Below are 72,089 nucleotides of genomic sequence, written 5' to 3'. Positions count from 1 at the left end.
TTTGGAAAATCTAATCATTATTAAAAGTCATCTCTCAACTAGATTGTAGAAAACGTCATACCGACCGCTTGACGAAAACGTAAGATATATATAACAATTTTTATAGTGTCTTTGTATTTTTAGTATTTATACAGTAAACAAACATTATATCTACTCATCTTTTTTTTATTATTATGTATGAAATTATTTTTAAATATTACTCGCGAAAAAAAAACATATTGTAATCGCTGAAGCCATATATGCATTCTGTCTAGCGTATTAAAATAATAAAGTCACAGCAATAACACGTATAATATCATTTTTTATTTTTCCAACGTTTCGGCAAATGTATGCCTTTTTCAAGGTAAATAAATAATAATAATATCAACGGACGTGACGTCGTAATTTTACAATTAACGTCACGCCCACTTTAGCGGAAAAACGAACAAATACGAACAATTCCAATTCATGATAAAAGAGATAAGTGCACCAAACAAAGCATCAAAATATAAAAACGACACAATAGATATCGGATTAATAAATACGAATATTTCCTATAGGGTTTAATTATAAAAAATGATAATAGGAAAAAACGAATATCTATGTGGCGTAATTCTAGCATTTGTAGCGTGGATTGATATTTTATGAATTATTTAATTGAGTATAACAACTTTGTGTTCATTCCTTCTGGAAAATGAGTTTTTAGCTTATGAATCCAAAATGTTTCTTTGCACAAACGATCTAAAGTATTGTAAAACAACATCTATGGGCATAAATGAAAAGTCGGTAAAATTATGATCGTCCTTATTAAATGATTTGCAACATTAGTGGAGAATGCAGGATCTACAAAATTGCATATATCAAATTTATGGCTATTCATTCGTTTAGACACAGGTTGTTTGGTTTGACCAACATACTGCATGCTACATTTTTTACATGTTATCAAATATATACAATTCTTGGTTTGACAGTTAGTATGTTGACGTAAGTCAAATATCTCTCCTGTATTTGAACTGTAAAATGACGTACCACTATTAATACGAACACAATGAGAACAGCGTTTTCTACAAACAACCTCCAGAATGTGATGTAAAGTCACTGTCAGTATCAAATCTAGATCTAACTAAAAAGTCTTGTAAGTTTCTTGGACGTTTATAGGCAATTATGGGTGTGTAGTTATTGTGAATATTTTTAACACCTTCGTTTTTTGACAGATTTAGTAGGTCCCAATATTTATGAATAGTATTTCCAATATTAGGTAAGGACGGATTATATGTCACAATAAATGGAAGAACGTTTTTCTTTTCTTTATCTTGTGGCCGTAAGGCATCCTCTTGTGACATCTGTGACACGTGAAGAAAACGCTGAATCTATAACCGTCTCAGGGAAATTTCTACTTATGAAGAATTCTCGTAGTTTGCTCAGTGAAGTAGAGAACACGTTCGTCGTCGGATATAATTCTCCTGTAACGCTTAGCCTGACTGTGGGGTATTCCGTCTTTACACCGTTTTGGATGACAGGATGTATAATCAAGATATTGGTGGTTGTTAGTTTCCTTTACATAAACATTAGTTTGAAGTTCGTACGATTTTCCTTTTGATACTTGAACATCAAGAAACGAAACAGATTGTTGAGATATGGTGTGGGTGAATTTAATGCTTGGGTGAACATTGTGATTTTTTTTTTTTTTTTTTTTTTCTGTCTAGCGTGAAACACTGTTTTCTGTGATATCAAGGTAATACAAGAATAAGTAGAATAATAGAATAATGTTAGTCGCAAATAGATTTTTAAAACCAACGTCTTGATATTTTTTATACACGTTGATGATGTTCTCTTTTATCATATATTCAAAATAGATAAAATTTGTGCTGTAATTTAATACACACATCGTTTCCTGGTGATGCACGTGGTTGAAATTCATCTGATGTACTTTTGTATGCATGATGTTATTGCAATAAAATTGTTTGATATATTGGCTCGAATGGAAATAACATCTAGATCATTTGAAAGTATATATATTTTCAGATTTTCGGAATAGTTCATTTTAAGAGATAGAAATGTGGCCAAGTATACTTTTGTATAAAACACTGAAGCCATTCAAATTTATGCTTGAAATAAAGAATGTTTAAAAAATGAAACTCATTAAATAGCATATCTAATAGTGCAGACATAAAACATAAGACACTAGATGTCAAAGGTCATTATGCTGTTTCCCATACCCTCGTACGTGCACCGATTATCATGTCATAATTATCCCGTGAACTTACACGATATGTTTAAATGAAAACTTTCATCTGTACGATAATGGGCTTTGAACAAGTTATATTAAGGCAAATATCGATTTATTTTTGAAGTTAAGGAACAGAAAGCTAACTTGATTATGGAATGCACGATTATGTATTTAAATGTGTATATCATAGTGATGTCTACTCATCGTTTATTGTTGGTCTTATAACGCTAAAGTACTGCTAAGCATTTAGTTAACATGCTACAATATTTCCGCTCACTGGGTCAGTCCGCTAACGGACTAAAGTATATATGTATATATGTAATACAAGACAAAAACGCAATTCAGTAGAACCTATTTCAACGGTGGATAATTTTTCTGAACGGTTAAATATCATTTGTTTTAATTAATCTTCAACACATTTAGGGCCTCTAAATCTGTCTATAACAATAATAAATTGTCAATATATTGTGCTGACATGAAAATGATACGAATTGCTTACGTCATCACTTTAATATTGAGTGAACCCAAAGCAGTACTTATATTGACAATAATGAATGCTGCTAACGCTTATTTACATTGACGAAACTAATTTGAAAAGGTCTGCGGCATTGTAACTTTATATTTACCTTCAAGACATTTCGAACCTTTAAATCCGTCTTTACAACCATACAAGCATTCAGCTGTTACCTGGTTGCAAGTTATATTTATACATTGGCTACTGCATAATTTGTCACATATGCTTCCACTGAATCCTTTTTTGCACCCAAATAAACAATGACCTTTTATATCATCACACACACGTTTGCCAGTATAAGATAGACATGAAGTTGAACATAAATTATCACAAAACAATCCATGATAATTTATAATACATCCTTCTAGACAATGTCCCGTTTTCCAGTCACATTTTTCGTTTTTGCAAGTATAACTACATAGATTTTCACAATATTCCCCATATTTAGTATTTGATTTACATCCATGTAAACACTTCCCAGCATCTCTTGTGCAAATTTTATCACTGGCGGTCGCATTGCAATTTGTGCTACAGTTTTTTGAGCAATCATCTAAAAATGTGTCCCGTGTACATTCCAAACATGCTCCATCTGTTTGACTGCATTCTAAACAGCTTGTTTGGCAATTAAAATTGCACATATCCCCCCATTTTCCTCGAACACATCCACTTTCACATAATCCCTCATTTGAACAATTTATACACCTGTTATAACTTTGTCCAACATGAGATACTAGATAGGACCCAATGTTACATTTTGTACAGTTTTCAAATATACCTAATTCATCGGAAATGCACCCTTGACAATTCAAATCGATATCACGACAGAGTTTGGAACAAGTAACTCCATATGTTCCACCCTGACATGCGACACAAAATTCTCCGAAAAAATCCGGTTTACATTCAAGGCATCGGCCATCAGCAATTGTACAGTTTCCATAACAGCCTAATGAACATGTATTATTACATGTTTCCCCATAAAAGCCAGATTTGCATACGGTACAATTTGATGCCGAAAAACATGCATAACAATTTTCCGGGCAAGATAAATCACAATAACTACCATAAAGTCCAGGTTCGCAGGTATCACATTTGTCTCCAATATAACCATGTCTGCATCCTGTAGAACAATATCCATCATATTTACTACATCTTTGACCGTCGCAGCCAACTGAACATCTGTGTTGACAAAATGATCCGTAATAAACATTGTTTTTACACCATGAACATTTTGTATCTGATGTACACGCACCGCAGTTACTAGGACATGTATTGTTACATTCATCGCCGTACTTTAAAGCTACGCAAGAAGCACATCTACCCATAAAGTTTATGAAATCAGTCGATTTACAAGAACAATCTCCTAATACAAGCGAGCATGTATTATTGAGACAACCTTTCCCACATTGTAAATTACATTTGTTGGTATAATAACCAGGTTTACATTCTGTACATTCATAATCATTTGAACAAGTTTTACAATTTTCCAGACACTCTGTTGTGCATTTATCACCATAGTAACCGTCGATACAACCATCATAACAATTCCTGTTTGAATCACATTTTTGACTTCCTCCTTTACAACATGTACATTCATTGCATGTCTGTATCGATAATCCTAGAAAATGAATATGAAATTAAGATCAACATGTTTCCTTATGAAGTCGATAACAACATACTCGGTGCTTTTTTTAAAAATCAAAATAGTTAAGTATACATCCAGTAATAATATTCTTCTCAGCAACACACTATCTTGCCCCGCTGTTGCATAGTGAACAATTTGAACAGATCAGTATTTATAATTTTAAAACAGAAATATATTATTTCAATATATCCTATACCAACTTCTTTATTTCATGTTTTATTTAATAAAAATAAAGTATATTGCTGTAGAATTGCAGTAAATTAACATAAAAGCTGCTTACCAATCTGACACACAAACACCAAAATTACTGAAACCAATCTTGTCATTATGTCATCTGTGTTACCTTAAAATAAAGCAGCATGAATTTATTTAATATAAGGAATATAATAATATGATATTTATCTATGAGGAATATATGTCAATAAAGAATATCTGTTTCCTTTTAGTAAATATCCTATCTATTACATAGTAAAACATTGAAAAATTTTAACATGCACGTAGAGTGGCATTTTCTTACTTTGATTACAGACATTCATTTGAATATACTTTTTTGCATCATAATAAGTGAATACATTATATATCACACTCGTGTTATCTGATTCATTTCAGTATGAGCTATATAGCAATTTCTCTGAAAACAAACACATTTGCGTTTAATTTGATGACTTGTCATTGAAATCCCAACGATTTGTGACTGTTTTACTTAAATGCGAGAAAAGTGCGCACAATAAATATAGCGCACACTTTTCAAAAAATACGAGAAGGCTGCGAAAGCAAATTCAGATCTATAGTTATATTTGCTGTGCATTTATTTCAGTGTTGATGTATTGTTTCAAATTTTTATTTTGATACATACAAGGGTTGTCCCAATATTCTGTGACAAGACTGTTTAAAAACTGAATAAAATAGGTACGAATTTGAGATTTTAATATGTAATAAACCCATATAATTAAAACGTTTTCACAAACTTACATAGAAAAATATCAACATACAACAAAAATATGCCGTAAATACCATGGCAATAGTATGAATAGCGGCGCACGTCAAACGTAAAAGACAGCGTTTAATCTATATAGGGTGCGTTTCTCAAATACTCTCAATGGCTTTCAACGCAATAATGGTGCAGCTTTACCAATAAATCATCAATTACAGACTTAAATCATGTTGTTGTTAATGTCTGTGGAATGTTTGGATAGCATACATTAGTTCTTGCTATACGCGAACTTCCGGTCTCGTTGCACCTGTAAATAGGGGATGGAAATCGGTCTTCCTATTCGTGTTTTCCTTATTTTCGCTTTTTGTAGTGCAGAACTCCGTTCCGTTCATGCTTTTAGTAAATAAATGCTCAGGATATGTTGCTAAACTGTTCTTTTGGTATATTTGTTGAAAATCGTAACATGTGTCATATTGAAATAGTCACGAAACCTGAGTGACCTGTTCACTGCGCCGCAAATTCTGTGAACGTCGCCATTTTAACTTAAATATGTTTTTGTGTGATATATCCAAAGATGGTCATTTGTGTTTTTCACACCATGCAATTCGATCTCAATCTGATTAAAGGGTAATAAAACTTAATTGATGGAATGTTTTCACAAGATTTTGGGGTGTGAACATACATATGGGGCCAATCAGATATATGTCATTGATTCATTTTGCATTCCAATCAATTTATTAGCCGAATGAAAATTTCTTTATTCATTGGTAATTGAAAATAAGAACTGCATAAGCCAAACCCCGCCCAACTTTACAGCTAAATGATTATGGTACGGTCTCAGAAATTTAAAGTAATGAAAAAATGAATGAATGAATGAATGAAAAAATGAGCGAACGAACGAACGAACGAAACAATCTTTAAAGAGCTAATTTCTCTCATTAACTGTATTGAAAATTTACGTCTAAATGATCCATATTTTATTTATTTTTGTGTGTGATATATCCAAAGAGGGTCATTTGTGTTTTCTTACCATGCAATTGAATCTCAATCTGATTAAAGGGTAATAAAACTTAAATTGATCGATCTATACTTCTGTTACGTAATATGTTAAGTATTTTATGTCATGTGATAAAAATGTTTTCACACGTTTTTGGGGGCCAATCAGATATGTCATTGATCATTTTGCAATCCAATCAATTTATTAGCCGAATGATGATTCCTTTATTCATTGGTAATTGAAAATAAGTACTGCATAACCCAAACTCAGCCCAATTTTATTGCTTAATGATTATGTTACGGTCAAAGAAATTTTAGGTAATCATTCAATCAAAACCATAATTTTTCATATGTTTATTCATTAAAGTTATTTTTTGCTGATTCTATTTGTAAAATATTTTGTTGATTTAATGGTCAGCATTTGCTCGCCTGAATGAAGGTTAAATTTGCTGACCATATAGAAAAAGAAGAGTTTTACGGCTTTCATCAATTTGAATTAATATTAAATTGATCAGCATTTTATTTTTGTCGTTGACATGACTAAATACAATATATTAACTTTGCAGACAACATAAAATGAATAATAATTTCACGGCAAAATATCATTTTTCTCTATATATCTTAATAGTCAGCCTTTTGTAAAGAGCGTTAAACTTGCCGAACATATAGAATAAGAAGTTTTACGGCCTTAAATAAAATTGAATTAATATCTAGCTGATCAGCAGTTTTTCACAAATTTATGTGGTCGGCATGATTTTATAAAATATGTTTTCCTGAATGTAAAGAGCGTTAAATTAATTAATTAATGAACTAAACAAAGAAACAATCTTTTTAGAGCTAATTCTTAATAAACTGTATGTAAAATTTATGGCCAAATGATCCACATTTTATTTATTTTTTGTGTGATATATCTAAAGAGGGTCATTTGTGTTTTCACACCATGCAATGGAATCTCAATCTGATTAAAGGGTAATGAAACTTAATTGATCGAACTGAACTTCTGTTAAGTAACATGTTAAGTAATTTATGACCAGTGATCATAATGTTTTCACAAGATTTTGGGGTGTGAACAAACATTTGGGGCCAATCATATATATCTTATTGATTCATTTTTTATTCCAATCAATTTATTAGCCGAATGAGAATTTCTTTATTCATTGGTAATTGAAAATAAGAACTGCATAAGCCAAACCCCGTCCAATTTTACAGCTAAATGATTATGGTACGGTCTAAGAAATTTAAAGTAATCATCCAATGAATGAATGAATGAATGAATGAATGAATGATTGAATGAATGAATGAATGAATGAATGAATAGATGAATGAATGAATGAATGAATGAAAAAGTGAGTGAGTGAGTGAGTGAATGAATGAATGAAAAAATGAATGAATGAAAAAATGAGTGCACTCACTCACTCACTCACTCACTCACTCACTCACTCACTCACTCACTCACTCACTCACTCACTCACTCACTCACTCACTCACCAACTCACTCACTCACTCACTCACTCACTTCATATATTTTCCGGAATATGATATTCTTTTATATGTAAGATCACCATATTAAGACTACATTTTCTAAATTTTATCCAATATATATCACATAGAAGACATTTCATTAACATACTGAAATAAAATTATTTAACAATAGAAATTGAGAAATATATCAATTATTATTTATATATCAATATTTATTATTTGTAATAGTGTCATCTTGAAAATACGTCTTATCAAGCATCTCTCGACCTCGCCTAGAATAACACTAATAGCTAGTTGACACCTAATTGACATCTTCAATGTTTTTCCTTCTTTATCTAACTTGTCAGCAGTTTTCGATAACGCTTCTTTATTTAAACTAGTTAGCAGTTTCTTATATAAATTATCATATATATCATCATTCGTCAGCAGTTTAGTATTACATCAAATCGGCCCGTGCAAAAATCGGCTCTAACACGTTTCGGCCCATATCTTGTCTTTATTTAGTCCGGGAAGTACATAAAACTACCTTAAATATTAATATATATTACCTTCCAATTGGATTTATTTCCATTCCTTTTAAATTGGAATTAATTCCAATAGGATTTATTTCCAATAAAAAGTATTGGAAAAAACTCCAAATGGAATAATGTCCAGTTGGGTTTTATTCCAATCGGATTTTTATCAGTTAAATTTAATGGAAAAAAAATCCGATCGGATTTTCCGAAAAATGCTTAAATAGACGTTATTTCAACAAGAAAATGCATACAAATACATATTAAGCATGTGTTTATGTATTTCGACAATTTCATAAAAATTGAAATTCCCGTTGGAATAAATAATAATGTTGGAATAAATTCCAATTGGAATTTAAATAATTCCGCCCGGACAGCATAATTCCGATCGGAAAACATGAAATTCCGCCCGGACAAATTTTTTAAAATACAATTTTTGATAAGAAAAAAAATAAAAATAGCTTTAAATGAAGTCAATTATTAATAATTAACATTTAAACTATCGGATGAAATAATTTTTGAGTGTTTAGGGCAAGTATAAATGGTAGTGAAGTTTGCCACTATCCCGGTGGTGCAAAGATTTTCCGGTGGCTGTTTTATGATATCCTTACCAAAATTATTTACAGTTCAACAATAAATAAAGATTTTAATCTATAAAGCAAACCAGCGTTTTTATTGAAATATTATCTCCATTGAAATAAATCTTGTGTCGAGTATTAAATTGTGCGCAAGCCGTGAAAATGCAGAGATTAAAGATAAAATAATTGTCTTAACTATTTGTTTCCGCTATCGTGTAGTCCTTTTTTATATCACATTTACACCAAAATAATACCTTTAAGTTTAATTTTCGTCACTTGTACGTTTTATTGAGTACACACGCGATTATAATCATATTAAATTACCACTTGTTTACCAAATTATAACTGTAGTTGTATCAATTTGAACGCTTAATATATAGAGTATCATTGAAGAAATAATATAGCCCGATATCAAATAAATACTTCCTCGGGGAGCAAAATTAAACAAAGTTGTTTGTTTTGTAATTTAATTTTTTTTTTCAACAATTGAAAATCATTTTAAATGTGTTAAATCTCCTCCATTACAAACGAGATTTGACCCAATAGCACCTTTAGAGTCTCTTCAATACGTGCAATATTTTGAACTGCCAAAGCATAAAACAAAAAGAAAAAGAATAATGTAAAATCAATATATTAAACAATTTTAAATGGAATATTACAATTGATTACATATTGTTAATTTTGTTTACTTGTACTAATTTTTTGTTACTTGTAATAACCTTTTTTACTGAAAAAAAAAAACTACAGAGATAATTATAAATTGTACCTTAAATAATTGTTGGATATAATTTTAAAAAAATACTCACCAGCCTTTATATCCTATCTATCTATTCTATCTACAAATACATAGAAAAAACAAACAATAAAAATTAAAATGTAATCCCATTAATTTCTTTTTATACTGAATATTATTCATTGATTGTTTTGAAATGAGTACTCATCTAGGTACAATAAAAAAAACACTTGCCACTCATAAGCTATAAAATAAACGCACTTTATAAGTTTTCCCAAACTAATTCAAATTTAAACAGTATTTCTTTATTAATAACAGCAATGAAGCCAACTTACATCTTCTGTTTCCTCTTCTTGAGAGGGTAAAACATTTTTGCTAAATTGTTTTTTTACCACTCCCTAAAAGTATAAATTTGATTGCTTATTATGTCCCATAAACATTCGTGCTTTTTAAACAAAAAACAACATTTGACAACTTTCATTTTAAAATTGTTATATAATTAAAATATTGTACCTCTCGTAGTCAAAATGCCATGACAACTTTTACCCAATCATTATATTTTTTTTTCATTATTTCTCAAATCATTAGTCCGTTGTTTTGCATTGCTGATTTTAAGCAAATTGAATGGGAAAGAGGTAATTGACCTAGAGTGTTCAATTATTTTAAGCAAATTCAAATGAAACAAATTATTTTTTATCAGATATGAGTATTGAAGACAATTCATACACTCAAGTGGACCTAGATTTCATTGATCAGATTGAAAACAACTATTTTCAAAATTCCAAAACATACCGGTAAGTTTTCACTTAAGAATGCGATTAAAGGGAGAACAGTGACTAGACCGCAACAGATTAGTCTTTTTATTTATATTCTACCTAAACACACTTTTGATGCATTATATAATTTCATTCTGGTACTTAATATATAAACCATTATAATACGTATTCTTTAGCATAAATTAGAATTCTATGTTACGCATTATAACTTTTACAATATTAAAAACATGTAATCGTGTTCTATCTCAGTTACAGCCAAAAAGAAACTTAACAACAGTCTGAATTCAACTTAATTTCAAATCATTTCGAACTAGTTAATACCAGCGGCATAACTATACAAGCTTTGCAAGCGAACTTTAGTTTTACAAGTAGTTCCAATAAAACTATAATACAAGGTCAACAGTCTCCTAAACCTTCAACTTTTGAATCAATGGAACTTTTTCAAGAAAGACTAAAATTTTCATATGAAGAAATATAAATATAATTAAGTGTGTATTTGCGCGTGCCTGCGCGTGTGCGTGAGAAAAATTTGTTTAATACAAAACTAAACTCAGTAAATAACGCTTAAATTCCTGATTTATTTATATATATAGATTATATAACCTGGTTTGAACTACCCATTTGTTCCTTTCATATTAGTAGTTAACGCATGAAGGATTTTATATAAAAATAAGCACATTGTTTTATAGCTGATCCGTGCTATTTGAGGGACGATCCCAAATCAGATAAGCTCTTTACAAACTGCAACCACTCTGATTGGGAAAATTAGTTGTAACATAGAGGATGTTATAAAATCCAAGTTAGAGGAGGATGAAAGAGCCGATTAGTTTGATCGTTTTATGATTGACTTTGGTCAGCGTGATTTACCACTGTCAAAATAATACGGAAACGGACCAAAACATGTTTGTTTGTTGAACATATTAATTTCCTTACATATAGATTTTTAACCTATCCGCGTATGTGATTTATTACAATTATAGGTGACCTTGATATTTCAATAAAATCGTTACTTAATGTATTAGCACCCTAATGCATTACCTCCGCGTTGAAGAGTATTCAAATAGGCTAGAACTACTGTTAACTACATTGCAAATGAGGGCCATCGGTTCAATCCCCAGATGGGTCAACTTTTCCAAATGTGACATGAGAGATACATAAATAATGTTATTATTAATAAAAGAAAAAAAAGAAAGTGTTTAATTTTGATTTTTTAATTTATATAGGTATTTACTGGCTAAATTATGCTAAATCTAGTAATAAATATGGTACCTTATATTTTCAAAGTGTAATATAATCAAAACTAGACGGTAAAAGTATTTCATATTTCACAAGATCAACCAATATACCTTTGTAAAAATTTAGGGAAACTTTGAAAACAGGCACTCATTTGGGTAAATTTTAAGATTTTTTTTAATTAGGCTCCCTAAGTAGAAAAATGGTCAGACATGTGGTAAAAATGGGTGGGGTAGGGTAACATTTTTTACAAGATTTCATAAATTTTAAGTAGAAACCATAATTTTGCTTATGTGGATTGTTAGCTGAATGGTACTATTTGTTTCTTACCAAACATTGATGGGAAAACATTTTTCATTAGAAAGTTATTGCAGATTATTTAAAGGTTCCTTATTTCTAAAAAGGGCCCTCATAACATCCTAGCTTGAGTTCAGAAAAGTGACCATAATTTGATTTCCGTACGGTAAACTGTGTTTAAATTTTTCATACAGGTGTACTTCAAGGTATACATCTAACCTATGATGTCAATTTTTTTAGTTCCTTATAGTGCCCATTAGGGTCCTAATACCTTTAAAGTCAAATATATTTGTTTATTTTCTCCTTCAATTTGGTTTGACTATTATGACCACACACTTACTGCATAGCATTATAGTAGTTACGTTTCTTATACGTAACTTCACTATCTTTTTACTATCACTACGCTCGTCCATATGGTTTACCGCTGGCGAATGGGAGTCATGACTTCCAATTTAACTATTGTTAAAAACTAAGCCATGTCAAATAGCCGAGTTATCATTAAAGTGATCAATTAACGCAAACATTACTGTTGTCTGCTTTAATATCGGAGATAATAAAACACATATTGTAAAATAATATAAAGTTAGCAGTACTAATCCCTTGTCCTCGTAGGACAAGGGAATCTATTATATAATTATTAATTAATTTTAACAGAAATTTCAGTTTTCGATGTACACAAGCTGACTTTTGTTTAGTACTTCCTTCCATTTTTTTAATGATCGTAACCTCTTTTGGTGTTGGAATCGAAAGGTCTTTCCGTTTCAGCATACTTTTAGCTATGGCTGTCGTCTGTTTCGCCAGTAGAACTAGGCGTATAATAAAATTGTCCATTCTTTGGTTGTCCCATAGGTTTTAGTCTTTTGACCGTATACCGGAAGCTAGTGGAATAATACAAAGCCCTGTGTTCTTCGGGAGGGTAAACAATTGTTTATAGCTGATTTTGTTTATATCTTCTTACGAAATTGGTCCATAGTTTTGTCTGTACTCATTGATGTCAAAATGTTTAATGCTCTGAACAAAGTATCGAGCGAATGTTATACTGTACTTTCTGTGACGGATACTTTAATTTAATTTCATCATCATGGCCATTATCGCCGTCCTCGCTGATTTCAATATCATCATCATTATCTTGGTTTTACTCGGTAACGTATTCACGCAGAAAATATTCGAAATGATGTCTACATTTAGACAATGACAAATAAATGACTCTTTTTAGATCCAATTCTTGTTTCAGATATTTTTCTACAAATTCTATAATTTTACTGTGAATGTAACCCTGTCTCACTTTAAATATTAAGGAAATTATCATGGCGTAGTTTTGAATAAACGATCCTACATTGCATTATCGTAGCGCGTTATTAGCCTTTGTTTAAGCTTTGTAAGAAGAATGGCCTTGTTCTTCGTATTTTTGCACTTTCGTTTGCTATTATTTTTCATTGTTATCCTTGGCAAATTTGGCAAACTCATTGAAAACCTCGTTTTCTTGATCCAAGTATTGAAATGAGTCATCGCTTTCTTCATGTTTTATTCTTTTATAGCGATACACATCTTCATCAGGGAAAAATGCTTTTGTGTTTGACGTTCAGAACACCAACGTTTCACGTGATTTTGAAGATCGTGTATATTTTCGAAAACGATACCACATTCGTCGAAAGAAGACATTGCTACACCTAATTGATAAAGGCTCTGTGTCTGTGCTCTTGCGCCGAGTACTTGTTTATATCTTCCCGTTTCACAGGACTTCCAGGTGATGGGGAATAATGCATAGACCCGTCTGCACTGCATTTTTTCCATGAAATGATCATTATCATAGCCGTTGGCTCCTTTTATACGAAATGTATCCGTGAGTATGCGCAATCCTTTTAGTGTTGTTGGCTTTAAGTCAACCAGTAAATATCCGTATGGCTGACTAAAAGCGTCGTCAAAGTGCCTTTACAGCGCTATAAAATTTGATTGATACATTTGTTCAGCCAGGGTCGCGATAGGCTATTTATCTACAGGATTGTGAAATAATGCCAAGTAATATGAGATTCTGCGCAGTGTACTATCTTTGCTAAAGTACATGTTTGGTTCAAGGCAATCATGGAAAGATTCCTGTGATGACTGCCTACTGTAAAGAGTTCCGTAATATGTTGATCTTTCGTGGCTTCAGCCGCCATATCGTCCATTATGATGAAGTTCCTAATTCCGGTATATAGAAAATCATCTGTCTCGGAATTCAAATGCACGCACGCTCTTACTTAATTAACTCTACTCTGGGTACGACCGTTTTGCTAATGACGTAATACAAAGGTTGTCACATTTTATACAACCAAATGATGCTTTGTCACGAAGGTTGTATTTCAGTCTGAGCCCGTTTTAATAACTCTACGATGAAATACGTTTTAACTGAAATTAGGCAGCGTTATCATTTTTGTAAATTACTATATAGTCAATCCTTTTAATTAAGATAACATCCTTTAGAAAGGAACGTAACTTTATATTTATCAACATACCGCATGATGTTGGTCCCGACACCAAACAGATAAAATGATGTTGAAACTTGAATTCCTTATGATTATTATACTGTTGCTGTTGCTGCTGCTGCTGTTGCTGCTGCTGTTTTTGTTGCTGCTGTTGTTGTAGCTGCTGCTGCTGTTGTCGTAGTGTTGGTTTGGTGTAGATGTATATTGTGATGGTAGTGGATGTTGTGGTGGTGGTGATTGTGGATGTTGTGGTGGTGGTGGTTGTGGATGTTGTGGTGGTGGTGGATGGGGTGATGGTGACTGTTTTTGTTGTTGTGCTAGCTGTTGTGGTGGCGGTACATATGTTTGCTGGCTTCCAATGTATTTTTGTCTAAAATGTCTCAACATAGCATCCCGTCTTGAAAATTTACAGTGGCACTGGGAACATAGTGTGGAATAAATCTTATGTATTCAAGCGTCAAACTTTAAATGAAGGAATATTCACAATTTATGTCTTATTTATAGACGTATATAATACGATTTCTACTTGACCACTATTTGGCATAAAGACTTTTAATTTTAAAGCTGGCGAAAATTCACGTAGCTTAAATCAGCTGACATTTAAAATTATTTTCGAGCTAGCTGAGTTATATTGTATGTTAAGGTGTAATTGATACAGGTACATTGTTATAAATCATTTCAATAAAGGTATTATCAAGTCGAGTTAAACTGATAAGACTTTAAGACTAGTCGTGTGGTTAAATTGAAAATTAAGCAAAACGAAAACTGAATAAGCGAATGATGTCACTGATTTGAAATAGATATGACTTTTAATCTATATTGATTGGAATACATGCTGTAAAGGTATAAATTAGATAAGCTATCAACCCCGAAATGTTATGTACCTATTTTGATTAGATATTTATAAATTTTAGACGTTAAAGAACCTGCACACACTTTAATGCCATTGGCATTTAACTGTGTCATATCTATTATATCGAAATAATAGTATAACCTAGGAGTGGTCTGTACTGTTTGAATTTTGTTTGCTATTATGTTTTATTATTATTATAGAACAATGACTAGCTGCACATTTTTGCCATTATGAAAATAGAGAAGCTGGGTGACAACGGAATACAAAATGGGCAGCAGGCAAAGTTGATTAATCTCAATTGTTTAGTTAATTAAGGGTAGGGCTCTGACGTCATGGGAGTTTTCGTTACATAAAGGTGTCTCCGACGTAGTGCGATATGGGCAGCGGACAAAGTTGAATGACCTCTTTCGTTTAGTCACCGAGGGTAGGGCTCTGCTACTACTCTCCGCTCCGAAGAATGTTGCCACATTCTTGTCAAGTTTTTGTACCTGCTTCTAGTTCCATCTGTTACAGCTGCGTTCATATCGGAATATTGGGAGGATTGTTGTTCGATTATACGTAGCCTTTTATTTATTGCCAGGGCTAACGCAAACGCACCCCTCGGGCTAAAATGGATACCATCCCTTACAAATTGGTGCTTCGCTACCATAGTCAAATCCATTGTATATGTCAATCATTGTAGCATTATTGTCTAAACACAGCTGTGACAGTTGTCATTCAGTTTTAAAACATTTGCATCTGATCTTTGGGATAAAGTTCAAACAAACTGGCAGTGCCTCTCTTTATAAAATATTTATCTACGGTATCATGTAGACCTCGTTTATTAATTATTTTATGATAGAATCATCGATAATTAGCGATTTTGTACGCTTTGGACTTGTTGATTTTTCTGACATTGGTGTCTTTATCTGAGTGTCTTCCGATGTAACAATGGTACCCCTGTCTTAAGTATATCTACCACTTTATTTCTGATTAATATCCTCTTTGTACCGACTTTATGCAATCAAAAAATGACTGAAGTTTCCTTTTCATAGATTAGGCGAGAATTTGAACATCCTTCTCAAGGTTTTTAAGAGTTTTGCAATAGCGAGTCAATAGAGTTCTTCGTTTTGGAGTTTAAGATAAATGCCATTTGATACTTACGATTTTGTCTTTAATTGAGGACATCTGAAAGTTGTCTCTTTTATATGACTAGAGTTTCATTTATTTCCAATATTTGATGTTGGATGTTATGGAGCATATTAATCATTAAAGAGTCAACTCAAATGTTACTCGACTCCAAAGTCTTTCGTTTTTCAAATATGCAACTCAACAATCGTAGTTCCCTTGCTGATTATTTAAAGACTCATTTCAATTAGCGACTCCAAAATACTTTGAAACACAATTTCCGGTTACATGGGTTGTCTTAACGATTTTTTTCTCTTCTAATACCCTACTTTCAAGACACAAGTTTTTGGTCAAATCCTTTTGTTTGATAAGGTATATTTTACGTAAAGTTTCAACGGTATTCGTTATTTTTATATAAAAAATGCAGTGAAAAAAAAACATCTCATTTTGTTCGGTAATATAGAGGACAGCAGTATACGTATTGTTTGCACCTTTATTATAAGGAATTTTTAAGACAATAGTTAATATCCCCTGGTGATCAACCGTCAATAATTTCAAGCACGACCGGGTGCCTGTGCACCGTAAAACCAAAGACCCAGGTAAGAATACAAAGTCCCAACGGGGTTCAAATCGAAAGCGGCAAGATGCAAGTGCTTTTACTACTCTGCAATGAATCTAGTTCCAAATGATAAAAACCTGTTATTTTATTGTTTCATTTTATACTTACTAATGAATTATTGAAAATTCGTAATGAACTTTTTTAAAACACTGAAAAATAACATTTTGCCAGTTTTCAATGTTTAGCGAATAAAGAAACTAATAAAAATGGCATTATTAAGTAATTATAACATTAAAATATTTTTTGCGCCACTCGTAAACATATTGACAATTTGACATGACATTTCACTTGGTGAAATAAATTATTATCTTACGCAGACATATACAAAAACATTATATCCTCTATTTATTTTGGTGAACGTGGCCATTATTATGAATGTCAATTATATGTATTTGATATACAATACATTTATAAATGTTTTCCTGATAATTTGTCGTGAATATTCTTCTACAAACACAGCAGCTAACGATAGTAAAACAGTCAACTATATCATTCTCTTCTTAAATGCTGAGATTTCTTCATCATATAAAAATGAAGGATACTTGTATTGTACTTTAGAAAATATGCTAAAAGCCTATTTGGCTGGTTGAACGGCTTGCAAATTGTCTAATCTTAAAGTTCAGACATTTGAAATAAACTGATGTGTGTGTTTTCACTATAATTTACTTTAGCTTTATTAGTCGTATATGATATTATTATGTTTCTGTTTATATCCAGAACAATCGCCGTCGTTTCATCTCCTTGTTTATACTATATGTACAAACACTTTAACAGAGATAAATAAAAGTAAACATTATTTAGGCTTGTAATATTGTTTGGTTACTTTTTATACAGCGGCTAATATTTCTTATATTTATGGTACATACAATCATGTTTATAGACATTTTCTATGCCGTGGAAATATACTTACACGTACCGTACAATCATGTGGCAAATTATTTATTCCTTTATATATATGTAATACAATATTTATTTGTCATCTTTGTTATTTGAACTTATTTTTCAGCTCGTATAATTTATTATATTTGCGACATAACAGAACATTATTTTTTCATGGAGGCGGCTTCTAAATTTTGTTTTGACAATATACTCTTAGGAGTTAGTTCTTTTTCAAGATGTGAATTTATCAAATTTAGTTTAGTGAAGAATGCCGAAGCGTAATACAACACCTTTTATCACTAAGGCAAATAAAGACATTAAATATTTAATATATTTGTTTTATATTTAGGCATAACCTGACCTTGATAATCTTGAAAGCAATATTTTTATCTTTTATAACAATATGTTTTGATGTTTTGAAGACAAATGTGATACCAATTTGATCTAAATGATTTATCAAATCCTTAATCTTATTGTTTTACACGCAAACAATATGTGCAGACACTAACCTAGACACTTGTTATGCTATACAATAAATAAAGACAACAAAACAATAAATAAAGACAATTGAGAACTGTAATCTGAGGGGCAATAAATAGTACTTATCTAAAATATTACCCGTGAGAAATACGTTAAAATATAAACATTAACGAAAATTATTGTTTAAGCAGTGAAAGAATTGGACTAGATCGTATATGTTACCTAAGTTCGTCCTTATACAGTAATAATCTTTTTGTTCATTTTTATTCATGGCGTCGCCGCACTGGGATAGTTTAAAGTTATTTTGATTTCATGCCATCGTATTTATATTCAACAAAATAAACGTTTTAAAGTAATTCTCCTATTTACTAAATGCGCAACGATTGGTCTAGTTTTCTACAATAAAGTCGAGAGGTAGTTTTAGATAAAAGATAAGATTAAATTGCTAACGTTTTTTATAACCAATAACGATGTATCAAATTTGTGTTAACCTAAAGTATGAAAGCCTTTTCATAAGCAATAACATTGAAAACATAAGATGGTCTGACAGAAAACAGGATAAACATTAAATACTAGGGAAGAACTTACAGTATGTTTTAGTTATTTTTTTAGAAATTAAAGCATTTTGTGATAAAAAAAAATGTTAAGAAATAGGAATAAATGATAGTTTAACTTGAGAGTTAACATATTTAAAAGAAGAAGAAGAGAACTAAAATAAGGTTGGTATATCTAGTTAGTAATAATAATAATGATAATGTTTCAGGGTAGACTTGACATGTTCGTATATCAAACCTTTAGGACTTTTTTCGTGCATATCTTGATTTGCCTAAGGCATTCGAGCTTTATTGTTTGATGACAATTGCATACGGCATAATACCAGTGAATATCACATCATATTCAATTGATAAATAGTAAATAATTGTATAGTATTAAATAGCCATAGTTTTTGTATAGCACTATTTGAAAGAATAGTATTGACTATTTATTTACATTGGATGCCTTTTTGTTGGTTTTTTGTTTTTTAAGAAGAAATAATTGATAGACATATGGATTTATACATTAAAGTATTAATCGGGAAGGTAACGTCTATTTCAGCGCAATTGAAAAAAAGTCAACTTTACAGCGACATTTCTCACTGCTCATTCAATATAACTTATAAACCATTGATTTTAATTTGGATAGTGTACTTCTTTAATATTTACGATTATACACTACTGCAGTAAAACTTCGTCGTATAAATACGTTCGTTGACAAAGATTTAGTTGTTGTAACAGTTGCTCTTTTGACGTTAACATTATTGTAAATTAAACTAATGAAATTTGGGCAAAGTTTTTTTTCTGTTCAAAACACCACCCTGCAGAGTTTACACAGTATTCCAATTATTCTTGGGAAAGTATTTGTCATGAGCTGTTTGACTTCTGTATCATTTTTGCCAATTAGAATTTTGACTTATTTACCATGTTTGCCATGAGAGGTTTGACTTCTGTTTCATCATGTTTAGCATGAGATATTTCACGGCGTTGTTATATTGGTAAAAATTGGTTTATCTTCTGTATTTTTTGCCATGTGAGGTCTGAATTCTTTTTCATGTTTGCCATGATAAGTTTGACTTTTGAATCATGTTTGACATAAGAGATTTGACTTCTGTATCATGTTCGCCTTGAGAATTTGGCTACTTTATCATGTTTGCCATGAAATGTTTGACTGCTTAATCATCTTTGCCATGAGAAGTTTAATTGCTCTATTAAAATTGCAATTAGAGGTTTGACTTCTTTATCATGTGTACTTTGAGATGTTTTCCATTTATCATATTTACCTAGGAGAGAATGTCTACAGTAACATATTCTCCAAAAGACTCTGTAGAGGTTAGACAGTATTTAAATTATTATCACGAGACGTTTTGACTGCTGCATCATATTTGAAAATTGATATTAAACTGCCTTTTCATATGTAGTTTACCATTGGAAGTTTGACTATATTGTCAAGTATGTCAGTTATGCGTTTACTTCTTTATCATTAATAACCAATGGGGGTTTATCTACCTAATCCTTTTTGTCATCAGATACTTATCTGCTTTATTATATTTGCCACATTATGTTTAAGGTCTTAATTATGTTTGTTATACCTTTTATCATATTAACTAAGGGGTACAACTCTTCTTTAACATATTAGCCAAGGCTGGTTTTACTGAGTAGTGAGGTTTAATTATTGTCAAACTTGAAACTGTAGATTCGACTACTTTTCTTCTTTTCGTATTTGTCCAGGAGGATTTGGCAAATGTTTATATCATTATAGGTATTTATTTTGTCAGTGATTTTCAATTCTTTATTACGCAGACAGAAAATATTACATGCTTTATGTAATGAATTGAAGATTTTTCAGATTGAAGATCGTTCAGCACGGCATTATTGTTGTGCATGTTGTATTTTTAGTTTCAACTTTTCGGCATTTTCTAGTTGGGTGGTTCCGATATTCCTACTTGAATAATGTTGAATCACCCTAAGGATATGTTGCCTGCTTTTTAAATTTGTCTTTTGACGTCTTATCTGTGGTACGCAGGCTTCATAACCTCCGATCTCCTATCAAAATTCCATTTTATTTAGTTCCGCCCATTGTTTTCTCGTTTAGGGCACACGCTTTTTATTACTTGGGACCATACGCCGCTTTTCATGGAATGGCACGGAAGTGTCACATTGAAGGTTCCATGATAACCGCCGTATGAACACATCTGCGGATGTTTCTAAATTCAAAATTTTACTATTTCACGTTTAAATGTTGAATTCTGCTTAAGCCGGTGCTAGGGGGCGTGGACGGTAACTTGCACTTTCCAGAACCGTCCATGAACAGGCTCAATCAAACCGAGCCTGCAACATTTTCAATTTTGCCGTGTTGGGCTTTCTTTGGGGATTCTGTATTTATCTATTTTATGATCACATCCGTGTTATCTGCGCCGTGTGGCGGCTGTAAAAATTCTCCCCGTACATTTAATCAATGATGTTATATTTTAGATCCTTGAAGATCGTTCAGCACGGCATTATTGTTGTGCTTGTTGTATTTTTAGTTTCAACTTTTCGGCATTTTCTAGTTCGGTGGTTCCAATATTCCTACTTGAATAATGTTGAATCACCCAAAGGATATGTTGCCTGCTTTTTAAATTTGTCTTTTGACGTCTTATCTGTGATACGCAGGCTTCATAACCTCCGATCTCCTATCAAAATTCCATTTTATTTAGTTCCGCCCATTGTTTTCTCGTTTAGAGCACACGCTTTTTATTACTTGGGACCATACGCCGCTTTTCATGGAATGGCACGGAAGTGTCACATTGAATGTTTCATGATAACCGCCGTATGAACACATCTGCGGATGTTTCTAAATTCAAAATTTTACTATTTCACGTTTAAATGTTGAATTCTGCTTAAGCCGGTGCTAGGGGGCGTGGACGGTAACTTGCACTTTCCAGTACCGTCCATGAACAGGCTCAATCAAACCGAGCCTGCAACATTTTCAATTTTGCCGTGTTGGGCTTTCTTTGGGGATTCTGTATTTATCTATTTTGGTAGTGTTTATTGAATGCAATTCACATACTAAATCGAGGTTTGATGTTAAAGAACTTTTTTATAATTCAAAGTAAGAATCAATGAGTGTGATGCCTTTAACTAAAATAAGAAAAGAAAAAAAAAGAAACAAAACATGCAGGATATGTTTTCCTTAGTAAGAACTTAAAGTAAAATGTTATTTACAAACCCGTTACAATACACGATTAATTTATTGATTAATATAAGTACCTGATTTTTAAATGAAAATCCTAATTTCAGCATAATATATACATATTTGCAGGGCTTTAAAAAATGATAAAGAAAAGGAAAGTATTTTCTTTAGATGCACCGGATTTCTTATTTATAATAATCATGTCTTTAGCAAATACAATTTAAATGTAAATAAAAATCGTAGTTTTGTTACTACAAGTAATTTAACATATATATGATATATACTGTTTCTTAACGATTATATTATCTAAGGCCATTATTAAGTTTCAATTGATTGTCTAAATTTTAACATAAATGCGTTATTCCAAAAAATTGAGTTGATTGTCAAATTGTTTTATTTTTAACGCTTCAACATAAAATAGGTTCTAGTAGTCAAACGTTAATTAAAGATATGATTTAAAACTTACAAAGCAATACCTAACTTGCATTCGGACCACAATTCTATATGATATGAATCATAATTTCATTCAACACAATATCTAACACTGTTGGTATTAGCCAAATTAGGATATTGTTTATGAGGTAGACAAAAGTTTAGAATGTGGATGGCAAGGAAGGTATATTTACTTCTAGAAACATGGAATAATCCCTCCCCCTTATGGCTGTTCTGTGGTGTAAAAATATATTTTGAGTGCATGGGAAGTGATCCTAGCAAAAAAAAATTCTGTATTTAAAAAAAAATCTTAGTCCTTGCTTTACAAAATTTGGGATTCGAACATCAATTTAATCCAGCTTTCTATTTTTTTTTCAACATTCTATTTAATCCATCTTACTACTTTACTTAGTAACATTTTATCTCTAATTGTTATAAAGTCCATTGATTACACAAATTATCAGGTGATAAGTTTTGAAATATGTCACTTATCGTCGTGGGAGGTCTGCGCACAAGGAATAACAAGAAAAAACATGTTCTGTCATGTAAATCTAGTGTTTTGGTTCACGAATTCAATAAATATTAGCCTTACACATTGTTTATCTAAGTTTAAGTTGGTATTGTACTTCTAAATCCTACTGTCTGTAAAGCCTTAACGACCCTGTAGTCTATCAGAATACTTTGCACAATCATATAACTTTTCCCTTTTTATATAACTTAAATGTAATGCTTTTGATTTATCAGATCCAAAAAATACAATACAATACAATTTTCGTTTATGAAACTCAAAGCCAGTGTATAAGCTTCTATGGGATAAATATTACTCAAAAGAAGGTCTTTTGTTCAGTAGGGAATCTACATGTTTTGTCACGATAATGAAAATGGGTAACCGGCTGAACGGCGTTTCCTTATTTCTAGGAAATTCAGTTCTTGCAATCTACATACATACATACATACATACATACACACCGAACATATATAGATGCGAAATAACCGGTCTTAATGACATTTTTTTCGAAATTTGTTTTTTTTTTATCTCAATGTTATAGATTTTTCCTTTCTGAATATAACATACTGAAAACTGTTTTCAAATCAAAAGGTTATTTCTTGAGATATACCTATTTAAAGAATGTCATATATTTGAACACTTTATTAACCAATGACGTCGAAAAAGTTTGTTGACGTTTATAAATTAAAGAATTTTAAAGCGGAAATTTTATTTATCTTAAATCAACTCAATTGACAAAAAAAGTTTCAAGTTTCAAAACTTATTTCAGAACTCAATTCATGTACACACATGACAATATGAGCTATAGCATGTAAGCATACATAACATAAAGAGGCATATCATACACATGAAAATAATAATATTAATACAATTCATCTAAAGCATTTACATGGACATGATGAACAAATATGTAGAAATCTTTAATCAAATTGTGTGATTATTTCCTTAACAAATAAACATAAATTATGTATTAATTACAATGAGTTCTATGCATATTCATAATAGATTTAAAAGTTGACGTACATAAATACGATTTAACATTTTTATTTCTTAGTACCTATAATTCATTGCATTCAAATAATCTAATACTTCGAGACTGACTTGAATCAACTGTTTCTCGTTTTTGGGTGTTATTCTTGCCACCCCCCGCGCCCAGTGTGTCTGTCTGGAACCGAATGTGCTGGAATTTTCTCTCAAAAGAAAACGATAAATATCCGTAATGAAAACTGTTACAAACTTATTTCCCATTATGCCTCTATAAATACTAAGACCATCCTAACCTATAAATCCAATTTAATAATAGAAGAAATGATATATTATCTATCAATTATTAAAATCTTTTACTAGATTCGGCTTAAATTTAATCTTAAACGACAATGAATACGTTCTATTATACGGTATGGACATTTTTGACTTCATGTTATTATAAAAATGTAAGTAAAGTAAATTAGAGTTACTGGTAAAGGACTTATAGAAACAATACACCCTTACACTTTCATGTATAAGATATGTTTTCTTTATATGTTACCGCAACTCCGACTTTAAAGTTAACAACATTTTCATTTAAAACATTTTCATTTGAATGCGATAAAAATAGCTTTCCTTATACTTGAAAAAAATATCTCGAAAGGGTTTCCATTGCTGCCATGACAACTGAGGGTAGCATACAGCACTGTTTGTTGTAGACGATTTCTTTGTTACATCGGCTAGCTATTGTAGTTTTTCTAAATCATGCCTAGGGAATTTAATCTTTAGATGTGCAAATCCCACATCTACTAAACACTGCGCATGTCCTAAAAAGACAATTAAAATTAGTTTGAAATATGAAAAAAGCATTACCTGCTACTTTTAAAAAGAAAAAAAAGTATATATGTGCTTTTTTAACAAAACAACGGTGTTTATGATACATATATTGTCATTGGGAAAATCAGATCAGACCATTAAAATAGGTTTGGATTGCCGAGTATCAAGACGTTAGTAAGAAAATAAGAAATGAAGGTTTCTTGAATCAGTACCTGGTACTTTCATAATTATAATACCCGATCTTTTCATTCTGTCCTTTCAAGAAGTGCCACAAAAAACGTAACGGTTCTTATTTTAACCTGAAATATAATATATAGTATAATTATGTCCATGTTAGTTATTCACTATGCTATTTTTCAAGGTGTATATTTAATTTTTTTTTTAATTTTGAAGAAAATAATAAGAACAAGTTACGTGACTGATATTTTTAATTGCATACAGATATGTACTACTAGTACTGGTACTGCACATTTATTTTGCAAGTACTGTATTGGTACACATGCACTGTCACTGAATTATTTGCATAAAATATTTTCTGCTATTTGTACTGGCACTGAATTACTTCTCAACATGTGTTAATGGTACTGCATTTATAAACGACAACTTTGGTTTTCATAAACAGATTGAAAGAGTAAATTTTTAAAATTTATTTTTATACTTTTAAATTTTGAAAAAAATGCTGTTGAAATTTATATTAAACAGTCTGTATGCAAAATATGGTGAAATGTAAAAGTACTGATACTTAATAACTTCTAAAAAAAAGTACTGGTACAATACTGGTAAATGTACTAATACCGCATAAGTTGAAAAGTACTGGTACAGGTATTTAAGTAGTATACTCATAGTACATATGTATTTTCGATTGTGTTAAATGGTAGTTTAGCCATAATAGGTACTATTACAAACCGTTTGACAATTATATCATTGTAAATAGTTTGCTATAAAAATACCGAGTGTATCGGCAAGGCAGGAGTCTGATTAATTTGTGTCTACCATCGACAGCACAGCGTCAGGTCCGTTTGTCCCTTTACCATCTGGACCTATCGTTTGACCTTCGTCATTGAGGAAGTTGAGTTGTTGTAGGATGTCATCCAGTCCGGATTTAACGCAGGGTTAAAAAGTATATTGGGCCAATCTTGTGAGAAAACAAGAGAGGCAAACTGACATTCTGACTGAAGAGACAAACTTTTCTTCAATGTCACGTGTGGCAACACTACGCCGTATACCCTCATTACCTTTAAGATAACAAAATAAATAGATCCATATTGTAACATCAATTAAAGTGACATTATGCCTATCCAAGTATAAATGGTGGATGGAAAGGTCAAAGTCAAAACAACTTGAGATTTTTTCCTAATAGGTTTCAATTTTAAATTATAGATAATAGTCCATCTGAATAATAAATAACCCACATGAATCACAATAATTTCTATAGATATCCTTCGGAATATATCGTTAATGCTGCGTTGATAAAAAGAATGGAGCAGGCCTTTTATATTGCAGGCAATTTATCATATTTATCCTTTGACATTTTCATAATAAACTATTGTTCAAAGGCCTTTATAATAGTCAATCTTTTTAAACATATAATCAAATGAACTCAACCAGACAGATTGAACGTAATGTACCTTGAAGATAAATGTAAAAACAGCGTATTTGAACCTTATTTTAGCAGCGATCTTTATAATAACGGTAATAAAAAACATGATATCACCTGAATAGGCACATAATACTAGTTTATGCTTTTCAATTCTTTAATGAAGGGAGACATAGGCACAATTTTCATTTGTACGATTTGAAGTTTTCTTTCAATATTCTATAAATATCCTCGAAATGAAAACACTTAGCAGTCAGAGGAACACAACTTTTCTCTTTATAAAGAATAAAATGGTGGTTTCCCAACATGACCAACGTGGGTCAGGTTAAAGCATTTTGACTTCAAAAAGTTATAGAGAACTATGAAAACGGTTATGTATCTGTCAAATGACTGACTAACAATATCCAGAATATCTGAAATTATAATTTCCAGAGGGTTTCCAGTTATATGATTTGTTTTAAAACTACTTGGTGACTCAGTCAGCGTCTTAATTTCGTTCAATAAATGAAAATATAATTACGCTTCAAACTCAAAATATATTATAGTATTTATACAGAAATTCATGCTATGACTTTAAATAATGACATTTTAGCATGATTTGAGAAAATAACATCAATTTACTATTTGTGTCATTCATTTGTCTAAGTATCCCTGTAATTATTTCAATAAAAATATACTTTATAAATACTTACTTCAAATTCCTCCTCCATCTTATAAACGTTCCTCAAAATTCCACGATAAAAAGCATTCCCGTGTTAACATACATTGTGTTTACGAAAGAAGAGTGACGTCATTTAAATCGCTGTAGTGCACATTTATTGGCGTGTCATTAAGTACGTTTTTCTCGCATCGTACGTCATATATATACATACAGATTTGATTGTTTTTGATTAAATTGGTTTTGCTATATCTGTATGTATAATAAATGCTGCTGAGGAAGGCCTCAAGGCCGAAAGCTATGGCAACTATAAACTCTATGTCCTTGTTACACAAATTCTTTGCAAACTTAGGCGAATTTCTACTGCATACAACAGTGGTGAGGGGCAAGTGGTTTGAAGTCAATGACCTTAACTACTCGGCCACGGACGCCCCTCTACTGCGTTCGGCATATTTGAAGTAAGTTTGATAAAGAAATAACTTTCCAGCATAATTTCTTCTTTTATCCCAAGGCAATTTGTCAATAACATGTTAATGTTTTAGATAGATTTGATATTGTTTATTTATTAAACGACCATAGACAGTGTAGTAGTCTTAGTGATTATCACACAAACAAATAACAGTCAATGTTTAACTTTTTTCTAAAAATGGACCAGAGTTTTTAACGAAGTAAATATAAAATACAGAACACACATTGAACAATTTTGTTTATCAATCATATTAAAAAAAATACGAAACCCATCTTTACAATAATGGTAAATAATTTAGAACGTTAAAATTGAACGGAGTATTGATTTTGTAGGTTTTTTTAAATATGTATTTATCAAACTGTGAATTAAAATGTCCTGTCGTAATATAAAATCTCGTACACAGCGACTGATACATGTTTACTTAAAAAATCGAAGTTAAGACACAAGTTATGAATACGTTATGGATAGAACCAGTTGATATTATAAGTACCTTAAGTCTATGACGAGAAGATCATGATCAATATTTTAAAGTTTTCGGAAATGTTTGCTAACGTTTCAGAAATTATTAAATGATTTCCATCGATTGGTATGATCAACATTTTGTTCGCCTTTACATGCTGGCGACAATAATCAATATACTAGTATAAATGATAGGTACAAACAAATATTAGCATGTCAAAAATCGTAAAAAATCGGCGTTCAGACTTGTTTTCAAATATACGTTTTTGAGAAATATACTCCTTACTGAACAAAAGAGTTGAAAATTATTATTTTAGGGAAATTATCCAAAACACGTTAACATGTAGGAGCTCAAACCTTAGTTTAAACTTTGCATAATTATAAAGATTATTATTATTTAAATTCTAGATATATATAACCCGACAATATAACGGTTCGCGTATCCAGTGGGCGCAGAAGACGCCTCAATATAAGAAAGGTTTCAATGCAAGTTACAGATTTGAAATCAAGCTGAAAACTAAGCAGGGTGGAAACTTATAAAACTTTTGACGTAATTTAAGAAGCAAATACGCACGATGAAGTGTCTGAATTAAGAAAAAAAAACAGACTGAAATCTATTTTATAATTGTACAAAGGAAATGTACTACGTCCCTATCCCATTTAGCCAATTTTTCAATTTGAATAAAGAATCATTGCAAGAATTGTTTCACTTTAAGTTAACTAAATGGCTGTTTTGTTCAATATGCATTCATCCAAACATGTTTCATCTTGAAAATTCAATAGAAAGAAAACGATCAATATTTAAATACATGTATATGCAATAGACCATTACATAAATTAGACATTTTGCATATAAAGAAATCCCTGTATATTGTGCAACATGTAGTTGAACTCGATGGCCCATTTTTTCCCGACATACCACTATGTTAATTTCTCAGAAACTTTTAATGTTTGATATGTAGTTATAGTTTTCACCTAGATACGGATTGGTCGTAGAAAAATGTAAAATCTTTTGATCTTTCGCTCCTAGGCAATTGAATAACATTGTAATGATCTAGAAGTTTGGTAAGGAACTCAAAGTACTACATGTATTTCCTTTAACATGTTGCTACATATAACACATATAACAGTTACTGCATATTCAGCGCTATTTTTGTAGCTGCGTTATATCTGGAATGCTCTAAATCCATTTTCGACACATTGATAAACCCATCTTTGTTCTTTTTAACTTTGATTGTTTTAATCCAAAATGTAGCATTAATTTTAATGTAGATACCAAAATAAACAAATACTTTCATCAATTATTAAAAAGTTGGTACATTGATATTATTTAAATAATCAATTTAAGTCAGCTAAGTTTTGTCACACCAGTAAATCGTAAATGATAAGTTCAGATAAAGTTTCCAATATATTTCAAACCTGAAAATTTAGTAAACTGCCTTTGTTAAAATCTATTTTGTCTACTGACCTAACATAAATAGAAGAACAAACGAACAAACAAACAAACAAACGAACAAACGAACAAACAAACAAACATAAGAATAAACAAGAATCAAAGTGTGTTTATTTTCTCTGCTTCTCTGTTTTAAAAGTTTTGTTATTTTTAAAAAAAAAAAGCTTTATGATAATTTATGCGGCTTTGTGACTGCTTTGTTAAACTGAAGCTGAAGAATTTAGCTACATTTTATGATCACATATTAATATGTGTCAAATTTTGTTTTTATTAAGCATTATTGAACATTTTGTTATAAAATATTGATTTAATTTAATATTGCTATCTATTATAAGTTATTAATCACTCATAAATAAAATTGTGGTATTTACGTACACTCTAAATGTTTTTTTTTTGTTATTTTTCTTTTTTTTACAACAGGATCAGATAAGGTAAAGACATTTTTGTTTGAATATAACAACTCCGCATAAATCTCTCACCCACACCCTTCCCCATTAACGTATAGATCTACCTGTTATGTGACATGCTAATTACATGTTATAATTAAGCTCGCTAAAATATTTAAACTTTGGTCTGGTATGATATTCATTCAAGGCCTAAAGTATTTACGAAATAGCTTGGTGTCTTTTCAGATCTATCGACTGATCTTGTATGTAGAGCAAACCTATCATTTATGTTTTACTTTAACACATGTTTTTACTTGTTCAATTGCCTACTACCCAATGATTCGACGTTTGATAAACAGCAAAGTCACGTGGTAGTTTTACATTCAATTCGTTCTGAAATCTATTATGGATAATCAATAAGGTGTATCAAAAATATGTTAATCTAAAGTTGAAAAAATACCTTTTTCATAAGCCATTACATTGGGGATATGTCAAGATGGCCGAAAAAAGTCCGGGATAAACATTTTAACACACAAGAACAGCTTGCGGTAAGTTTTAATTGATTATATCTCATTAATATGCACATTTTGTGATTATGAGAATGTAGATGTCATGTGCATACTAGAGAGCTTATTATATTTGATGTTTGATTGTTTATGATCAAAGAAGCTAGGGAGTGACAAAAATTTTATTATCTATTAAATATCTGTTTGGTAAAACAGAGAAAAATGAACCGATGAATGACACTGTAAACGAGATATTTTTAATACATGTATTTTAAAACATATAAGGTAGATACGTTGACAACTGAATTAACCTATTTTTAACATTTAAAGGTAACCTTGACATAATTTTTTTTTACTTCTTCATTGTCGCAATTCCGCTCACACTTTGTTTGCGGACTTTGTGGACATACGGCTTGGTTTGCCTTAGGCGGTCTTTATTCATACCGGCTGTATGTTTTGTTGTGTGATGGTTTGGTTGACAAACATTTGTTTATGACATTATACTAGTAAATATCACATCATATTCAAATGCTTACTAGTCAATGTTTGTTTAGTAAATAAAAAGTATTAATGTTAGAAAATATTAATTGCTAGAATTGTATACATTATTAATTGATATAAGTCAGTTGATGTCTTTGAATGAGTAGACCAATTTTTTAATTATCATACAGGTTCACATACATTGATTATTGCTTTTATTAAATATTTATCGGGAGGATATTTGATTTAAATATTTTTCATGAAGATTAAGTCTACCTCTGTTCACAATTGAAAAAGAACGAACACTGCTCTTTCAAAGGGTATTCTGAGTAGTAATAAGAATTTAAATTTAATAATTTATGCTAAGAGAGATTCTACTTATTTATAATTGACGAGGGCAATTCGTTACATATCAACATCTTCGGAGCAAAACCGTTTGGGAGACAACGATTAAGTTTTTAAATTAGAGGTTTTACTCTACTGACGTTAATAAAATTGAAACAAAATTTGCTTTGGGAAGGTAAGAAATTGTTGTTGGAAAGAAGTGTTTTCTTTACAGTAATCCATTGCAAAGGTTTCAAATTATTTTAATTTGTCATCGAATATTTGACTACTTTTGCATACATACAAATTAAGAACACCGTCATACCCTTTCTGTGTCAAGGTTTTATATCTAATTAACTATTAATCATTTAAAGTTATGTCATATCAATTATTTCCTTGTAAAAAAATCATTCATGTATATTCGCGCAAGAAGACTTATCAAAGTACGATATATCAAGATAATATCATTCTTTTATTAATAAATCTCAGTTACCTCAATTCTAAATGAAAATTATCATCTGTTTTAAATATATATTTTTCAAATCATTTAAAGAATTCAATAAAGTAAAGTTATTTTTTTTCTTTAAATGCATAAATTATCTATGATATACTGAACTTTTTTTCGAATTATTATAGCTGTTTAACTTGTCACTGTTTTACTTCGAACAAAGATGTTATAAGTACAATACTTGTAATAAATTATAGTGTTTGATTACGTCTCTTATATCTAAAACTTCAAATTAGTTTCTACTTTTTGAATAATTTATGCATTTTTTGTTATTAACTTTAACCTGATTTTATCGACATACATTCGACTGGTACAATCTCTTTGAGCCGCTAATCTAGATAATGAAGTTTCAGACATTGAACTTACATAGAATGTATATATTTTTTCTGTTTGATGGCCAACTTTAAACTGTTTCCCATAAGTCTACAGCGATATATATCTATGTGAATAAGCTCTATTTATAATTGGATAATTAACTGTAAAATATGTCCCGGCTCTATGAAAAACCTTTAATCAGGCGGACAATGAATGACACAAGGTTATCTTAACGAGTTTTGGTAGAAATTCGATATAGTTGTTTTTGTGTGTCTGCAAACTTTAGTCTATTTCAACAAAAAGAAATTACCGATATACATTATTATGCATTTGTACATTTTAAAAAAAAATATTGTAAACTTGCTCTGGTGTTGACGTGTATTACTCGTTAATTCGTATCTACCTTGGTTGATTAAAAAAAACATATACGTAGATCTATAATAACTTTGTCTTTTGTATAAAAACCGGTAACCAAAATGTATAAATAGAATACCCTGACGTATTACGACACTCTATCTACTCAGAAGAAGGATTTTAAACAAAAGCGTTTGGGTAGAAGTTTTAAAGTTAAATTTAAATAAAAGAGGCTATGGATTAGAGATGGAAGAAAGATGTTAACAAAACTTAATATATTGCTTAATACGATACCATGTGTGTTAGAGATGTTAACAAAGACTGGGTATGTTCTGAGAGCGGTGATAGATAGACATGAGATGTTAACAGACGGGATAAACTGCTGATGACGGTGATAGATTGTTGAAAGATGTAAACAAAGACTAAATATTCTGCTAAAGGGTGTGTTAGATTGGTGAGATCTTAACTTAGACCCAAATAAGCGAAAAGTGGGGCTTAGGTGTAGGTGGTACTTGATAGCAACGACATAATGAATTGCTTTAGATGGTTATATAGGTTGTTGAGAAATGGTAACAAAATATACTGCTTAAGATGGTGCTTATTAATGAGAGATGTTAACAAACACAGGATATTCTCTATATAAGATGTGCTAGAAAGATATATATGAAATGTAAACAAAACTTAGGTTACTGTTTAAGGTGATAAGACATCTTGAATTGCTTAAGCGTATGGTAAAAACTTACCGGCTATAAACATTCTTTATTTGTATCAATATGTTTCATCTTTAAATATTTGCATAAATGACAACGCATGGCTTACTTTAAATGTTATTTTTAAATGTATATTTTATCATGTATATGGACAAATGAGATTCAGTATAATCAGTATCTGGAATCTGGTTGCTTAACACGTGTAGCAATTAAGATTAAAAAGAGTTCAAAGTTGATTTTGTTATATTACGACCATTGAATGTATCTTTTCTCTATAAAAACACAAATGTTTATATTAGAGTTATTGTTGTTTAATCTGACAAATTTGAATGAATTTTAATAAATAATTTTGAGAGATGATACCTCGTAGTTATTTGCTAAGAAAAAGATGGTGTGGTCAACATCCAATTTTTTTTTCGAAAAATGATGAATTTGAATAAATAAATGACTATTTGCCAAGAAATCAGTTAAGATATACATAATACTGTATATAACTGTGAGACCAGCTTAGAAAAGTGTAATAATTTACCAGTCTCTGGTATTTGCCTGATAGAACTGTGAGTAAACTGGCGATCGAACCTGTGTCTTTCTGAGGGGGAAAATATAGTAAGGTTTCAAAAATCATAATCGATCATCGAAAATAATAGAACAACCATTTTCGATCAATCATCGATTATATAATCAAAACATTTACATTAACAAAGTAAATATGTACAATGTACACATCATGCTTTAATATTAATAAGAATTCCATCAATATTCTATATTAAAAAATAATTGTGTAACAACTAAATTATCGTCTGAAATAAACTAGTTTACTCACCTTGAGTAAAATATTTTAATCAAATAAATTCATTAAAATCTATGAAATTATTTTGTCTCAAAGGAATGAATAAACTATGTATGGGAATAAGTTAATTTGGTCCTTTCTTAACAAAATGCCATTTTTAATGACACTATATATTGATATTGTAACCACTTTTAATGTGTAGAATAAGTTTATACATAACATATCTCACTATTTACAAATATACTGTGTAGCAATTTTTAATATTTTCTAATGTCAAATTTCAGCATAATATATCTTTAACTAGAATGCCTCATTGTCAACTATTAACTTCATGGTCACCGTAGCTTTTATATTCATTTGAATGAAAATTTGGTTTCAACCAAAGCTGGCTTTAATTTAGAGTGATGTTATACATGTTATACAATGGGTCACTAAAGTAACAGCATTTTTTATCAGAGTGATGGCTCTAAGCCATTATTTTTAATATGCCCGAAAGAATTCTGGGCATATTATGTTATACCCCCTGGAGTCTGTCCGTCCTTCCTTATGTCATTTCGTCTGTCGTTCCGTCCCTGTCCATTCGTCAGTCCGAATTTCGTTTCTATGCTAGTTCTCTGCAACTACTGGCTGGAATTTAATAAAACTTTATGGAAATTATCAATATCAAGAAGAGATGCGCAAATCGTCAGCTTGTTCCAGTCAGACCTTTTAACTCAGAGTTATGACCCTTGATTAGTTATGCACTATGCATATGGAACAACAATTTTCCGGGCTACTTCTCTGCAACAACTGGCTGGAATTCAATTCACCTTGATGGGAACCTTTACTACCAAGAGGAGATGCTCTTATTGTCGGCTTGGTCCGGTCAAACACCTAACTCAGAGTTATTGCCCTTGATTAGTTATGCAGTATGCATATAGAAAAATATCTTTTCCGCACTATTTCTTTACAACTACTGCCTGGAATTTAACGAAACTTTATGGGAAACTTCAATATCAAGAGGATATGCGCATATCATCAGCTTATTCCGGTCAGACACTTTGAGGCAGAGTTATGGCCCTTGATTAGTTATGCAGTATACATATAGCGCAAACATCGTTTCTGCACTAATTCTCTGCAACTTCTGAATGGAATTCAACAAAACTTTATGGGAACCTTCAATATTAAGAGGTGATGCACATATCATAGCCTTGCTCCGGTCAGACACTTTTACTCAGAGTTAAAGCCCTTAATTAGTAATGCAGTATGCATATAGAACAAAAATCATTTCCGCACTGCTTCTCTGCAACTACCGGCTGGAATTCAATGCAAGATTTCGGAACCTTCAATACAAAGCGGAGATACGCATATCGTTGCCTAATTCTGGTCAAAAAATTTAACTCAGAGTAATGGTCCTTGATTATTTATACAGTATGCATATAGAGCAATTATCGTTTCCGTGCTACTTCTCTGCAACTACTGACTGTAATTCAACGAAACTTTATTGGAACTTTTAATACCAAGAGGAGTTGCTCATATAATCGCTTTGTTCCTGTCAGACTCTTTAACCCTTGATAAGTTATGCAGTATGCAAATAGCGCAATAATCGTTTCCCTGCTACTTATCAGCAACTACTGGCTTGAATTCAACTAAACGTAATGGGAACCTTCAATACCAACAAGAGATGCGCATGTCGTTGCTTTGCTCCGGTCAGACACTATTACTCAGAGTTTTGGCCCTTGATTAGTTATGCAGTATGCATATAGAGCAATAATCTTTTCCAGGATTCTTGTCTGAAACTACTGGCTGGAATTCAACGAAATGATTTTGGGAACCTTCAATACCAAGAGGAGATGCGCATATCGTCGCCTTGTTCCGGTCAGACACTTTAACTCAGATCACAGCCCTTGATTAGGTATGCAGTATGCATATAGGCCAAACTTTATGGAACCTTCAATACGAAGAGGAGATGCGTATATCATCGCCTTGTTCCGGTCAAGCACTTACTCACAGTTATGGCCCTTGATTAGTTATTCAGCATGCAACTACTGACTGGATTTCAATTAAACTGTATAGAAACCATTAATGCCAAAATGAAATGTGCATAATTTGTTGCCTTCTTCAGACCTGATCCTTAATTACAGAATTATGGCCCTTGATTAGTTATGTAGTATGCAAATATAGCAATATTGCTATTTCTTTGCAACTGCTGTATTGATTTCAACAACGTTTTAGCTCACCTGTCACAAAGTGACAGGGTGTGCTTTTGTGATCGCTTTTCGACTGGCGTCCGTCCGTCGTCCGTCTGTAAACTTTTACTTTAACTGACATCTCCTCATAAACCACATAGTCAATTTCATCCAAACGTCACAAGAATGTTCCTTTGGTGGTCACCTTTAAAAATTGTTCAAAGAATTTAATTCCATGCAGAAGTCTGGTTGCCATGGCAACCGAAAGAAAACACTTTAAATATCTTCTTTTAAAATACCCTAAGAGCTAGATCTTAGAGATTTGCCATGAAACATCTTGTAGTGAGTGTCTACCAAGTTTGTTTAAATAAATGCCCTGGGGTAAAAATTGAGCCGCCCAAGGGGGGTCATTGATTTTCCCTATATGCATATAATAAAAACTTAAAAAATCTTCATTTAAAGAACTCAAAGAGCTAGAGCTAAGATATGTAGCATTAAACATGTTCTAATGGGGGCCTACCAAGTTTGTTCAAATAAAAGCCCTGGGGTCAAATTGGCCCCGCCCCAGGGGGTCATTGATTTTCCTTATATGTGTTTAGCAAAATCTTCTTTGAAAAAACCCAAATAGCTAGAGTTTAGATATTGAGCATGAAACATCTTCTAGTAAGTGTCTACAAAGTTTGTTCAAATAAAAGCCCTGGGGTCAAAACTGGCCCCGCACTAGGGGTGTCATTGTTTTTAACTATATGTGTATAGTTAAAACTTAACAAGTCTTCTTTTAAATAACCCAATGAGCTAGAGCTTAGATGTTTAGCATGAAACATCTTCTTATGAGTGTCTACCAAGTTTGTTCATATAAAAGCACTCGGGTGAAAATTGGCCCTGCTGGGGGAGGAGAAGATCATTGTTTTGTTATGTGTAGTAAAAACTTAACATCGTGAAACATCTTCTAATGAGTGTCTTTCAACTTTGTTCAAATAAAAGCCATGGGGTTTAAACTGGCCCTGCTCTGGGGGCCTATATACAGGTGAGCGACCTCAGGGCCATCATGACCCTCTTGTTATGGGAACCATAGATACTAAAAAGCAATCTCATTGTCATACCCGGATGTAACTATTTAACACTGAATAAAGGCTATGTTTTAGACCCTTTCATTTAAGCGATAACAGTCAGTGAAGAGTTACTTCCCTTACCGGATGTGACGTAAATGGGGGATAAAACTATGCATGCCGCATAGAAAGTTAGATTATTGAAAAGTTAAATGCGTAAAAACTGATCGTTCAATTATGATTATAACATGTAAAAATGTACGCATGCATACATAAATTCAATATCAAAACAATAGCAAAAAATACAAAAGCAAAGATTGAGATTAGTTATCGCTACCACAGATTTATAAATCCGTGTCGCTACGGAGTGAAACAGCGAAATTTTAAAGTGAATATATTTATTAGATCTAGATTTTCTCAAATGCCAGAATAAAAAGCTAGTAACTAAATCAAATTTTAATATTTTATAAACACCCATACACTCATGTAGAAAATTCCGGCGTATTTGTAACAAACCTGAAAATAAGATTGCCAATGTCTTTTAATGATTGTTTTTTTAAGCTTTAATAGAACAACAACAGATTGCATTATGATATGTAAATATACTTACTGATTCTTTTTCATTATGCCGTATAAAAAATATGTCAAAGAACCAGTGAAGGATATAATTTCATAAATATTCCGGAAAGAACGAAAACCATGTGGCATTGACTTTTAAAATTTTAGATTTGCAACAGACGATAATAATATAAGCGGCACTGGGCCGTAACATATTAATTAACAGGGTACTTATGTTGTATATATACAAGCGGCACTTGGCTCTGATATCATAAATCACCAGGGTGCATTTTTTAGAGTTATAACACTACATCAGATTACGTCACTTTTGTTAGTTGTCAAAATATTTATGGTCCGAATTTTGTTATGGATCATCCTAGGGACTTTATTGGTCATGCCTTACTGATTTGATACTCGAACCAGAGTCCTACCAACTAGCACAGTCAAAAATACGTAAAACTATAATTCAGTTAATAACGAATTTCTGTGCATGTGTTTCACAACTTGTTTTTTAGTTGTTTTGTTTTTTTGTGATTTTTTTAAACATTTGATAAGCAGAGTATGAATTAAAAAGTATCAAGTTGAAAATATTACTTTACCAGCTTAAATATATTGGTGTGATGTACGATTTTGAGAGTGCATTTTTTCCGAAACATATAGTATACAGTCATGTACATTCAAAACAATTTTTACTTTTTATGCCTTTACATTTTTTTTTTGAAATTACATAGATTTATATTGTTTTCTTTTCTTAGTCTTAGTAATGCTTAAATCAAAACTGGGACATAAGCTTATCTTATGTCCCATATCAAAATGATTTTTTAATAAACCAGTATCTTGCAATTAATTATTACGCAGCCGTTTTTCGAAACTACAGAATCCTTACATTTTTGAAACTCAAATATCTTTTGGGTAGAGACATAGATACATTATCTATATCTCTGGTATAAGCAAGTTAGTACGATTTAACTGCCTGGTAAATTTTTCATTATTAAGAATCTAACGAAAATGGTATAATCATGATCAGTTACCCAGGAATATGGTCTATCGTGAACAATATTATAATTATAGTAAACATTTTTATTCATTTCACCATCTTTTTTATGTAATATCTTATTCAATTACACAAAATTTTGGCAATTTCAATCTGCCAATCTTACAAGAGAAAGGATTAAGATCTATATATCCCTCTATTAATGTACTTAATCGTATCGGCATTGTCCACCGTATCCCAATGACGTCATCCAAGGGCCACAACTTGAATACGGTCTTAAATGAAAGGGTCTATTGCCCTGACTATTTTTTATGTTCAAAGAATATTACTGTTTATGCCATGATAAATATATAAATAAAGCTTTTTTGAAATGTCTTCATTTGTTGTGATAGTAATAATCAGTACTCGGTGGTGGATATTATTTTCAATATTCTATTTTTTTAGCTCACCTGTCACTAAACCAATTTCATCCAAACTTCACAGGAATGTTCCTTTGGTAGTCAACTTTAGAAAATTGTTCAAAGAATTTAATTCGAAGCAGAACTCTGGTTGCCATGGCAACTGAAAGAAAAAACTTAAAATATCTTCTTTAAGATTACCGTATGAGCTACATGTAGAGCTTAAATATTTGGTATGAAACATCATCTAGTTAGTGTCAACCAATTTTGTTAAAATAAGTGTCCTGGGGTCAAAATTGGCCCGTCCCGGCGGGGTCATTGATTTTCCTTATTTTTACATGTATATAGTTAAAACTTAAAAAATCTTCTTTTAAAAAACCAAAATAGCTGAGCTTAGCTATTAAGCATGAAACATCTTCTAGTGGGTGTCTACCAAGTTTATTCAAATAAAAGCCCTGGGGTCAAATTGGCCCCACCCCAGGGGTTCATTGTTTTTCCCTTTATGTATATAGTAAAAACTTAAACATTCTTCTTTTAAAAACCTTTAGAGCTAGAGCTAAGATATTTAGCACGAAATATCTTCTAATGGGTGTCTACCAAATAAGGACCCTGGGGTTAAAATTGGCCCCGCCTCGGGGATAATTGATTTTCCTTCTATGTATATAGTAAAAAGATAAAAAAAAATATTCTGTTGAAAAACGCAAAGACCTGGCCCGGCTTTCACAAACGTTCTCAAACTGAGATAACTCTCAACTTGAGATTGTCTCAATATTGACTGAGATTCTTACTCACCTGAGAAAAATCTCAAGTTGGCTTTCACTAAACTTTTTCTCAACATTTGAGAATTTTCTCAACTGAGACTGCTTTTTTTCTCAAGACATAAGCGGCTATCTTTCAACATCAATCTTAGTGTGCATTATTGATGGGCTTCTACGACTAAGATATGGAGTTTTTCTTTTTATTACAGAGTATATAGTTGCTATTTTGATGTAAAATGATGCAACATGGAAATGTTTTGTATATTTATCACATTAATGATTACAGATATATCTTTCTTGTTTTATTTTTAAAGAACAACAACAAAAACACCAAGAAGCAAATGTGTGAATATTTGAATGCTTATGAAAATAATTCATCAAGAATGAATGTAGATCCTGATAATTTTTTTGCAATCAGTAATAAATTATTTTAAGTATGATTATTGTGACGTCATAATTTCATGACGTCATGTATTAGAGCGTATGATGTCACCCACAATAATCAGTTAATATATTACTCAATATATGAAATTAATAGGAATTTTATTTGCAAAAAAGGTCAAATTATGTTTATTTATCAAAATAGCCATTCAGAAAGTAAAAATATCCCTGAGAATAATGTTTTAGCTTCACTGAGACATAATCTGAGACAGCCAAACCTTGTCTCAATATACCTGAGAAAAATCTCAAATATTAGTTGAAATTTTTCTCAATATTTTTTAGTGAATGCCAAACTGAGAAAACTCTCAATCTCAATTTCTGTGTTGAGAAAAATCTCAGATTTGAGATGAGATTTTGACTTTGAGAACGTAAGTGAAAGCCGGGCCTGAAGTTTAGATATTAAGCGTAAATTATCTTCTAGTAAGTGTCTACCAAGTTTGTTCAAACAAAAGCCCTGGGGAAAAAATGGCCCCGCCCAGGCAAGTAAACTTTTAAAAATTTATTGTCCGGACCAAAAAATGGTTGTTTCAGCAATGCTGCAAGCTCTGTGGTATTTTCTGATCTTTGCAATCTCAGTCGTACTGTATATCTGTCTGTATTTTCCTGTATAAGTTTATTTTTTTACTATAACAGTTTGAGTTTGATACACACGGAATTTTGCATGACTAGAGTTGCATTCATTTTTTATGACAGCCACACTTTATCCTTGCATATCGTGGCTACTTCCTAAAAAAGACACTTAAAAATAGTTGCCTTGACTGGCATTTGAACCCAAGACCTCTCACACCCTAAATGAGCGCGTTACCCTTGCACCATGGGGAAGTTATACAAAGTAAATCCGAATAAAATAAAATAAAACAATTCTAAATTTAGAATCTCCATTTCGGGTTTGTAATCCTTGTTAATTTCGAAGTATTTTGTACACGATAAACCTGTTGTTAAACACTGATGTAAATAATTTAGCGAAATTCTTCTCGACATGTATATTTTCATTATTCGACAGTCAGATTTATTTGTGTAATATGCCCTGAAGTCTTCGGTAATGGACATCGCTAAAAATAGCATTTTGTTTACATGGATTTAATTATCGGGTGTAGAAATTGATTATCGATCGTCGTCTGCTCTAAATTCGTCCCTGTCCTAGAGTCAACATAACATCCTAATACCTTTTTTCAGAAAGTCTAAATACCAAATGTTCATTTAGGGGGAGTTTAATTACTATCATTATAATATGAAGCTTTACAAAAAAAGCCGAGCAGTTTTCATTGATTAAAATGATATTCATCCGCGTAATTTGTGATTGTGCATTTATTGACAATTCTATAAGCCAATAGTAGTTTTAAACTTTGATCGGTTGTAATTATCGGATACTTGTAAGAAAACAAAAGTATTTCTTTCTTTTAAATTGCTAGTTTTAAGCTGTTTTGAAAACGTTGTTAGGTTTGTCGTGAAGCGCTGTGCCAGAGATTAAATGTGAATTTTGTGTATGTTATTTAACAATGGACACGTAATATCTCATTTATTTATGGATGCTACTTTGTTCGTGAGTGTTTTGTGTATTTTAGCACAATTGAATTTTGACAGTGTGCGATGAATTTCGTTAAAGTTTAAAATTTTAAAAAAGGTGGCAATTATCTGCCCTTAAGAAATTTAAGGAGACAAATGCTGGTGTGTTATTTTTTCAGACGAACATATGTATTTTAGTAAATAACCACGTGTAATAAATTGATCATTGGTCACCCAAGAGAGCGGAATGTCCCTGCAATATTTCACAGTGATCAACAGTGAGATATCCCGCAGCGCAAATTTCACCCGATCGGTTGTTAACGGAAAGTCAAAAATGTAGCAGGGACGTCGCTGTGACAATCCACCCGTAAAATAATCGAACGGATCGACGGACTTTAGTAAATTGTTTAATCTGTACTGTACAATAAATTTTATGGAATGTAGAATTATAATTGAATTGATTTTGAGAGTTTTTTCTTATTTCTTTTATGGTTTGTAAAGTTTCATTGCTTATAATTCGAAAGTAAAAAAGACATGAAATATGTCTCGAGATGACGCCTAATATATCTTCCAAGTCCTACCTAAAATTTCCTCACTTCTCCCTAAATCAGCATGAGGGAAGTCACTTCTGACCCAGCTCAAACTCTGCCTTTGTATCAACCTTTCACTTGACACAGATTGAAATGTGATATCAATTATAGAAATTAATTGCGGAGACGTAGAAATGGTTGAATTTATTTTGGCCGCTCAATATGGCCCAAATAATATTTGCTTCTGTATATTTCTTACAAAAAAGTCTCAGATTAGCAATCTGGGGCCAATATGGCCCTCTAGATAATGCCTTCATTGTAAGTCAAAGTTCACGTCCCCTAAACTGGGGCCAGCTTAAATGGCCTACAAGTGTTTGTGTTCAGTCATAGTTAATGTTGGATTTCCTTGGATTCTTATAAATTGTAGTTAAGAATATTTCTTTTTTCTCTAGAATTCAAGATGGCACATGCGATACATTTAAAGAACAACAAATACCGACAGTGGGTTAAGGCAGGCCTAGGCTTGGGTTATCTTAAAGAGGGACTTGCACCATTTTGTGATGACATAGGAAAACAGCAGCACAACGATATTATAAACCAAATACAACAAACAAAGACTCCTCAACCAAATGTACCATGCAGCACCTGTCAGATAACAACTCTCCAGCCAGATCATGTCCGAGTCTCAAAAGGGATATGTCCACTCAAACAAGATAAATGTAACTGTTGTTTTACAAATAATAAGAAACCCTGTCCAAACAATGTATGTGGCGCAATCTATGACAGCATTATACAGTATCATGCATCAATACCACCTGCACCTTTTTGGAAAAACAGTGATGTCCAACAGTGGTCAACAGAACCGTGGCAGGTTTGCAAATGTTTTATAAATGCTCCTGGGTACAAGGACAAGATATCAGCAGACGACACTGATTGTACTGGGTTGATTCATGTTATCATAAATAACAAGTACTTTCATAGTCATATTGGATGCAATGTTACCGGACCAAACAATCTTTTTTCAAAGGTAACTAGATTTATATACTATATGCTTATTTTAAATTTTGTAGAATATTAAGCTTTACTGTAATATTTAGTCTGTTAATTCAATGCGTATAGAAGTAAAAGAGATTATAATTACCTTAGTGCAGTTATTGGTTAACTATTATTGAATTTTTAAAGGAGTTTACCCAATACTACTTTAAGATGAAATTATGTCCAGATAACTATGAGGCCAATACAGTTTTTTTTTTCAGAGAAACAATTTGCAAGAAATGAATAATGATTCAAAATTGTTATGCATAAAATTGTATTCACAAATATTTTTTGTTTGCAATGCAATTTTTTGGATAGCTGTAATATTTGTAGGTGGGAAATAAAAACTTTTTTTTAATTTAAGCTTCACTGTAAAATGTAAATAAGTAGGTTATTTGTGCTTTATAAGCAAATGCAACACGTAAATACCATTACTTCAATAAAATAATTATAAAATTCATCAAAAGCCATTTCTATTCAATTTGCTTTTATATTATCTGCGGTTTAAACACAATACTAATAATGATTATTATGGTAAGTATTTTAAAGTAACTCCTTTATTACAGTTTTAATTCTCAACTTAAGAATTGTGTTTAGTCTCATTGCTGAACACTGTATTAATGTGAATATTGTATTATTTGTTTTCTATATATTAGGTACGTCTGTATCGAAATGAAATCTTTCACTCAAGCAATATGGAATTAGAGGAGAGCAAGGCTAATTCATATATTGATGATATGATAGTTGTTCTACAAGATAGTAAGGAACTTGTACATCGACAAGATGCACAACAAGCTGTCGGGAAACTTCAAGATGTAAGTGTACAAAATAAATTATAAGTTTGAAACCTGTTAAGAGTAAAATTATCATAACTTGAAAGAAGCACATTTCACTAAATTTAGAAAGTTAAATAGAAAAAAAGTGCTCGAAGTGGTTAATTCATTATACCCTCGCATACCGAAGTTTTAAGGGTGGATACTGAAGTCAGGATGTCATGGCGTCCGTTGGTTTTTTTCTTGTCCGCCCAATAACTTAAGATTCCTTTAACCCACTGTCTTCATATTTGGAATTTAGATTGGTAATGATTAGTAAATGATCCCTATTAATTTTGAGTTCACTAGGACAAAGGTTAAGGCCACAGGGGCCTTGACATAAAAAAGCTCCTCTGCTCAAATAATTAAGGTTCCTTGACCCACAGTCTTCATATTTGGCATGGAGGTTAGCCATGATTAGTAGACGACACCTATCGATTTTGAGGTCACTGGGTCAAAAGTCATGGTCACAGGGACCTAGACTTTAAGAAGTTTGACCAATAACTTAAGAAACCTTTGACCAACAGTCTTCATATTTGGCATTGAGGATGATCATGACCATTAGGTGGCCCTTATTGATTTTGAAGTAACTGGGTCAAAGGTCACAGGGACCTTGACAAAGCTTGTCCGCTCAATTGCTTAAGAATGCCTATTCGCAGTGTATTGATTTTGACATTTCAGTGTTTTTGTCCCCCGCCTTTTCGAAGAAGAAAGGGGAATATAGTAATAGGCTCCGTACGTCCATCCGTCACACTTTCTTGTCCGGTCCATAACTGTCATTTATCAAAGGAATCTAAAATAACTTTGCACAAATATTTGTTATAATTAGATGATGTGTCATGCGCAGAACCAGACCCCTAACTCCAAGGTCAAGGTCGCATTTGCTCATTCAAGGTCAACATTGTCTATTTGATGGTCGTGTCCGGTCCATAAATTTCTAACCTTTGAAGGGATTTTGTAAATATTTGCCACAATTGTTCAGAATAATAAGACGATGTGTCATGCGCAACAACCAGTCACTTACTTCCAATGTCAAAGTCACACTTGGAGGTCAAAGATTAACATAGTCTATTACAGGGTATATTTAGTGTCCGGTCCATAACTTTTTCATTTATCAAAGAAATCTAAAATAATTTGCCACAAATGTTTGTTATAATAAGACGATGTGTCATGCGCAACAACCAGACCATTAACTCAAGGGTCAAGGTCGCACTTGCTCATTTAAGGTCAGCATTGTCTTTTTGATGGCATATGTCGTGTCCTGTCCATAACCTTCTTATCTTTGAAGGGATTTTGTAAATACTTGCCACAATTGTTCACAATGATAAGACAATGTGTCATGCGCAACAACCGGTCACCTACCTTCAAGGTCAAGGTCACATTTGGAGGTCTTTTCAAAGATTACAGGGTATATTTCGTGTCCAGTCCATAACTTTTTAATATATCATCGGATTTTGTAAATACTTGCCACAAATAGTCACTATAATAAGACAATGTGTCATGCGCAACACCTGCATCCCTACCACCTAGTTCAAGGTCACACTTAGAGTTCAAAAGTTATCATAGGCTGTTTTAGGGTATATTTTTTACTTCTTCGGGACTTTGGAATAACTAGGCACATAAAGTCACAATAATAAGACAATATGTCAGGTACAACACCTGCACCCCTACCTCCAAGGTTAAGGTCACACTTACAGGTTAAAGGTTAACAGAGTCTGTTATATGGTTTATTTTGTGTTCCGTATATAACTTCTTCATAGATCAAGGGATTTTGAAAATACGTGGCACAAATAGTCATAATGATAAGATGATATGTTATGCGTAACACATATGTCCCTACCTCCAAGGTCAAGGTCACATGTAGAGGTAAAAAATTTACAGGGTATATTTTGTGTCCAGTCCATAATCTAGGATTTTAAAAATACTTTGCACAAATTATCACAATAATAAGATGATATGTCAGGCGCAAAACATGGGTCCTTACCTCGAAAGTCACACTTAGAGTCAAAGATTGACATAGTCTGTTATAGGGTATATTTTTTGTTCGATTTATAACTTCTACATAATTCAAGGGATTTTGAAAATACTTGGAGCAAATAGTAATATCAATAAGACGATACATGTATGTCATGCACAACATCTGAACCCCTACCTCCAAGGTCAAGGTCACACATAGAGGTCAAAGGTTAACATGATAGAATTTTAAATTCAGTGTTTCATTTTACTAGTATTTCTTTAATAAATTTATTGTTGCATTTGCAGATCTAGCATTGATCATAATTTTGGATTGAAAGTCCTGAAATCTATACCTCAAGCTTTTGAAATAGTACAATTTTATGCTTCATATAAAACTTCCCCAAAACGGGGGACGTTGGCAACTCTGCTACAAATTCTTGTTTTTCCTTATATAACTGATACCAAAAAAAACCAAAAAAAACGGCACCGTTCCCAATAGAAAATAGACAACAAATGTTCCAATTCATGACTGATAAATTCCCAAAATAACACTGAAAATTTCCTCAAAATGGGCAAATTTAAAGGTAAACAAAAACAGAAATGCCAATGATAAGTGAAATGCAATAAAAACCAAGTATAACCACATGAGTGATATTCGTACTACTTTTAGTGTTTCACATATGTACACTTGTTATGATTATCATTTTTTTTCAACATCAAGAAGCAAAAATAATCATTAAAGTTAATAATACATGGTTTTATATGCATAATTTTCATGTCGTCCTGGATAAAAGAAATTCCCAAAGAATATTTTGCCTCTTATGTAAAATTCCTAATTTGAGTCAAACCGACGGATTTTTTTCCCAATCTGTCCGTAACCAGCACCAAAAGAAAACACTGCATTTTCACATTTGAAGCATGTAGAATACATAACAAGTTAGCAATGCACTGGCTTAGTAACCTCAGATATGGCAGGGAGGTTGTCCTTGAGCTCTAAATGTCCACTGTTGATTCTGACAAAGTGGTATGCGGAGGTATTCACGCCATGACATTGGCAGTTCTAATTTTAGTCAAATTTAAGTAAAACTGCCTTAAGTTAACTTATCTTGATGAAATCAAATAAAAAAACCTACAACATGTAAATACGTATTTAAGCTTGTTAGAAATAAGTAAGAAAAACAAATGTGAAGAAAATAGAGAAGTCTGGCGATCAAATGACTTTACCACACATCCTGCAGATTTTAGAAGCCCTCAGAAAAAGAATGTGAGTTAAAATAAAAAACAATTGAGGTAATTTTTAGATTAAGTTTGACCTTATATATGATATGCTTTATTGAAGATATTTTTTTTAAAATCAGATTCATGTGTAGCTACACTTTTTTATGATAGAAAATGTAATATAGGCCTAACTGATTTATTTTCATCAGCTGAAGAAAAAGGGCTTCATTATTACTACTGAAGACTTTGAAGATATTCTGAGGCAAATCAAAGATGAAATGGCAAAAGTTTTAAAATCAACAGAAAATGCTGCAACTAAGTCTGAAGAAGAATATGAGGACCTGAAAAATAGATTAACTGAACTTAAAGCACAGATGTCGGAAGCTGAGAAAAAACATTTAGAACTGAAAAGGAAATTTACTGTTCTTGAGACAGAGCAAAAAGAGGTAGAATGTGTTTCTTTTGTTTATTGCCAGTTAATATATCAGTAACCATATACTAAGTATGCTGATTCACTTGTATATGCATAATTGTTTGTTTCCTGTTGATATATTTGGTCATGTATTACTGTTTGTTTCCGGTTGATATATCAGTACATGTATTACAGAGATCGGGAAAGTCCCGTGACCTGCAACATAGTCGCATTAAAATGATGTTAGTCACATTGATATGCATGCAGATATGACATTAGGTTGCATGAATAAACAATTAGGAGACAAGTTGTTTCTAAAATGCAAATTTGACCTGCAAGAAATTCAGTGAAAGCATGAAAGCCTTACTGTTTGTCAATCAATTAGCGACAACAAATAAATTTCAAAGTGACAAATTTGTTTGCTCCGCCTACAGGTTCAGTAGGTAGGACTAATTATCTGCATTAAACCAGGTTAAGCCAATTTTATAATCTGTCAACACCACGTGGTACAGTAGCTATGAGTTAGCACCGTCAATTTTTTTATGCTTTTCTGTTTGAAATATTTTTAATATTCTGTCGATTAGGAAAGCAAAACAGTCAGTTTGTAGATGTCTAAAATAATTTCAAAAGTTTAGATTTCCCATACATTTGTAGTTATTAAAGCATTAGCTTGCTTTCTTCCTAGGGAAGTAAAAGATTGTTTGTCGTTTCCGTCAGACATATTCAAAACCCGTCAGTCCAAAAAAAAAAAAAATTAGAAGAAAAAGTTCATTGTTTTTTTTAGTATCTTCATTCCTTAACAAAAATAATCTTTAAAATCATGTTTGGTATCCACAGAAAAATGTTTCACTATTAAAAGTTGCACTGACAGAAAAATCTGCGGTAAATCTAGGTCATCATAATCTGCCTTTGAAAACTTAACAATAACAAAGTAAAACATGAGCTGAAGTGATGTTTATTTTGAAACTACAATAATTGACAGGTCACTAGCCAATCAGATATCTGAACTGCATGACTTCTGTATGCTATGAGTCCCAAAAGACAACAATGAATGCTACTTAGGAGCCATTCAGTGCAAATAAAAAAAATGGACATTACACATTACGTCATATATTAAGGAAATTATAAAATGTCAATAATTATTCTGAGTGCATTGTTGTAGAATAATGCACGGTTTGAGTTCAAATGCTTAGTAATATAATCACGAAGGCCGATAGGCCTGAGTAATTAATTACAAGCATTTGAACGAAAAACGTGCATTGTTATACAATAATGCACAAAGAAATAATATCTATATCCATTCTAACACGTCAAGAAAAAATATAATTATTGTCATTATAAAGTTGGACTTTATGTTTGGTTGTTAAATTTGTTTTCGCCTCAGAGTTTCCAATAGAAACGTTCTTTGAAGGCTGTTCCAGTGGGTTGAAAAGAACTGTCGTTAAATCTAACGTGTGTAGAAACATTTTGAGAATAACGAATTTTGAAAACATTGATAAAACTTTTTTTGTTTATTTTATTTCACTCTATAATTTTTCAAGCGAAATACAAATTATTGAAAGTGAAATAAATGTAAAACTTAACTCGCTTGCGACATTAAAATAGCGTACTTGATTTGATTGTTTGGCACGTGCTATTTGGCGCTACATTGTGACGTCAAAAAAAACCAAACTATAAACGCCTGTACAGCGTTAACGACTGAATGAAATATATTGGTGTTCGGATTCATTTTATTAGTTACACCATTTTCTTTCATTTTTGATAGTTTTCACAAGAAAAAAATCGCCAAAAAAATGTTTTATTTATCAGATTTTTCAAACAAAATGGCGCCCTCAATCTGAAAATACACAGGGAGATAATAAGAATGGCGAGTGCATTGTTGTAGAATATGGAGACATAGTCTCATTTGCAAAAATTATTTCCCGATCTCTGGTTTTACCGTTTGTTTACGGTTTATATACTTGGTAATGTAACGAGTATAACTGTTTGTTTCTGGTTGAAATACTTGGTCATGTGTTACTGTTTGTTTCGATTGATATACCTGTACATGTATAACGGTTTGTTTCCGGTTGATATACCGGTACATGTATTATTGTTTGTTTCTGGTTGATATACCGGTACATGTATAACTGGTTATTTCCTGTTTCACCGGTACATGTATTACTGTTTGTTTCTGGTTGATATACCAGTACATGCATAACTACTTGTTTCTGGTTGATATACCGGTACATGTATTACTGTTTGTTTCCGGTTGATATACCGGTACATGTATTACTGTTTGTTTCTGGTTGATATACCAGAACATGTATTACTGTTTGTTTCTGGTTGATATACCGGTACATGTATTACTGCTTGTTTCTGGTTGATATACCAGTACATGTTTACTGTTTGTTTCTGGTTGATATACCGGTACATATATTACTGTTTGTTTCCGGTTGATATACCAGTACATGTATTACTGTGTGTTTCTGGTTGATATACCAATACATATATTACTGTTTGTTTCTGTTTGATATTAACCGGTACATGTATTACTGTTTGTTTATGGTTGATATACTGGTACATGTATAACTGTTTGTTTCTGGTTGATATACCGGTACATGTATTACTGTTTTTTCTGGTTGATATACCGGTACATGTATAACTGTTTGTTTCTGGTTGATATACTGGTACATGTATTACTGTTTGTTTCCTGTTGATATACCGGTACATGTATTACTGTTAGTTTATGGTTGATATACCGGTACATGTATTACTGTTTGTTTATGGTTGATATAATGGTACATGTATTACTGTTTGTTTCTGATTGATATACTAATACATGTTTTACTGTTTGCTTCCCGTTGATATACTGGTACATGTATTACTATTTGTTTCCGGTTGATATACCTGTACATGTATTACTGTTTGTTTCTGGTTGATATACCGGTACATGTATTACTGTTTGTTTCTGGTTGATATACTGGTACATGTATTACTGTTTGTTTCCGGTTGATATACCGGTACATGTATTACTGTTTGTTTATTGTTGATATAATGGTTCATGTATTACTGCTTGTTTCTGATTGATATACTAATACATGTTTTACTGTTTGCTTCCCGTTGATATACTGGTACATGTATTACTATTTGTTTCCGGTTGATATACCTGTACATGTATTACTGTTTGTTTATGGTTGATATACTGGTACATGTATTACTGTTTGTTGCTGGTTGATATACTGGTACATGTGTTAATGGGTGATTCTAGTTGATATACCAGTACATGTATTACTGTTTGTTTCTTGTTTGATATATACCGGTACATGTATTACTGTTTGTTTCTAGTTGATAAACTGGTACATGTATTACTGTTTGTTTCTGGTTGATATACTGGTACATGTATGACTGTTTGTTTCTGGTTGATATACTGGTACATGTATTACTGTTTGTTTCTGGTTGATATACCGGTACATGTATTACTGTTTGTTTCTAGTTGATTTACTGGTACATGTATTACTGTTTGTTTCCGGTTGATATACCGGTACAACTATTACTGTTTGTTTATGGTTGATATACTGGTACATGTATTACTGCTTGTTTCTGGTTGATATACTGGTACATGTATTACTGTTTGTTTCTTGTTGATATACTGGTACATGTATAACTGTTTGTGTCTGGTTGATATACTGGTACATGTATTACTGTTTGTTTCTAGTTGATTAACTGGTACATGTATTACTGTTAGTTTCTGGTTGATATACTGGTACATGTATTACTGTTAGTTTCTGGTTGATTTACTGGTACATGTATTACTGTTAGTTTCTGATTGATATACTGGTACATGTATTACTGTTAGTTTCTGGTTTATATAATGGTACATGTATTACTGTTTTTTTCTAGTTGATATACTGGTAGATGTATTACTGTTTGTTTCTGGTTGATATATTGATACATGTTTTACTGTTTGTTTCAAGTTGATTTACTGGTACATGTATTACTGTTTAATTTTGTTTGATAGACCGGAATAACTGATTTTTTTCCGGTTGATATAACGGTAAATCTATTACTGTTTGTTTCCTGTTGATAAACCAGTACATGTATTTTTTGTATTACTTTTTGTTTCTGGTTGATATATTAGTTTATTGTACTGTTTGTTTCCGTTTTATATACAGGTATATCTATTACTGTTTGTTTCCGGTTGATATACTGGAACATGTATTACTGTAACTGTTTGTTTTGGGTTAATATACTGGTGAATGTATAACATGCTAGTTTCTGGTTGCTATACCAGTATAACATATAACCATGGTTCTCAGATAACTTATAATTGTATAGTAAACCAGTGTTATTAGCTTTTCAAGGCACACCATATGTAAATAAATGATGCCAGTTCATGATGCCAGTTATTACTCACTTTTTGAGCTTGACTTTTATATTAAGCTTGTCACTCCTTCGGTTAAGTATATATACCCCCCACCACAACAAAGTTGTAAGAGGGGGTATACTGGAATCAGCTTGTTTGTCAGTCCGTCCGTCGGTTTTTCCTTGTCCGCCCAATAACTTAAAATTCCTTTGAACCTCAGTTTTCATATTTTGTATTTAGATTGGTAATGATTAGTAGATGATCCCGTTTTGTTAAATGCCCGAAAGAATTTCGGGCATATTATGTTTTACCCCTTGGCGTTCGTCCGTCTGTCCGAGCAACCAAATAGGGATAGGGGGCATATAACTGTAAACAGAACAAAAGAGAACAATAGAGTTCATTCCGTAACAATAGAATAAGGGGCCATGTCCCTCTATAAAACAAAAGAAAATGACAAAAGAAATGGCCCCTTAGTTCAATTAAGTGGCACGTCTGCTCGTCCGTCCGTTAACAACTTGGTTTCTGGAGCATAACTTAAGTTTCATTTAGCCTACAATATTCAAACTTCATAGGATGATTGTCCATATTGGGTAGAAGAACCCTTTTGATTTTGGGGTCACAAAGTCAAAGGTCAAGGTCACCATGACCTTAAAACTGAAAACAGTTTCCGGACCATAACTTAAGTCCTATTTGCCCCACAAAGTTCAAACTTCATAGGATGATTGTCCACATTTGGTAGAAGACCCCTATTGGTTTTGGGGTCACAAGGTCAAAGGTCAAGGTCTTTATGACCTTACAACTGAACACAGTTTCTGGAGCATAAATTAAGTCCCATTTGCCCCACAAAAGTCAAACTTCATAGGATGATTGTCCAAATTTGGTAGAAGACCAAGGTCACAAGGTCAAAGGTCAAGGTCACTATTAACTTAATACTGAAAACAGTTTCCGGAGCATAACCTAAATTCAATTTGGCCCACAGTGTTCAAACTTCATAGGAGGATTGTTATTTGAAGGAGGGAATACTTTATTTAATTCCAATGTCTTACAAATGCTTCATCTTTACTTAAAAAAATCACTTTCGGGCATATAATGCTCTGCCTAGCGGTGCTCTTGTTTTTGAGGTCACTGGATCATAGGTCAAGTCAAGGTCACATCGGCATTGACTTCAAAAAGCTTGTCCTCCCAACAACTTAAGATTCCTTTGATCCCAGTAACTTAAGATTCCTTTGACCCACAGTCTTGATATTTGGTATTTAAATTGGCTATGAATAGAAGATGGTCCCTTTAGATTTTGAGGTCACCGGGTCAAATGTCAAGATTACATGGGCATTGACATCAAAAACTTGTCCGCTCATTCACTTAAAATTCCCTTGACCCACACTCTTCGAATTTGGCTTGGAGGTTAGTCATGATTAGTAAATGACCCCTATTGATTTTGAGTTCACTGGGTCAAAGATCAAGATCACAGAGACTGTCTTCAAAATGTTTGTCTCCCCAATAACTTAAGAAACCTTAGACCCACTGTCTCCATATTTGGCATGGAGGTTGATCATGACCATTTAGTGACCCTCTTGATTTTGAAGTCACTAAGTCAAAGGTCAAGGTCACAGGGGCCTTGTCCACTCAATTGCGTAAAAATGCTTTGGTGAACAGTCTTTATATTTTGTATTGAGGTTGTTTATGACTATCACACGACCCCTTGATTTTTAGGTGATTCTGTCAAAGGTCAAGGTCGCGGATTTTACTATAATTTGTATGCTTCAGAATGACTGTCCGCACTGTATTGATTTTGACATTTTCACATTTGCAATTAGCAATGCACTGGCTTAGTTACCTCAGATTTGGCAGGGAGGTTGTCCTTGAGCTCTTAATGGCGACACTTGATTCTGACAAAGTGGTATGCAGGGTATTCTCGCCATGACAGTGGCAGTTCTAGATAGCTCAAGGTGAGGTAGCTCATGGTGAGCTTTTAGGATCGTTGAATGCCCTTCGTCATCCTCATTTGTTCGTTAACACTAGCGGTCCCATTTTTTCCTCAATCATCATCAAACTTTGTCAGGATGCTTGTCTCGTTAATTGTTTGCATGAGTTAGAACATGCATCATCTCGGATGAAAAACTAGGTCACAAGAGCTACACATGTTAAAATAGAAAAATCTTGTTAACAATCTAGTTGCTACTGTTTTGATCCAAATATCCTGTAAATTGGTCTGAAAGTTTGTTTTGATGATTTCTAGGGCAAGTTCGAATAATTATGGGTCACATTGGGTCAAAAACTTGGTCACACTGCCCAAACAAGGAAAAACGTTGTTAACACTTTAGTGGTCACATTTTTGCCTCAGTCATCACCAAACTTTGTCAGGATGTTTGTCTGGTTAATTGCTCGCATGACTTTGAACATAATTCCTCTCGGATGAAAATCAAGGTCACATGAGCTAAAAATAGAAAAATCTTGTTAACACACTAGTGGCTACAGTTTTGATCCAAACATCCTTGAAATTGGTTTGGTTTGTTTTCATGATTTCTATGTCAAAATCGAATATTGGTCACCTGGGGTCAAAAACTAGGTCACACTGCCCAAATATTGAAAAACCTTGTAAACACTCTAGTGTTCACGTTTTTGCCTCAATTACATTAAACTTTGTCAGGATGCTTGTCTAGTTAATTGCTTGCATGATTTAAACATGCATCATTTCGGATGAAATACAAGGTCACATGAGCTAAAAATAGAAAAATCTTGTTAACACTAGTGGCTACAGTTTTGATCCAAACATCCTTGACATCCTAAAAACAAGGTCACAGCGCCCAGATGTAGAAAAAAACGTTCTTAACACTCTGTTGGTCATATTGTTGACACAATTGTCATCAAACTTGGTCAGGATGCTTGTCTAAGTAAATAATTGAATGAGATTGAACATAGGTCATCTCGGATGAAAAACTAGGTCACATGAGCTAGAAATAGAAAAATCTTATTCACACTCTAGTGGCTGTTTTGATCCAAATATCTTGGACATTGGTGTGAAAGCTTTTATTGTTTATTTCTAGGTCCAGTATGAATAAGGGTCACCTGGGGTCAAAAACTAGGTCACATGGCCCAAATATGCTAAAACCTTGTTAACAATCTAGTAGTCACTTTTTTACTCAATTGTCATCAACCTTGGTTAGGATGCTTGACTAGGCAATTAATGGGATGACTTCGAACATGGGTCATTTCGGATGAAACACTAGGTCACAGGCTACTCTAGTGGCTACTGTTTTGATCCAAATTTTGGAAATTGGTCTGAAAGTTTGTTTTGATAAATTCTAAGTCAAGTTTGAATATTTGTCACCTGAGGTGAAAAACTAGGTCTCAGCGCCCATTTTTGACTCAATTACCACAATATTTGGTCAGGATGCTTGTCTATGTAAATGCATAGATAAATAAGTACATATACATGGGTAATCTCGGATGAAAAACTAGGTCACAGGAGCTAAAAATAGAAAAAATCTTGTTAACATTCTAGTGGCTACTGCTTTTATCCAAACTATTAATATCCTGGAAATTGGTCTAAAAGTTTGTTTGATGATTTTTAGGTCAAGGTTGAATAAGGGATCAAGTTGGGTTTAAAACTAAGTCACACTGCTCAACTATGGAAAATCCTTGTTAACACTCTAGTGGTCACTTTTTTATTCACCTGTCATGAAACTTGGTCAGGGTGCTTGTCTAGGTAATTGATGGATGGGCTCTATGGTTCAGGTGAACGATCTAGTACCATCTCGGCCCTCTTGTTTTTGTACTACCATTTTGGATTTTGACAAAATTATGCTTTTTTGACGTAGAATTTAATGTACCACCCCACTCATATCCTATACCATGTGATGTATTGCTTTCAAATATCAAACTTTTCTCCTAAACTATAAAGAATGTTGGTCAGTTGGTTTGTGTTTATGCCCCTTTGGGTTTGCTTGTTGATTTATTTAGTTTTTGTAAAGGAAGTATAAGATTTTTAGTTTTAAACTTGTGTAATGTGTAGCCCCAAAAATAGTTGACCTAGAGTCATAAGATTGACAAGACAGTGAAGTGTGGCGGCACCCGTGTCATATATGGACACATTTCTAATTTTCGTTATTTTTTTATTAATTTTAGATTTGTTTAAACCGTTTATTTGTTTGATTTAGAAAAAAGTGAAAAAATTGAGTGGTGCCTCGGCCCAGTGGCGGCTCTTGTTGAGTTATTGCCCTTTGTTAATTTTCTTACTTAATAATCTTGTCCAGAGCATAACTGGATCACTATAAGTTTGATTGACTCAAAATTTGGTATGTAAGCTTTTTTAACTGACCTGAAGTGCATTGCATAAGAATCCATCACAGATTCCTTCGTTTGATCTGTCAGTGAAGACTTTTTCCATAGTATTTGTATTTTGGATTATAAAACAGTTTTATTTACCCAGATGTAACATTGTTACAATCAGTTTAAATGCCACTTAAAGTAAAGGTTCATGTTCTAGTCTATAAAGAATACAATGGGGGAAAAATCAGGACTTTCATTTTACTTCAACACGTCCAGAAAATAAACTAATCGAAGTTTGTCTCGTGAAATTTTACTGAATATTGGGACGAAGTATATTATTCAAGTGGACTGAAAATACAAATATTTCTTCATACAATAAACATTTTTGAAAATTTAAAGAATAAAACACAATTAATTGTATTATTATTTATGTTGTAGGAGATAAAAAGACTCATGGTAGAAGATTCTCCTCAACAAAATCAATTAGAATATGAAAAGGTGAAATCAGGTATGTTCTATAGAATATGAAAAGGCTAATCAGGTATGTTAGATAGAATATGAAAAGGCTATATCAGGTATGTTATATAGAATATGAAAAGGCTAATCAGGTATGTTATATAGAATATGAAAAGGCTAAATCAGGTATGTTATATAGAATATGAAAAGGCTTATCAGGTATGTTATATAGAATATGAAAGGCGAAATCAGGTATGTTATATAGAATATGAAAAGACTAATCAGGTATGCTATATAGAATATGAAAAGGCTAGATCAGGTATGTTATATAGAATATGAAAAGGCTAATCAGGTATGTTATATAGAATATAAAAAGGCTAGATCAGGTATGTTATATAAAATATGAAAAGGCAAAATTAGGTATGTTATAGACAATATAAAAAGGCTAAAACAGGTATGTCATATAGATTATGAAAAGGCAAAATCCATTTTGTTAAAATCAATACAGTTTCGAAATAAGTGCAAGTCCGAGGCCCGAGGCCAATAAATTTAACATCGGTCAGATGATTATTGCAAGGTTGGTGGTCCGACGGGCCAGTAGATTTTTGGTCTTGAAAAAGTACCATTAGAAAAAAATCATCAAAATATTGTGGCAGGGTTCTCAAAAAGATCAATTTAAAAAGGCAAAATCAGGTATGTAAATGCATAGAATATGAAAAGGCTAAATCAGGTATGTTAATATATAGAATATGAAAAGGCTAAACCAGGTATGAAATATAGAGTAACAAAAGGCTAAAACAGGTATGCTTCATTATCCATATAGCAAAAGGCTATATCAGGAATGTTATATAGAATATGGAAAGGCTAAATCAGGTATGATATATAATATGGAAAGGCTAAATCAGGTATGATATATAATATGAAAAGGCTAGATCAGCTATGTTATATAAGGTAAAGAAAGGCTTAATCAAGTATGCTTCATAGAGTAACAAAAGGCAAAATCAGGTATGATATATAAAATATGAAAAAGCTATAACAGGTATGTAATATATAGGGCTTTAGCTGTGGGGCGACTTGGGCGATGAAGTCGCTTTCGGATCAGCGACTTCGTATAAAACAAGTTTTAAAGCGATTTTGAAGACGCCCGATTTTTAGCTCACCTGACCACGAAGTGGTCAAGGTGAGGTATAGTGATGGGGCTATGTCCGGCGTCCGTCGTCGTGCGTTTGCGTTGTGCGTCGTGCGTCGTTCGTCGTCAACAATTGGGTTGTTAACAGTCTAGCAGTCACAGTTTTGATTGGATCATGGTCAGAATGTTTGCCTCAATTAAATAGAGATCGAGTTCAAAGATGGGTCATCTCCGGTCAAAAACTAGGTCACAGGAGCTAAAAATAGAAAAAGCTTGTTAACACTCTACTGGCTGCAGTTTTGATCCAAATATTCTGAAAATTTGTCATGAAGGTTGTTTTGATAATTTCTAGATCAAGTTTGAAGATGGGTCATCTCCAGTCAAAAACTAGGTGACAGAAGCTGAAAATAGAAAAATCTTTATAACACTGTAGTGGCTCCAATTTTGATTCAAATATTCTGGAAATTTGTCAGAAAGGTTGTTTTGATGATTTCTAGGTCAAGTTCGAATATGGGTCGTCTCCAGTCAAAAATTAGGTGGCATTGCCCAAATATGGAAAACTTTTTTAACACACTAGAGTTATTTTTTTTTAACTCAATTGTCATCAAACTTTGCCAGGATGCTTGTCTAAGACATTGCTTGGATGCGGTTGATGGGTCAGGGGAGCGATCCAGGGCCATCATGGCCCTCTTGTTTAATGATCTGTCATACCTATTTACGACACTGGGTATGTTAACAATTTGTTTACCTCTCAATTACAACAAATTACATTTTATCTGCTAGTTAAGAACGCGTGTCAACATAAACAAAGTCTAATCTATGTATATATATCACTATGTATATCTTTCCCATTATGTGTTCATGCGACACATTAACATACTGAGGCTGTTTGTTGACAATTACACAAAATGGCGACAGCTTCAATCAATTTTCACCGATTGCATGATTAAAGACACCTGCATATACATAATTGTTGATAATTGTTGCGGAGTTTTTGCGAGTAAAGATAAACAATCTTAAATGTGTGGTTATTTCGAAAACTCGATTGTTAAAAACTTTCAGAGCACTAATCTGTAGAAATCATGTGATGTTTGTATATATTGAACTCCGTAAAGTAAACATGCTAACTATACAAAATTAAATGTCTCTAAAAATTAAATGTCTCTATCATTCTGGCTTGTGGACAAATCGGTAAACAAAAATTATTGACGATGACCAGTCCGATTCAATGCCAATATGGCAAGTGGCACTGCTTTACCTGCCCTGAATATTGTTACCAACTAAACATACTCAGTATTTCTACATGTATACAGTTTATGTAAATATTGTGCTTGCTATTGGTATACATTTATGAAAAGCAGATTTATAGTAGAATTGTTTTATTTGAGAGGTGTTTATTTTATTTCTGGTTTGTAAAGTTTCCTAGCTTATAGTTCTCCACATGACGCCTAATATGTCCCCAATTTCTCCCTTCTCCCTAAACCAGCTGGAGGAAGAAGTCACTATTTGACCTAGCTCAAGCTCTTTTAAAATATGAAAAGGCTTAATCAGGTATGCTTCATATAATATTATAAGACTAAAATAGGTAAATTTTGCCCTAATTGTGATAATTATGTCTCCCCCACCTCGGGGGGAGACATATTGTTTTTGCCCTGTCCGTCCGTCCGTCCGTCAGTCCGTCCGTCCGTCCGTCCGTCAGTCAGTCCGTCCGTCCATTCTTCGTTTCCGGACGATAACTAGAGTTCCTTTTGACCTACAGCTCTCAAACTTCATAGGATGAATGGTCTTATTGAGCAGATGATCCCTATTGTTTTTGGGGTCAGTAGTTCAAAGGTCAAGGTCACAGTGACCGTTGGTCAATTTCTCGTTTCCGGATGATAACTAGAGTTCCTTTTGACCTACAGCCCTCAAACTTCATAGGATGATTGGTCTTATAGAGCTGATGATCCCTATTGTTTTTGGGGTCAGTAGGTCAAAGGTCAAGGTCACACTGACCGTTGGTCAATTTCTCGTTTCCGGATGATAACTAGAGTTCCTTTAGACCTACAGACCTCAAACTTCATAGGATGATTGGTCTTATTGAGCAGATGATCCCTATTGTTTTTGGGGTCAGTAGTTCAAAGGTCAAGGTCACAGTGACCGTTGGTCAATTTCTCGTTTCCGGATGATAACTAGAGTTCCTTTTGACCTACAGCCCTCAAACTTCATAGGATGATTGGTCTTATAGAGCAGATGATCCCTATTGTTTTTGGGGTCAGTAGGTCAAAGGTCAAGGTCACAGTGACCGTTGGTCAATTTCTCGTTTCCGGTTGATAACTAGAGTTCCTTTTGACCTACAGCTCTCAAACTTCATAGGATGATTGGTCTTATAGAGCTGATGATCCCTATTGTTTTTGGGGTCAGTAGGTCAAAGGTCAAGGTCACACTGACCGTTGGTCAATTTCTCGTTTCCGGATGATAACTAGAGTTCCTTTAGACCTACAGACCTCAAACTTCATAGGATGATTGGTCTTATTGAGCAGATGATCCCTATTGTTTTTTGGGGTCAGTAGTTCAAAGGTCAAGGTCACAGTGACCGTTGGTCAATTTCTCGTTTCCAGATGATAACTAGAGTTCCTTTTTGACCTACAGCCCTCAAACTTCATAGGATGATTGGTCTTATAGAGCAGATGATCCCTATTGTTTTTGGGGTCAGTAGGTCAAAGGTCAAGGTCACAGTGACCGTTGGTCAATTTCTCGTTTCCGGATGATAACTAGAGTTCCTTTTGACCTACAGCCCTCAAACTTCATAGGATGATTGGTCTTATAGAGCTGATGATCCCTATTGTTTTTGGGGTCAGTAGGTCAAAGGTCAAGGTCACACTGACCGTTGGTCAATTTCTCGTTTCCGGATGATAACTAGAGTTCCTTTAGACCTACAGACCTCAAACTTCATAGGATGATTGGTCTTATTGAGCAGATGATCCCTATTGTTTTTGGGGTCAGTAGTTCAAAGGTCAAGGTCACAGTGACCGTTGGTCAATTTCTCGTTTCCGGATGATAACTAGAGTTCCTTTTGACCTACAGCCCTCAAACTTCATAGGATGATTGGTCTTATAGAGCAGATGATCCCTATTGTTTTTGGGGTCAGTAGGTCAAAGGTCAAGGTCACAGTGACCGTTGGTCAATTTCTCCATTTCCATTCCTGTTTCCATTCACAGTTATTCTCAGCAGTGGGGGAGACATGCGCTTTTTTACAAAAGCATCCTCTAGTTTTAACATATAATATTGTACATATAATTTATTCATTTACAAAACAACACTTACTACAAAATCATCATTTCAATGTCAGAAAACTCTCCAGTTTGTGAGGGAATCTTGTTATGTTAAGATAATTTGTGAGTTTTGCTGATTTTATTGGCTGCTCAATAAATTTCAGGTTGTCGCACTCAATTGATAGACCATTATCGCAGTGATGTACTTAAAGTATCAGCAATACCTTTACAGCCAGATGAGGAAAATTATAACTTCAGTGACGTTTATATAACACCCACTATAACAATCAAGATAGAAAAGAACAGAGGGGAGTCTGAGGAAAAAGAAATAGAGTCCATGTCAGAGATTTTCACAAAGAACGGGGAGCCACAGAAATTTATTTATGTTGTTGGAGATGCAGGGTCTGGTAAGAGTAGTTTCTGTAAATATTTGATCAACTGTTGGTGTATGGCACACAGTGATGGGCACAATGAAGATGATGAGTTAGAAGGAGTCAAGGAAATGCAGAAATTTGATTTCATGTTTTATATTTCTCTTAGACATGACAGAAAAAGGCAAAGTATCCAAGAAATGCTTGAAATGCGATATGATAAGATAAAAATGTTAAGCAAACTTCTGGAAAATGATTCTGAAAAGATAATTATTTTGCTTGATGGTTTAGATGAGTGGTCTTTTGACAGTGGGACTAGGAATGAGTTCCAGGCAGGCCTTCCGGAACGTGACTTTACAAAGAAATACACCATTGTTACTACATCACGGCCATGGAAAATTCACAGTTTGAGAGTAAGTAATAGAGAGATTCATCAATTATTGAAATTAAAAGGGTTTGATGAAACACATGAACAAGAAATGATTAAAAAAACAATAACAGCATTGAACGAATCATTAGATCCTAGTGAGTGTGAACAAAAGCTTAAGGTACAGTCTCTTGTTGGCCTGAAACAGGTACCGATTATGCTGCAGCAATTGGTTTGTCTATGGTGTGATGGTAAACTAGATAAAACCTCAAGGTGTGCTACTTATACTGGTATGTTAGAACTTTATTTCACCTGGAATATCAATAAAACTTTAGGAAATAATACAGAATGTATGGAAAGTTCTCAGAATATTGAACTCCCTCAGTATTTAACAGATCTAGAGATATGCAGATTAAATGGTCATCTTATATATGGCGTGTCGCACCTGGCTTATGAGACATTGTTCAATTATCCGAAGGATAAGTCCTTAACATTTGACAAATCTGTGTTTGATGATTTGAAAATATCACAAAAAGTGCGAGAAACATGTCTGAAACTGGGAATTTTAACAGAAGATAAATGTCCTTCTTTATCTGTATCTAAACCTAAATGCTCATCTATCTCTTTCATTCACAAATCAATGCAAGAATTTCTGGCTGCAGTGTATATTGGTATCACATTCAATGCAACAAATGGTTTGTCAGATAGTACAGGAAATGTTGAATTTGCCAAAAAGTTTGTGAATGAGGTTTTTCAGAAATGTTCAACAGTAAATGACCTATTAGAACAGTCAAATGTCATCATTATGCTATGTGGTCTAGAGCCTAGATTAGCAACACATGTTTCAAAATACATATATGATACTGTGTCAGAGGACTCTTGTGTTCAGGAGTACAGAAAAACAGTATGGCGTAGAGAACCATATTTTATTGATTCTGTTCAAAAGTTTATGTTAGAGTCAATGGAAGAATTAAATGCATCATGTAGTATAGGAAGTAATACTGTATTTTATATAAGAGATTTGGTCATTGATAGTCCTCAGTATTGTAATATTGTTTGTTCAGCTATTGATCAGAAACAAATTGTTCCTGACTCTGTTTTGTCTATTAAGGTAGAAAAATTCAACTCACACAATTTTAAATTTACAAAATATTTACCAATGTTTCATCACCTTGAAAAAATTACAATAGATTATGGATATGAATCACAAAGTCGTAGTACAAAGAGTAATGAACAGATGATTGGTGAGATAAAGAAATGTGTTTGTGAGACAATTAAAGTAAACACTTTAACATTAAAATCTCTGACTCTTAAAGTCTATCCAAATGGCAAGCGGTATAACCCGATGTATAAAAAAGTTGTTAGGAACTTACCTAGTATGATCAATCTTGTAGCAATATGTATGTATTATATAAGAATGAGTCATGATGATACTACTACATTTTGTAATTTTCTTGAGAGAACCTGTCATCTTGAACAAATATATCTTCATGAATTTGAATGTAAGTGCAAGAAGCTGCATGATGTAAATTTATCAAAATTTCAACAACTTCAGCACCTTTATTTGTATAAAGCTGTTAGTGTAATAGATGCTGATAATACAAACCTTGAACAATTTGTATTTATAAATTTGAAAGATAGCAATTATGAGAAAATATTAAATATTATTACAAAAGCTTACAAATTAAAAGAACTTCAATTGGATAGAAATTATAACAATATATCTCCTTTAAATCATACCAACATAACAAAGAAACTAGTCAGAGCATTACCATTGTTACACAATCTCAGTAAGCTTAGATTAGATCAATGTACTTTAACTGACAATATAATACAGTTACCTTTAGAGATGAAGAGTTTAAAGTGCATTGTGCTTGATTGTGTCATAATGAGTTTGACAACATGGCAGAAGTTTGTTGATAGTCTTCCTGGTATTCCTCATACTGTAGATGTAAATCTATGGTTATGTGATATAACAGTACATGGTGAGGAGTTTAATGATGATAGGTTAACATTGAGATCACAAGGACTTAGAGGAGGGAAGGGAAATGATGCTAATCAGTATGTAAAAGATAAATATCAGTTATTTCATGTTACACTTGATACTTATCGTTGTTTTAACTTTTCAACAAAAAAGTGAAAAAAGGTATTAAAGCATAGTATTTAATCTAAATTATATCATGTTAAAAGGCACACTAATTGCTTTTATATTTTCATGAAAATGTGATACTTATGACAAGAATTTGTTGTAAAGTTAGAGAATAATTATTTCATTACAATAGATATAAATCATCCGAAATATTGAGAGGGTTTATATTGATTTCTGGTCATTTCAACATTTTTTGAGTATTTAAATAATAAAATTGAAGAAAGTAATATTAAGATTGTGTTTATTAATAATGAAAAAAATGCATTGAAATATAATACATATGTTGATCTTAAATAAGATGAAGGTTATTGTTAAAGATCATGGATAATTTGTTAGAAGAAAAAAATGATATGAAAAAGTAATGTTCTAATTATAATGCATTAAAAATATGTAGATAAACAAATGAATTAATTAATGAGTAAATTTAATGGAAATATAAGACAGATGTTTAATGTACTACTTGTCAGAAGAAGTAAAATATTAAATGTAACATGCAAATAACCAGTTATATAATATATATATCACAAGGGAATGGTATAAATAGATACAAGTTATATGATATATAGCATGAGAAAATGATATATGATTTTCAGTTATCTGATTAATAGGACAAGCAAACGTTATAAATAAATACCTGTAATATGACATATAGGACAAAGGAATGATATTAATAATGATAAGTTATATGATATATAGGACAAGGGAATAGTATTGATGAATACCAGTTATATGATGAACGGGACAAGGGCAGGGGAATGTTTTATATAAGTACCAGTTATATGATGAATAGGACAAAGGAATAGTATAAATTAATAGCAAATATATGATATATAGGACAAGGGAATGTTTTATATAAATACCAGGTATATGTTTTATAGGACAAGTGAATGTTATATATAAATACCAGTTAAATGATATAAAGAACAAGTGAATGTTATATTTAAATACCAGTTATATGAAATATAGAACAAGTGAATATATATATATATGAATACAAGTTATGTGATATATAGGACAATGGAATGTTATATGTGAATACTAGTTATAAGATATATAGGACAAGTGAATGCTATACATAAAAACTTCAAATATATGATATATAGAACAATGGGAAATGTATATATTATTAACAGAAATATGATTTATAGAGTTATTTGATATATAGAACAAGTTATTTGTACATATGCATTTGCATATATATGTTTTCATTAAGACAGGTACCATAACTTGTTATGCCCCTTTGAAGAAAATGTGCCAAGTTTGATTAGAATTGAAGCAGTTTTTATAGTTTTATAGCAATTTGAACTTGTAACGGGAGACTTTTCAATGAAAACAGACATTTTTCCCAAAATGCTAATGAAGTAATGGGTTAAGCTCAACTATTCAACGAATATCGAGAGCTAAGTACTAACGCATTGGCGTGACATTTAAGTTATGTTTTTGCTTTTGCATGCAAGTTGGTTTCTCAAAAAAATACTGAAGGAGGAAATGAGTTGATAAACATATATAGCAGTTCTTGGCTGCACCTCAGAGATTACAAAAAGTTAATCATTTATCGGTTACACCTCAGGAATATCTACCATTTTGTGGCTGTCCCTCACAATACTTACAAGTTCTCGGCTTCCCCTTGGGGAAATATACCAGATCTCGTCTGCCCCTTGGCGGAAATATACCAATTTTGGGCTGCCCTTTTAGGAAATATTCCAGTTCTCAGGGGTTTCTCAGGAAAAAACATGTGTACCAGCTCTTGGCTGCACCTCAGAGATATACATGTATATCATTTATCGGCTACATTCAGGAAATTATACAAGTTTGTGGCTGCCCGTAAGGTATTTATACCAGTTCTCGGCTGCCCCTAAGGTATATATACAAGTTCCCGGCTGCCCCTTTGGGAAATATGCCAGTTCTCAGTGACCTTACGGGGATATATACCAGTTCTCGGCTACACTTCGGAAATATGTTCCAGTTAATGACTTCCCTTGGGGGATATACCATTTCCCTTGATGTCAATTTCCTCTTGCACAACGACAGCCATATGTTATAAATTTATAATGTTAATAAATATCTGTAAGTCTATTATAACTCAGCTGAGTAATTTAGATATGTTTCTTGCATGTAAACATATGTTACATATATCTGTTTGTTACATGTTATTATGACTGCATGGATCTAGTACATATGTAAACATATAATTACATGTTAAAATGTTTATTGTATAATTACAAGCTTTTGCAATCTTTTTATGAAAATAAAATTATATTCTTAAATAACAAGTAATGTAATGTGGCATGTAACCATACATACATTTAAAACAGTTATAAAGACCCACTAAGTCTTAAAAAATGCAGTCACTTTTATTTTTTTAAACACTTTTATTTTTTTGTCCAAAAAGTTTCTAATTGGCCATAATATCTGAACCATCTTTAGTTCCTTTTGCATTTTAGCAAGTAATACCGTAATGAAGAATAAGTATTTTATATGGAAATCAAATAAGCATTTTGTTAATATTTTGCTACATTTATCGTGTTTCTTTTCAAACTCCTTTTTTGTCAGTTGTCAGTTAATAAGAATATCGCTTGTTGTAAATCTATTATTACAACATTATACAACACATATTTGCCCTTTTTAGAAAAATAAATATCTATTCATTTCTGAGGCGTAATGTGCCTTGTAACTGTAAATGTCTATATAGTATATAAGTAGACATAATTATGGTAACATAAAAATTATGTTATGGATAAATGGTTACTAGATATATGAATGTTTATGTGTATTTTATGTTTAGATATGTTATGTCTCATGAACACATGCATCAAACATATGTGTTTGTGACTTAGAATTATAGATTAAATCTAGCAAGTACAATTGTAAACCTATGTACAGGATGACAAATCTATTCTGTTCATTTATATATTTTTACAATTCTGTATGAAATTAATATTAGTTCAGGTGTCAAATGTACATTTATTTTGAACATTACTGTTTAAAATTTAAAGGTGTTTATAATACTTGTTAGCATAAATAAACACTTAGAGCAATTAACAGTCTTAAAAAATTTAAAACAATTCTATTCACTTACTATTGAACTTTGTTTATTACAATTAGTGGATTTTGGAATTGGAAGTTAATAAATGACATCAAATATGTTTCATTACTTTGCCATAAGCAATTTGATTGAAACTTATATAGTTTTATTCACTACGAGTATTACATGAATTTAAACATAGTTAAAATTTTAAGATTTTAAAGAAGAATTAGAAGTTGATTTGTGGTTTCTTGATTTTGTTTTATATTTCATAAGCAATTGTATTAATTGATAAAGATATGGAAATATAACATATGAAAGGAATTTAAATATACACATGCAAACCTCTATTCAGACATTGATTGACTTAGATTTTGTAACATTTCCAACATTATGTATTTTGTTTTACTTGTAAAGGTTTAAAATATTGTCACTTTATTTAGAAAAAAGTAGAAACAAACTAAAACGTAACATCGTAATGTTTAATATGCTTTACAATAGTATGGATGTAAATTGATTAAGGTCTTCTGAACGAAATATTTAAAATGGTGACATATAATATTATATCAGAATTGTTAACAATATATAACCTTTAGATCTTTTTAGTAAATGTTATGAATGTAATACAATTTACTTTAATATTAGTAAAATGTAATTGTTTGCTTGTTTTGAAAGCATGAGTGTGTGACTTTTCATAATAAAAAGAATGTACAAAATTGATCTGTTAATTGTATATTTGTTTTCCCTACTCTTACAGAACTAAATAAGGGCATAAAACTTGTTGAAACTTTACTTCCCAATTTTATCTCATAAATAAAGACAAATTTCTTATTTCATTAATAGCGCCAAGCATAATGTACAATATATGTACAGTACTAAGAATGTTGCCCTGTCTCGTAAAATAACTTGTGGGACAAAACACAATCATTAGGAATTGAACTGCAATTGGAACACGCAATTGGAAATAGCATCAACAAGTCTGCAAACTGCATAGATATGACAGCCTCCGTTGTCGAGGGGTTGGAGTCGGTGACTTCTAATCCAATTTTCTCTCTGGCGTTGGTTCGATCCCCGGGAGATGCTTTGGTAGTTTAGCACGAGGAAGGTAGTCTAGTTTTGGTGTAACTCTCCAGGAACGATGGTTAGAAAACTACCCGCCTATATGACTGAAATACTGTTGGAAAAAGGCGTAAATTGAAACAAACAAACAAACAAATATGACATTTTCAAAGTGTTTAGAAATTACCAATAATATTTGAAGTTATATATGACGATATACAAATTCTTTCAATTTGAAAATAAGTTGTTACTGCACGGGATATGATCCCAGTATCCTCCGAATTGTATATGAAATAAAGCTGTATTTATACCCCCGCACAACTTAGTTGTAAGGGGAGTATACTGTAATTAGTCCGGACGTCTCCCCGTTCGTCCGTCGGTTTTTCCTTGTCTGCCCAATAATTCGAGATTCCTTTGGCCCACAGTCTTCATATTTTGCATTGAGGTTAGTCATTATTAGTAGATGATCCCTATTGATTTGGGGTCATTGGGTCAAAGGTCACAGTGGCCTTGACTTATAAAAGCTTGTATAATAACTTGAGATTCCTTTGGCCCACAGTCTTATTATTTGGCATGGAGGTTAGTCATGATTAGTAGATGACCCCTATTGATTTTGAGGTCACTGGGTCAAATGTCAAGGTCACAGGGGCCTTGAATTAAAAGAAAGCTCGTCTGCCCAATAATTTGAGATTCCTTTGGCCCATAGTCTTCATATTTGGCATGGAGGTTAGTCATGATTATTAGATGACACCTATCGATTTTTGGGTCAAAGGTCAAGGTCACAGGGGCCTTGACTTAAAAAGCTTGATTTTAAAATTTCACATTTGAAGCATGGAGAATTCATATCTTATCAATGCACTGGCTTAGTAACCTCAGATTTGGCAGGGTGGTTGTCCTTGAGTTTTAAATGGCAACTGTTGATTCTGACAAAGTGGTACGCGGGGGTATTCACGCCATGACAGTGGCAGTTCTAGTTTGTTCTTTGATCGGGGTGCGTTACATGCTAAATAGAGAAAACATAATTCCTAGTGTAAGCCTCACCAGTCCAGGTAAATGTGCCATTTTTTCTGTTTATTATTCGATAAAAAAACTGGTAAAATAATCTGAACAAAGTTTGATCCCTCGGAAACAATAGTCACAACAAAGTAGCATGGAAATTGCAGACATGGTTTGATTAATCTGTATATGAGGGATAATGAAAAGGTGAAATGTACATCATGCCCCATAGCTTCGGCTTAAGTGTTACTTAATTTTTAACACTTAAAAGTGTGGGAATCAAAGATCTCTAAGCACAAAGAAATATGCAACACTGAAAAAGTAGGGGGAACATTTTACAGCTGCTACATAGAACTTGACACATGTATTTGTGAAGTATTAAAGTGTGATCTTTTGGAAGCATTTATCACTACACATTTGAAATATTGAAAAAAAGTTCTACATCCCTTACGCCTCCTAGCACTGGCTTGAGCGGTACTAAATATGCCATTCAAGGGAGACTAATACTGTATTTATATCTCAATATACTTGTCAAGAGTGATTTCCCTTTTGTAATAATTTACAATGCAGTTTTTATGAATAGAATGAAAGGAGAGTTTTGAAAAATAGACCAAATTATCAATTGTACATTCAGGCTGTGTACACATTATTCATAATTTCGAAATCAACTTGTTATATCAATGAGGGAGACTGATCATACAGTTATTTGATCTTCTTTACAAGTGTAATTTATCTTAAACATAATTAACATAAATCAGATAACTATACGGATTCAATAGATAGAGGGATAATATTTTGAAAATTGGGCGACGATAAAACAAGGTTTTCGTTTTCTTACAATTGACATTTATTGTAAGATCACATAACTTGATGCTTTATTTAAGAATGTTACATTCATTAAAATGATTATTTCGCGCATTCATTGTTAAACTTCATAAATGTGTATTTTTATAACTTAAAGAGTTGCACATTTAAAGACGACATGCAAACATTTAAAGACACTGTGGCGGATTTTTCTGTCCTGGAGATGCGTTATATATAAGAGAGAATATATGATTTACCACTTCGTTTGTTCGATTTCCAATTAGATCAATTCAATCGGATTAAGATAAAAATCTATCTAATTTATTATGGATAAATCTTTTTTTTTATTGATAAATCAAATGGTTGTTTAGAGATAGCGCTAGAATATAATCAGCGTGTAATAATTAAAGGGGATGTTATGAGAGATCAAATTAATGCATTGTTAAGTTCCCTACACGAATAACTGCAAATACACAAACACATTCATGTTTTTCTCTGTTTTTTTTTTAAACTATGACCATTTAGAAACATACATTTAACAGTAGAATTAAATCAAAATGAACCGTTAAAAAAAAAAAAGAAATGAAAGATAAAAGAAGCTGATATTGTTAAATTAAATCGTTGATAAGAAGAAAAGATTGATCTTTTATTCAAAACAGTCATGTTAATGAAGCGGGCAGTTCATTTGCGGTCTAACGAAACAATGCACTTTATCATATGACGCACAAATAAGGCCAAATGAAAAAAAAATGTTTTACAGCAGTACTCGTAAAAAATATGACCACAAGAAGGCTCTTTCAAAAAGAATTAAATAGTAAAAAAAGTTTCTGATTGGTTAAAATAATCTAGAAATCGGGTAAATAGTATGAAAAAAAAATGGTAAAGAGATATTAAAGGATTATTTAGAATTTCATTGCACGATAATATGAATAGCTCTAAACCTCGTGAATATTTGAAAAAAGCTAAACTAGTAGAAAAGGAAAATAAAAAGTCAAACTAGAACCATACCCCCCTTAAAAATCTTAACAAAGGCTGATTCCTCGAAAACATTTATTACCACAAAATTACATGACAATTGCAGACTCGATTTCAATGAGTCTGTTCATGGGGGATAATAAATATGCTACATCTCTTAGCATCGACTTGATAATTGTAATAACACTTTCTTTTTACCTATTTATAAAGATAAGGCAAATACTTGTATCTCAAATGCGTTTATTTTGTAAAATATTATTTGTTGATGAAACAAAAGATTTTATTAAACTTCTCGCCAAATAAGCTTCTGGTCCAGATAAAAACTGAAAATAATGAAGAACAGCCCTGGAAGCTTGTTAAACCGCTGAAAGATGGGCCTTTGTGGGCGAAGGATGTTACCACAGAATGAATATTCAGTTTAAGACGGTGCTATGTTGGTGAGAGATATTACCACAATTATATTTATTGCTTCAGACAGTGCTTGTTTGGCGAGAGATGGCAACATAGACATAATTTATTTCCTCAGACAATGCTATGTGAACGGAACATGTTAACAAAGGCGGAATGTACCAGGTTGATGAGAGATGTAAACATAGAGAATGTATAGTTTAAGACGGTGCTGTGTGGACGAAGATGTTAACAAATACTGAAATACTGTATATACCGCTTTAGATGACACTAGGTTGTTGAATAATGTTAACAAAGAATATATTTATTGATTCAGAGGGAGCTAGTTGTTAAGATATACTTATAAAACCTGAATGCTGCTTAAGGCGGTGCTAAGTGAGTGACAGATTTTAACTAAAGCTAAATATACTGCGTAAGACGGTAATACAAAGGTAAGAGATCAGACTTCCTAATTAATAGTTTGTTTGGATGAGAGATGATGACAAAACTGTTAATGCTGTGTAAGACGGTGCACGTGCTAGGTGTGCGAAAGCAATGTTAGCTAAGACAGAATCTATGGCCGATTACAGTGTTAGGTGGGTGAGAAATGTTAACAAAGACTGGATTCAATGCTTCAGACGGTGCTAGATAGGTAAGAGATCGGATATACTATTTATATTGGTACTAGTGTGGATTAGAGATGTAAGCAAAACTGAATGTATATTTTAATACGGTGCTTGGTGAGTAAAATATGTAAACTTAAAATATGTTAAACAAAGGGCTTAAGGCAGTGCTAGGCAGGTGAAAGTTGTTAATCGAAAAGCAAAAAAAAAAAAAATAAAAAAAAATAATAAAAAAATAGGTAAATAAGACCAACAAGGAAAGGCAGCGTTCACAGA

The 72,089-nt window shown here is 32.4% G+C and overlaps 3 protein-coding genes across 3 annotated transcripts; 2 read left to right on the top strand and 1 right to left on the bottom strand.

Annotated features, from left to right (window-relative positions):
• Positions 1 to 2,612: 2,612 nt before the first annotated feature.
• On the bottom strand, positions 2,613 to 6,220 carry LOC132718377 (scavenger receptor class F member 1-like). Its single transcript, XM_060702069.1, has 3 exons — positions 4,646 to 6,220; positions 2,836 to 4,338; positions 2,613 to 2,647 (listed from the first exon to the last, which is right to left on the bottom strand). The coding sequence occupies exons 1-3, from the start codon at positions 4,689 to 4,691 to the stop codon at positions 2,613 to 2,615; spliced, it is 1,584 nt and encodes a 527-aa protein (XP_060558052.1). The 5' UTR covers positions 4,692 to 6,220.
• A 36,408-nt stretch (positions 6,221 to 42,628) lies between these two features.
• LOC132718393 (uncharacterized) lies at positions 42,629 to 56,887 on the top strand. The gene is made up of 4 exons (XM_060702089.1): positions 42,629 to 43,198; positions 43,863 to 44,021; positions 47,402 to 47,638; positions 56,657 to 56,887. Exons 1-4 carry the CDS (start codon positions 42,632 to 42,634, stop codon positions 56,744 to 56,746), a joined length of 1,053 nt encoding a protein of 350 aa, XP_060558072.1. The 5' UTR covers positions 42,629 to 42,631; the 3' UTR covers positions 56,747 to 56,887.
• A 91-nt stretch (positions 56,888 to 56,978) lies between these two features.
• Positions 56,979 to 64,157, top strand: LOC132718387 (uncharacterized). Its single transcript, XM_060702080.1, has 2 exons — positions 56,979 to 60,368; positions 60,515 to 64,157. The coding sequence occupies exon 2, from the start codon at positions 61,395 to 61,397 to the stop codon at positions 63,933 to 63,935; it is 2,541 nt and encodes an 846-aa protein (XP_060558063.1). The 5' UTR covers positions 56,979 to 60,368; positions 60,515 to 61,394; the 3' UTR covers positions 63,936 to 64,157.
• Positions 64,158 to 72,089: the final 7,932 nt, after the last annotated feature.

This window comes from Ruditapes philippinarum, unplaced genomic scaffold (genome assembly GCF_026571515.1).
Source record: "Ruditapes philippinarum isolate M1 unplaced genomic scaffold, ASM2657151v2 ctg871_1_1_1_1, whole genome shotgun sequence".
NCBI lineage: Eukaryota > Metazoa > Mollusca > Bivalvia > Venerida > Veneridae > Ruditapes > Ruditapes philippinarum.
The sequence above is the reverse complement of the archived record's forward strand: the minus strand, read 5'-3'. Positions and strand labels throughout refer to the sequence as shown.

Excerpts from the sequence above, each read along its gene's own strand:
- LOC132718377 (XM_060702069.1), bottom strand. The coding sequence starts at position 4,691 with ATGACAAGATTGGTTTCAGTAATTTTGGTGTTTGTGTGTCAGATTG. Across the intron at positions 4,339-4,645 it reads GGTGTTTGTGTGTCAGATTG|GATTATCGATACAGACATGC; the intron begins GTAAGCAGCTTT and ends TTCATTTTCTAG. Across the intron at positions 2,648-2,835 it reads AGGTTCGAAATGTCTTGAAG|ACAGATTTAGAGGCCCTAAA; the intron begins GTAAATATAAAG and ends TTATTGTTATAG.
- LOC132718393 (XM_060702089.1), top strand. The coding sequence starts at position 42,632 with ATGGCACATGCGATACATTTAAAGAACAACAAATACCGACAGTGGGTT. Across the intron at positions 44,022-47,401 it reads CTGTCGGGAAACTTCAAGAT|CTGAAGAAAAAGGGCTTCAT; the intron begins GTAAGTGTACAA and ends TATTTTCATCAG. Across the intron at positions 47,639-56,656 it reads TTGAGACAGAGCAAAAAGAG|GAGATAAAAAGACTCATGGT; the intron begins GTAGAATGTGTT and ends TTTATGTTGTAG.
- LOC132718387 (XM_060702080.1), top strand. The coding sequence starts at position 61,395 with ATGTCAGAGATTTTCACAAAGAACGGGGAGCCACAGAAATTTATTTAT.